General features: G+C 45.1%; 1 protein-coding gene and 1 long non-coding RNA gene across 2 annotated transcripts; one reads left to right on the plus strand and one right to left on the minus strand.

Moving 5' to 3' along the window:
- The first annotated feature begins 8,791 nt into the window (after positions 1-8,791).
- On the plus strand, positions 8,792-31,388 carry LOC135397950 (helix-loop-helix protein delilah-like). Its single transcript, XM_064629432.1, has 2 exons — positions 8,792-8,987; positions 30,626-31,388. The coding sequence occupies exons 1-2, from the start codon at positions 8,807-8,809 to the stop codon at positions 31,093-31,095; spliced, it is 651 nt and encodes a 216-aa protein (XP_064485502.1). The 5' UTR covers positions 8,792-8,806; the 3' UTR covers positions 31,096-31,388.
- A 27,079-nt stretch (positions 31,389-58,467) lies between these two features.
- LOC135397951 (uncharacterized) lies at positions 58,468-59,007 on the minus strand. The gene is made up of 2 exons (XR_010423907.1): positions 58,869-59,007; positions 58,468-58,811 (listed from the first exon to the last, which is right to left on the minus strand). It is a non-coding gene; the product is annotated as an uncharacterized LOC135397951 (long non-coding RNA).
- Between the last annotated feature and the right edge of the window lie 11,196 nt (positions 59,008-70,203).

Raw genomic sequence — 70,203 nt, forward strand, 5'->3', positions numbered from 1 at the left:
TAACAGAGCATAATATCATGAAAACGGCGTCGCGTTGAGAGTGGTTGGAGGTTAAGAAATGACATTCTCTCCCTATAGACATACATTCTAAAGTGAGGGCTTTTTCTTAAAAATACGCTATGTACAATGTGTAGAAATTTCTTCTGGACAGATTCAATCCGTGACGAGTCAGTGCAGGAAAGAGAGTTCCACACTGGAGACGCGTATTCCGGTCGCGGTAAAATTAAGGAACGATACAGGTGAAGAAATACAGAGTGTGTGGAATAGATTTTGCATGTATATGTGAGCAAGCAAAGAAATTTGAGAGCTGAAGAGCGTACGTAAGAGACATGACCATGAAAACACAGCTGGGAGTCGAAAACGACCTCAAAATCCTTGAGTACATCGGCACGCTTGATGGCATCGGAACACATGTATGTGGATTGGATTGGATTGGATTGGAAAAGAAAGAAAAATATGGAGAGGTTAGTCTCGACCCAGTCAGAACTGGCTACTCCGTATGTATGTATTGCGTATGTATTGCATATTATGTTAGTTCTTCTTGAGTAAGTCATATGTTTCGTCTTCAACGGATTAATAGCCATCCCATTTTTAGAGCACCATTCAACCACAGAAGAAACGTCAGTTTGTAGCTTATGAACGTCATTTGGGTCGTGGATAACTTTAAATATCTTCACGTCATCGGCGTACTGAAGAACATGAGAATGACGAATATGCCCAGCTAAGTCATTAATAAAGACGTTGAAAAGGAGCGGCCCCAAAATTGAGCCTTGAGGAACACCTGAAGGGGGAAAGTAAGCAGGAGAAAAGGCACCGTGCACCTTTACGACACAGGATCTGTTACTCAGAAAGGAAAGGAAGAAAGCAATGAGGGCGTTTCCGAGACCAGTCATATGAAGTTTGTGAAGTAAAATAGTATGGTCCATCATATCAAATGCTTTTGAAATGTCGAAATAAATTGAATCTACTTGTCCTCGTGCTGAGACACAAGGAGCCACAACGGACATAAACGATACAAGATTGGTGACAGTGGATCTGCCTGGCATGAGACCATGTTGGTGCTCACATATCTGCGACTTGAGAAAAGAAAACGTGCGATCATAGATGATGTGCTCAAACACCTTTGAAAACGCGCAGAGTAGACTGACAGGACGATAGTTTGACACATTTAAAGGATCGCCGGACTTGTGGACTGGTACGACAACCGAAGTTTTCCAACAGGTGGGGAACACAGAGTCACGTAGAGACAGGTTGAATAGATGAAGGAGGACGGGCGCAAGGAGGTCAGCGTAGGCTTTTACGAATACTGCAGGAATTTTGTCGACCCCTGGGGTCAAAGTAGGTTTTAGCTTCCGAATAGCTGCGATGACCTCCTCGTGGGAAGGTGGGAATACATGGAAGGTGATAAGATGTGTTCGACACGGAGCTCGAATTCGCAATTGGCTGTGCGTTACCGCGTTTATATACTGAAGAAAAATGTGTAGGGAAGAGCTGAGATATCGAGGTTGGGTTAGAAGATACCCCAGCGTTAGTGTTCAAAGCGTATAGACTGTTTTCGTTTTTAGAAAGATGCACGTGTTTCCAAAATTGTTTAGGATTACTCTTGAGATCCATTTCAATGAGTGTCCGGTAGTGAGCAAATAGTATGTAGTGTGTTATGGAGTTATGCGTTTTGAATTGCCGGTGGTGGAATTTTTTCTTCTTTAGGTAAGATCTGGTCTCCTTCGAGAACCAAGTAGGGTATCTATGAACATTTTGTGTGGTCCGAGTGGGGACAAAGGAACTTATACTTGAGTGAACAATATCTGTAAATAAAACAGCAGCACTGTTAGCATCAGTGGCATTGAATATGGGTTCAAAATTAGCAGCTGCGAGATGATGATATAGACCAACGTAATCACCTCGACGAAGATCGAAAATATCGGATGCTACATGATGATTACGAAAAGAAGTAGGCACGGACACTACAAAAGGAGGGTGATATTTGTCTGGCGGAATCAACGGGGAAGCAGGCCTAACAGACGTGAAATTGGCCGAGCGGACGAAACAAAGTTCAAGGAATTGTCCCCTATGGTTGGGGAGCGACAAGAAATCGGCAAAGTCACGAAGAGAGTTTAGACCGTTTAAACCGTAAGACGGTTGAGGAACGGCAAGGGGAAAGTTGTTGAGCTTCGAAATGAAAAGTAACTACTACTACTACTACTAATAATAATAATAATAATTATTATTATTATTATTATATCTGACATGACCCTGAGTCTCTGGTGAAGTCTCCTTTTTAGGACATGAGGTTCGATCCCTGGTACATGAATCAGTCGCACATGAGCCCGTAGACCTTCAGAGAGCCCTGTTTATGGCGTTAAATGTGCCTGCGAGAGGAATTTTAAGCTTCGCGCTGCACGTGAACGCCTGAGGAAAGATAACTAGATAATTTGCTTTAGCTTCAAACCTGGGAGTACTCCAGAACCTGGAACAATAAAATGTTCTGTTCAAATCTGTTCAAAGTCTCTGGGCAAGAGGATATGCAGCAAAACGTATTTTCTTTTGTTTTTGAAAACTTTTCCTCAGTATTTAGTCACTCTTCTTAATGATGCCAGCGGTCTGCTACCTGTTCGAGTTTCACCCGGACCATTCGGAAATTCTGATTTTGTGCTCGGTGTCCGGGTGACGCCCAATGCTCGGAACAGGCAAGTACGTATATACCTCCCTCTCGGGGACCGTCGTCACACTCGCAAGACATACGTAACATGAGCGAGTGAGTGTGAAAACAATGCAAAGCTATAGCAAGTAAGGCCGATTGGAAAATGGCTGTGTGTGTAACAACGAACGGAGCTCGCAGAAAATAATAGCGTCATGGTGGTGTACCGGTGTGGTTAGCACAAAGTTGATTGCCTGCAGGTATGATGGTATATCGATCGGGTGTTCCTAGGACGACTTCATAGGAAACTGTGACAACATTTTCCATCAAACATGTGGTAGGGGCCGAATCTCAATCCAAACATAAGCCTCTGTATGTATGCGAGAGCGAACCTCTTGGGGACGGCAAAGTAAAAAAAGAAAGAGAGAAAAGGCTACATTTAACACTGTGTATGTGTATTGTCATCAACTAGAGAACAAACATATGAAGGTAGGACCCTTTACACGTACTAGAACTTTAACCTACATATTGGAGAACAACTCCACCCGAAGGGTGATTGCTGTGCGGACCCGCCAAACCATGCTTACCATCCAGAATTCAGGAAGAATCGGTTCGGAGGCTCGTACGGTCCTAGCTCTGCGAGTAGAACATGAGCTCCCACTTATCTTGAACATGGCGAAAAAGACGTGTGGCGAGAAACAACAGCCGGAGAGAGCACTCCAGGGGTCCATACAAGCTCTGCTCACGACCCAGATGCGCACAAAGACCAGCACCAATGACTTGATGGTACCCTGGGCTTCCGGAGTCTGGGCTACTGAAGGCTAAGCGACACCGACTTCTCCACACTTGGAATTAATTTACGTAAGCAAAGTGAACTGCTTCTGTTCGTTTCAACGACAGGTGGAGGGTCTAAAAACCTCACAGTGGCACAGTCAGTGGAAGGCAGGCCATATACAGTTCCTGTACTAGATTACAAAGGTGTGTTGGGATGGTGCATCGCAAAAAGACATGCTCCGCGGACTCAGAAGCCCCGCATGCAGGACAGCGGTCAGAGCGGCAGATGTTAAAGCACGACAAGCGCGCCCGCACAGGAAGCACCCCGTGAGCATCTTCCACTGGTGTTGTGCGATGCCAGGCGAGCAGATTGTTGCAATGAATTTTGCTCTGAAAATTCATCGGCCTCTAGTTCGTTTTGAAGGCGGTGTTGGAACTCAGTAGTAGGGGCAACGTCAAGGTGGAAAACACCCAATGACACGGCTCTGTCTCTGCCATTGAAAGAATAGACTCGATGTGTCACCGTGGGAACGAAATCGTTGGATCGTTTGATATTTTCTGTGTTTAAGCACCCTGGGTATGGTGTGGTGAGCTAGCTTCTAGCTCACCATACCCTGGGATAGGCAGTTCGACTTCGTCGCGACACACATCCCCATTTTTTCCTTTATCACATCTCCATCACCATCGTGGGAACAAGATCGTTGGAGCCGCTTCGGTGAACGAGAAAGGAGACGCCAGTATGACGCCGAAGTCACGGGTAAGATAATCTGATTCAGTATGAGGTAACAAGAATACTCATTAAAATAAGCATCCAGTATGGAACTGTATGTGTGTCCAGTATGTACAAGGAGCACTGAGATGTCCTGAAGTCATGCAAAGATTGTGCGATACCTACAAAGATTTGTGTGAGGCGCCGTCACCTGCATTACCCTATTAATCTTTTAACAACCTATTAACGTTTCGTATTTAACTCGCAAAGAACCTTACGGAAAACCAGTTCGTAAACTTCCACGCACAATCTGTGCACAGTGTTCTAGATAGTAGCGCCGCTACTGTATTCTCCACTTTCTTCAGCACCTGGTTAGCGATACCGCTACATTTGAATTGGTGGCAGAAAAAAATATTTCTTCTACAAGTCCGGGCAGCAGCGGGCACTTACTCGATCCGCTATCACTACCGCTACATTCAATAATGAGTTTTAGTATATCTACATTTTAGTTTTAGTATAACGTAGCGTAAGGGCGACATCCTACGTAATACACACTAATAAAATAAAAAAACGTGGAACATAGTGGGGTGGAAACGCGAGGCAAAATTGTTTTTTTCTTCCTATTTATTATACTATATGTTCTTGTCATTCGGGCAGGCATGTTTGGTGATACTCTTCAATTTCAAGTACTGTCATATGTTAAACCCCACTGAATATGATCAAAGGTAATACAATTATCTTCTAGTATTTCAGAATCGATACAATTACATTTTCTTGCCTGCGTCCGTGTACTTTTCTGCGTTTTGCGAAACACGTAGCAGTATGTGATACTTAGCAACGTGAAAAATGGGGCCAACTTTTAGTGCAAGTAACTATACAAAGGCGCTGCATATGCGTTAATGATACACTTCAGATTGTTCATTGTAGTTGTATTTCTCGCAGCAGGTAAATAGCAGGTTGTGTAGTGCGGAACACAGAGAGATATCAGAAACACAACAAAACGACTCTATGGTTATTTTACGGAAAAAGCTTCGCTTCAAGCGTTGTTTTCTGTTTGTATATAATCTGAAACAGGTGTGGGTGCAGTATGTCTGCCGAGGTTAACAATTTTAACTCATATAGAATTCTTGTTGCGCATGAGTCATGTGAGTCAGAGCGTATACAAAGTGAGCTTTGCCCTGTAACGTTGTAGATACATGAGGTAATTAAACGTTGCGGGAGGACAAACACAACCAGTCCTCACAACGCTTTGCTGTCTTTGAAGATCGTCTTTAGTTGTTTGGCATGGGAGCACTTAGAAGTGTGTTTGTCCATTTATGTCTGCTAGCCTCGACGTTTGCTACATTCCACCTGACAGAAATGATAATGTCTTACGTACCCATAGTTGGCGTACGAAGTACGTACCCACGTACCCACATTCGTAACGAAGGGTAATATACGCCAGGCCGTGTGTTATGCGCGTATTTTGGAGAATATGCGATATATTTAATAATGGTAGTCACAACGAGAATCAAAGTCATTCTGGTGAGTAGAGGGAAAGGCACGAATTTGTGGTTGGGGACTGCGGATCTTCTAACACAAAACTGTCCTCGCAGAACAGCAGTTTTGAAAACTTCTTCTGTTGCGCAAGGTGATACAAACGCACACAACGGTCCGAAACGACATTGGCAGGAAGATGTGGTGCATTTTATGCTGCATGTTTGCTAATTGAAGGAATTTAAAGAGTACACCGTCGCCAGATATGGGTGGTCAACGATATGCCTGAACAACGTGTGTAGGTAGCGGGAGAATAGCGGAAAGGTATTTATGTTCCTTCTATTCGGTAGCGTCCTAGTATTTTACATTTTGGTAGTACAGTGGTACATTTTAAAAGTTGGAATAAATCTAGTATTGCCCTACTTTTGATTGGAGTAGCGGGTAGCGGTATATTTCGTTACTTCGCTTCGGTAGCGTGTGCAACATTAGGGAGTGTTAGTAGTTAGTTGCGTACCCTCTGGAACCAGTCCCAGCGTGCATGACTCAGAATCTCCGTTGATTGAGTGCGCTAGACACGCTATACTTTGGAAGGCATGTTAACAACGCTCTACTAACACTCTCTAGTGTCTCCACAATAGCAATCTCGAATGCAATTTCATGAATTTGCAAGGTCGTACACACAACGTATCCCACTTGAACTGTGAAGTACTTGCATGCACCTGCATATAGCATTCGAGCAGGCAAATATCTGAGCATTGCACTTTCATATAGCCAGCAATACAATGCAAAAACTGTTGTCTCGCGTCGTAAAGCCACGAATTATCATCATACTAACACAAACACTGCGTTTACATCTATACATAAGCACCAGAACTGAGATAGAGCGCATTCAAATACTGCCCAGTCTCTGCCGTCTCGCATGCTGAAAGACCGGACGTGGCCCGTTGTATGACTTTTTGCTTATTTATACCCATATATTCAGAAATGGTAATATCACATTCTTGTGTGCGCGATAAATTAATGGTTAACAAGCCACACATTGTTTATGGAAAACGACGAAAATCACTATCTCTACTCTTCGACTCGTACGCCTTCGCAGCAGACGCACAACGCTCAGTTAACAGACCTCGGACGCTGTTCGCGATAGATTTGTGAGTTGGTGCGTTGTTGCACTGGAACGATTAACTATGCACATTTGAAAAAAAAAAAAAAGATAATTAATTGAATGCTGCTTAGCACTACTGAAAAATAGAGAGGGACGTACAATACGTTCATAGTGAAGAATCTGTTCATTGCTTGTTCATCGGCGTTCTAAAGCATGATATTGTACTGTCTCACGTTATGGTTATCGTCTATACGTTGTCGTTGTGTGATCGGGACATGGTTGATCGATTTCATAGCTCATCGAGGATTTGTCAGTAGCTGCGTTTTTATCGGTAGAATGTCGCAACGAAAAATCTCTACTCCTCAGTAAGAAGTTCAAACTGTTGTAACTGGTACGTAGCGTGTTTTGCAACCAAGAGATGCAACTGCTGCTGCCTCCCATTTTCCAGTTGCAATGCGAAACTATATTGCAGCCAGCACTTCATGTCATCAACATGTGTCTGTTATTGTCACATGAACACGTGTGGTTGTTGTAGCCTCCCTGCAGTTGCTCCCGAGAGGCTGCAGCGGTTTTTCCTCTGTACACGTAGTTATGGAAGTTTGCATCTCAAAGAGACATTGGGAGGAAGAGCAATTCATGTGAAGGACTCCGGCGCGTAGTTATGTAGCGAGATGTTGCAGGTATTTTCTTAAGTTGGACCCTTTCGACTTTGCTGTTGTATGTATTCTGCCCTCCCAAGAGAAAGAATGAAGAAAAAGAATGGCTACAAACAAGACATATCTACAACATTGGCTACGCAAGCGAAAAACGAAGTTTTTCGTACGGACACGAGACGTTAGACTACGGTTTATTACAGTTGGTTACTATAGGAGCGGTTACTTGTTTCAGTGATCGGAACGGAGATACAAAGTTTCACAGTGCCATGAGGAGGCGCTTCAATACTGTTCCTCTAAAAACGTGGGTGCATACTCCTGTTACCTAAAAGACAATTATTCCTGACATGTAACGCATGTAGTTGCTCATTTTGAAAGGAATCGGGGGATGAGTTATTCCTATACGAAGAAGGGTTTTCCTTATTATTCCTATAGGAAGGGTTATTCCTATAAGAACAAGGAAGTTCTCACTTTAGAGTTTTGCTGGCACCAAAAGTTCTGAAATGCACGCAACAGCTGTATATTCTTTGAGCTGCTTAATGACTAAAATGTTACCATTTTCTATGCACTTTATTACGAATTAAACCACGCACCTGTTGACGTCTTGCGCTCGTTTACAAAACCACGATTAGGTTTCCGTTTTTCATCCTCTTCTTTTGTGCGCCATGTAAACGATCTGTCGAAAATTAGCTTTGATTTTAATCGTGCGTCGCTCTTCTTAAGGACGCACAAATTGCGCAAAAGCGTGCGGCAACTGAGTGAGAAGTTAGACGTTGCAAATATGGCAGCAGTCGAGAAAGCCAGACAGTGACGGGAATCGAACCGACACCTCTTAATTGCCGGACAAGTTCGTCATCGATTACGCCCTGGCACGCGGCTTCCGGACGACTTGCCAGAGGGCCTCTTTCGTACAAACAATCACCCTCCCGACATTCTCTCCGACGTGTTTTTCTCAAACAGAGCACACATACATACAAAAACGAGGTAGGTGACATCTAGTGGACATGACGATCAACCAAACCGCAGCTGGCGCATAAACGAACAAGTACAAAGTTGGAAATATATGGCAGGTGTCGAAAAAGCAACAGACACACGAAGTTGTCTGGATTGCATGTCTTCGTACAGATAAATAGTCCGGGCGTGAATTACATTCGCCCTGTTACGGTTATTGAAGATAATTACAGCTGCCACCGAGAATGGTATGTCCCAGAATCTGGTTCTAATTCAACAAACACCGGTCTGACTTTTCTCGCAGGTGATCGTGATTCCCGAACAATATCTTTTTAATCCTATTTCTCTCGGAAAGAGCCCCATTTGTGTATCGCAAGGTATTGCTGCATGACTTCCCCCCTGTGGCGATTATATATTGGTTGATGTACCCTTTCTGTTGGTTTTTGAGAGGCATTCCTCCATTTGCAAGCACCCACTGAGAAGGAAAACGGTTCCATGCAATGGACGCCCGGTGGGTGGCTCTCTGCGATCTCCCGCCCCGTGACGTCATCATGCAGCGCTCTATAAAAGAGAAGCCAGCACGCCGCCAGACGGCCAAAGTGCTGAAACGTCGCTTCGTGCAGCGGACGGATACAACGTTGGGCGCGCCCATTCGTGTCGCCGCTGGGAAACAGCCTGCAGGTGAGATCCGGTGTTGTTACTGGAAATGCGGGTTGGCGTTCTTCCCTTTTAATGCGCCGCATGATCCTTGAGGCACATGTTAAGGGATCAATGTATCCAAGTGTCTCGGCATAAACTTTTCGCACCCGAAGGGCGGGCTTCGAAGTGTACCTACGGTTTCATTGTTGGATTGAAGTTTCGAATGCGAGTGTCAGGTGCCGCACGCTGTTTGTGAGCAATTGTGTTAGAAATCACTTCCGCCATCGTGAATACGTCAGAATTCGCACGTAAGTTGTCGAAACTGGCCACGGCAGACGCGTACTGAAAGATCACTTCCACGGAGATAGTTCAGATTTCACGAACAGATTAGAGACCTCGTGAATTCAGTAATTGCTACTTGCTGTCTTTTCGCAGTTTCTTTCTTTCTTCTTTTTTTTCTTTTTGATTCCGTGTTTCGCGTATCACTTCTGGGTTGTATAAAAACGGCCCAGTAATGCTGAGGTATAGTGTAACCGTGTCATTTAATAACTGCGATGACATGTTCAAAATGCTTATCTCTCGAGTAGCATTTCTTCAGCTGGAAGACATAATACAGAATGTTACCGTACACAATAAGCAAACACACGTTTGTCTGTGGTGTCTTTTTTATGTTTTGTTTACATTTCCGATGTGTTTGTTGTCCCTCTACCGTATGTGCGGGCTCAGAAAATAAGCGTATTGTCGTACAAACCTTCGTTGTGTGCCAAGCCAGGAAGTGTCAGTCAGACACCCACTCGGTATGTTCTCCTTGAGTGTCTTGGCAGGCGCAAATAACTTGCCGCGAGAGAAGCTGCTGGACGTGGAACTTGTCCTTGTAGAAGTTACGTGCTGTGTGTGCATAGCCCGAAAAAGTGGCTTTTTGTGTCACAGGAGGACATTCTATGCGAAATACGCGAAAGAGCGATGGAAGTCTACTTTAGAGCTCGGAAGCTCAGTTTCTAGTTAAAGTACGCCGTGTCTGTACTTGGGGGTCGTCATCAGTGCCGGATTTAGGGGAGGGCAGACGGGGCACTTTCCCCGGGGCCCCCACCACAAAGGGGCCCCCACCAGTAAAGGTCTTGTCCAAGGGAAATCTGTTTTGCATCCCTGAAACGGAAACTTGGTGAAAATCTGTCCTCCTTCCACGCATATCGACCCCGAATAACACATTGGATAGACATAGAATACACGAGGGAGTCCCCACAGCACAGTGCCCGGGGCCCCCACCACTGTTAATCCGGCACTGGTCGTCATGTACGAGTGTTTACATATTTTTCGTATTTGAGGCAATGCCCTGACCCGCTCACACTAGAGTCACCTCGTCCACCAGTCACACCTCGTCCACTAGTCCCCGTCAATAAGGAAAATTAGTCGTTTTAAACCTCTCTATTTCCCTACATGTGTGCAACTTGTCCACCTTATTGAGTGAACTTCACTCTAAAAGGATTGTGCTTTTTGTAGCCTCCTACATTCTAAAATACATAGGCCCATATTCGGACAAGCTTTAGCCTGTGTGTCTCCTGTGCATGGTCGTCTCTTTAAGAAATACTGAGATTATAAAGTGAAATACTAGGCGTAAACTATAATGGAGCATAGCATGCCCATAATACCACTGTAATTATGCCTCCTGTATGATATTGTTCCATAAATGCCAGTGTGTCGACTGGCTCATGTCACGACGTGGACAATATACTAAAGTTTACACAAGCACACGGACCTCCAGCATAACTATCCGAGCACGAATCTATGATCTCTCTGGCACGGCACACAGGACCAAATGTGAACAACAACATCAACATGCATGACGATCGGATGAGGTATTTCAGCGAAGGAATTACGATACCTACCTGAGGGCACAAGGGTTCCAGAGAACAAAGGAGATGAAACATACACGCACGCACACATGACGTAACACGCGGCAAGTGAGGTACCGCACGCTGACAGAGATCGTAACTGTCGGGATTAGCAATTCATCCAGTCGACCACACGTGGTGTAGTACGATGAATCCCCATAGATCACATTGCCGTGACACAAGAGCCGCACTCTTGCGAAGGTTATCACTGAGGCTAAAAGGAGCTCAAGCCGACAGGAGGGCGACAAAAACATGTAAAACGATCGCAGACATTCACGGTGCTGCATAAAGTTACTGCGAGGGCCTAAAATTGAACAGTGGCATGGTCAACAACTGCAAACGGGGCAACTGTCTGAAGTAAAAGCGCTGAACAACGGAGGACGAAACTGACGAAACACACCACACTGGAAGCGTAACTGTATTCATTCTTGTAGAAGCATTAGTGCGGAAGTGGGACTCGCAGACTTGTGTTGTGCTCGTTCGTCTGTTTGTGTGTTCCAGCCTCAAAATAGTTTCAATAATGACGAAGTTATGGGATTTCGGAGGCAGCGAAGGTGAAGCCCCATCAAACGATACTACTCCGAGAACACTAAACTCTATAATACCAATCTCGTTCGCATCAATCAAATTTATCAGCGACTTAGCTGCTGACAGCAGCAACAAAGTAGAGTTAATCACGAAAACCTACACCACAGGTGGTGTCTCGGGTCAACCATCCGCCACCGAAAGCACGTGACATTGCTATTTTGTGTACCGTTGTTTCGGACAACTTTTTCCCCTCGAACCGGGCACATAAAAGTAAGGAGGCGGCGGAAAGAAAAGAATTTCTTTTAAATCAAAGCGCCGTTATACGCAGGTGTATCATTAAAACTGTACATACCGGGAAGAAAGCCCAAATTTTACCTTGATGGTCGGAATGAGTCTAGATGCGTGACAGAGATGACACATGCGTTTCTTGAGGCCTGAGCCGCCGCCTCTCGACAGGGATGCTTGTCAAGAAACATTTCGTAAACAAGGCGCTTTCATTCAGTCAAGAGGAATGCACCTGTAACGACGGAAGTGCCACAGATATTTCCCGCGGCGAACCCAGCGAAAACCTTGCCCGGAATTATTTGTGTAACTTTTCGCCTCGACCAAATAATAATAATGCGTGGTTTTACCTCGCGAGACAACTATAATCATACGAAATAATCCGAGCTTTCAAATTAACTGAAGCGCGTACATGAAAGTGACGAAAACGTCTTGAGGCGAGGAATTACTCTCCGAATGAGGTAAGTGGCTGCGGCTGCAGTAGATGATTATCAGACAGGTGCGCTGATGTCTTATATCGATAAAGAGGAGGGAGGATTATGTTTATTGGTATGAAGGGGAGGGTTAGCCAGATTACGGTCGGGTTGCTATTTCTTTAAGAAAAACTAGAATAAAAAAAAACACGACGGTGAAATAATGCGCAAATGAACACACTAGAGGCGCCGTTGGTCACTGTTCACTTGCTGTTCACTGGCCACTCGCACAGAGAATGAGACTTGTGTCATTTAGATAGCTCGGAACCGCTGCTGTCACGCCGATATTTTGCGTAGGGCCCAGTAAGGTTTGTAGCGTAACGTCAGTACTACTACAAGCGACCAAGGCGAAGCCTGAGTGTGTCACGAGAGGTATTGGACCGCTCACAGTTGTTGAGGATGTTAGCTTCCGCGTTACATGTGTAGAGCAGATTGGAGTGTCGAGCTGGCACATTTTAAATAAAAACATGTCTGCACGATGTGGCACCACGGACGTCATTTTTAATTTGTGATGCTAGCACGCTCTGTACGCATTATGTTTCGGAAGTCCCTCCAAATAATGGGGACAGCAGCAAGGAGCATTAGTGGTAAGCTCTTCGTAAAATCACAATTGAATCGATAGCTATGGCCTTGTTGTGTTGCCTACACCCTTAAAAAAAGGGGTGTACTTCAACTCATTTTCCTTACCACATATATCACTCCCTTTTGGAGAGTACAATTACTCTAAAAAAGGAGTGATATATGTGACAAGGGAAAGGAGCTAAAGTACGTACACCCTTTTTTTTTAAGAGTGTAGGTGTGTCGCGGACATGGATGAGCTCTTGAGGTGTATACCATTAAAAGTATCAAAATCGAACGCGAAAACAAATACCGTGATTCACTTCATTCATTTCATTCGTTCTCTCCGTCATTTCATTTGGAGCCATGTTGAATCCTTTGCTTTCCGCAGCTACGGATTATGGGAGGTATTACGTGTACATAGGCAAGCAACGTCTAGCGACTTTGGGTCTTCTGGACTGCCGACCTTTTGATATCGTATATTTTTAGGTCGTCGGCCAGCACAGCAGTGACTGACTGTATTGCAAAAACAGGTGCGGTTCCTTGAAGAAACCCGCGCCTGATGGACATTTTGTGATTTTCCCTACTTAAGTGCATGCGGTCACTCCTCAACTGTTTTCTCCTGTTGATTCCCATCGCACGAACATTCATTCTCTCCTCTTGCTACCTTCCTCCTCATTTCTACTCCGTTTTCTTATTTTTCTTTATTCTCGTTGTCTTCGTTAATGTAGCGTATGTAGGTGTACTGGGGTAGTCGGACCAACCTATAACTTTCGGACAGGTTAACTCCTGCAGGTCAGCTCCGCCCATAATTATTAAGGCGCCGTGACTGGCCCAGGCGGGCTTCCGAGTCACAACATAGTACGCCCGCATGTTTTAAACTGTTGCTTGTTCACTGACCATATTACGAAAACACCTGTCGGATATGATGTATGATGATGATGATGATGATGATGACAGATAGAACAAAGCGCTCATTTGCATGATTTTAAAGGAAACACGCAAAAGATTCGCGCTAACAAAACATGACCATCAGCTTCCCCCGTCCGCCGCCTTCGCGAACGCCTCCTTGCCCCCCAGGGCCGTCTGCTATGCCCCACTCTCAAAGTATGGACTGCATTCTCCGCTGGCGAAGATACACAGCTATGCCTTCAGCTCCTGAGTTCCCCATTCTTTCCTTCGGTTGCACTCGTGCTGTCTAACATTTCTTCGCCGGATTGAAGGAACACCTCCTGATAGCATCAGGTCTGCGCCCCACGTCACACAGCGTCACACACGAAGGCCTGCTGTAGATGCTGCTATGATGTCAATGAAAGAGCGAACAAGAGAAAAGCTCGAAGCAGTTCGCAAAGCTCACGCAGGCCTCCGTGAGTTGAGCAGTGCGCAGGCCTTCTACTATCTAAGAGGTGTTGGTTGAAGTCGACGTTATCTTTAGAAGAGCGGTACGATATATTTTGTTTTTGCGCATGTCTATTCACGGGGATATTGATTCTGCCGACCTTCTTTCTGATGTCTGCTTCCATGTGACACGTAGACCTACGCGCGCTTCTTTACTGTTTTGCCCTTCTGTTCACCCGATTGAAAAAGAACACCAGAATTATTCTGGTGTTTCCTGATGTTCCTGGCGTTAACACTAGACTCTCTTGATGTTTGTAATGTGCACATCAAAAATGTCTGGCGCGACACCAGGGTGATTCTGGTGCTGTCGAGATCTCCTGATGTCAACACCAGTGTGGCCTACTACTACACCAGAATGATTCTGGTGCCTTCTAGAATGCTTGGTGTGCGCACTAGACAGACGTAGTGTTTTAATGTGACCGTTAGAGCGGTCTGGTGTGGTTCACAGACACCAGACCTACAGGCGCCAGAGTACGAGCACTACGCGTTGTTACCATGAAAACCGCTATTTACAATGATCATCAGTTCCTTAGCGCAACTTCTCCAAAGGAATGATAATTCGCATCACAGATAATTCCCTCGAGTCTCGAAATTGACACGCTTTGCGGCTTTCACTCGAGTTTGAAAACGAAACTTAACGCTCTCGTTGTCACATAAGACAGCGACAGCGCCATCGGCATTAGTGCCTGGTTTGAACTCAAGGAGCTGGCCGTTGTGGTTGAGGTAGCGTTCCGTCCTGGTTTTCAACATAAAAACTGCGCACGAATGTGAACAACTTTGAATATGCCTTTCTGAAGTTCTGCATTATATGTCGTAGTTTGCTTTCCAACCTGTGCACAAGTGGAAGTATGAGAAAATACAAGAGATGCGTTCGGTGCAGATGTGACGACTGGTCGTTGGTGTGACGTCTTTGAATGTGCGTTCGTCCGGCATCATGTGAACTGATTATTCATGGGATATGGACTACAAGAAGAGAGGACGGAAAATGACTGAAGAGTTGATCGAGTATGCTTTTCTAAATTATAACTGTGCCGCATGTGATGTATTCACACTTGCAGAAGAAATAATATTGCTCCTTTTTGTACTTTTATATTGTGGTGTGCATACGTCTCCTAAATGTGTATCATCAATGGTAGCAGTATAATATAGACAGTTTTGTTACACGTGCTTGTCTGTTCCTATTTCTGATTCTCAGTATACTATATGCAAACAATTCGTAGCCTGCTAACAGCTGGGACACCTTTGCAGTAGAAAGAAACCTTTGGTATCTTGTTGTATTGTTGACTGGTTTGATGAGTCGCTAACATTAATGAGTACATCCCAAGCAGCTTTAGTACCGGAACAACGAGCAGACCGTATTGGTTGAATGTTGCACATACATGTATGCATGGCAGGATCCCTTCGTGGTGTTTTATGATGCCCGACTATTGAACATTATGCTGTTTCACGCATTCGATCCCGTGAGGTACTTGGCTCCTCAGTGCCCTCATGAGGCTCGGAAAGCTGTGCATAGTTGTGAACGCTCAGAGAAAAACAAACAGAACAGCACTAACACCGTGTTCCTGCTGTGGTGCCGCGCTTGCACTGTCCTGCTTTCTCACTCTCTCTCTCACACACACACACGTCTAGAGCTATGCACAGCTTTTAGTGCATTGTGAGGTTCCTGACGGACCAAGTACATCACGGGATTGAACGCATGAAACATCATAATGTTCAACAGTGGAGCGTCACAGAACACCAGGGATCCTAGTGTGCAACACCAGAGCACACACATCAGAGGTCCTGGTGTGGAACATCAGAGAACAGACATCAGGAACACCAGGGAATTCTGATGCTAACTAAGAGAAGAAAACACCAGGAATGTCCCAAATCACAGCCACCAAAAACACCAGAATGATTCTAGTGCTTTTTTCAATAGCACTGCAAGGCGAGTCCCTTAAACTGTGTCTAACATAACTTTAATGCCGTCTTCCACGAGGGTACCCTGGATATTTTTCTGCCTTTTAGTGGTTTTAAGCGTGACTTGTGTGGACTGTTTTGAGGAACTGCCCGGGCTCCAGATTTTTATAACTCTCGTATTTTGTGTTGTGCTAGTTTAATGTTGTAGTCCAGTGCACCATCCAAAACGAATACTTTCCGTTGATGGCATTTTCAAATAAATAAATAAACATGACACAAGTGGTCTGCTTCGCCAAAGTAACACGAAAGAGCCACGACGGTGCCGACCACGTTACGGTGATTCAACACTTGAAAAGGTGATTTGGGGTCCCTACACTAGTTTTCAACTATGGTACAGCCTTGAGTCAAAAGTTAAGAAAAGTTTAGGGTGTCGGATTTCTCCATTGGGGCGACACCCTAGCAGCGAACAGGAGGGGAATCTCACACTGACGGATGGATACTATGGTCGGTCACCCGTTTCTTATCCGATCTTTCCCTGATAGGTAGAGGGGGCCGCTGCGATGAAGAAAAATACGCTAGTGTCGTGTCCCGTAAACTTTTGTCCCAAGCTCTACCTCTTCTTGTCAAATACAATTCTTTAAATGTCATCTCTGCATGCACGAATAATTCCGAATAAAAAAATAAGATTGTTAAAGAAGACGCGGGTGCAGCTTGTTGGCAAGTAGCGCAACTAATTAGCTCTGCTTGGCCAGAATGAGACTTTGTCAATGCTGTCATAGGAAAATTTATTAAGCACTCTATATAAACAATTGGATGTGTTTGGGCAATGCACGGTACACATGTGCACTATGGTCATAGTGAACACTATGATAGCGTTTACCTGCACAGTCTGTTTGCGTCTGACCTTTGTCTGGCTGACGTTTCCTTCTCCGTTTAATAAACCTTCATATCCCCTCCCCCCATCTGTCTGTCAGGACGGATAATAACTGAGGTGTCCGTTGTGCCAAATTCCCTCGCAATAACATACCGCGGACGATTGCATTTGATTTGCTGCGAAAGTAGGTCAGGCCTAGCGCTGACAAACCACCACCAACCACCAGTGTCGAACGATGCGCAAATAGTTGGGATATAACGACATTACCGCCGTGTTCTTTTTTGCGTACTACATAAGTACACCTGTCGCGCACATCGAATGCTTTAAAGAAAATGTACTTTCTTTAGCGTGCCTTCGCAGTTGCTGGTATGAAGTGTCAGGGATTATCTCCACATATGAAGGGAAGGGACAAGGGACGTATGAAGGGACAATGAAGCAGAGTCGTTCCGAAGGGGGGGAGAGTGGCAGCTGCCCCGGGCGCCTTCGTCAGAGGGGGCACCGGGCAGCAGGTCCCGGGAGCTATAGGTTCGGCAATAAAACGAGAGTCAATAGTTTTTGAGCTCGGAAGTGCAGATCAGATCTTCTTCCTCTTTTGGTTCGACTTCCACTTTTTTGGTTACCGATCTCCTGATGGAGGTCTGGAAGGTGGGGATGGGACGCTTCACAATTATTCTGACCCAGGAGAAAGCCCGTCTCAGGAATCGGCCCTGCAGTTAAGGGACGAAGCCCTGGATGTTCGTCCTTATGCAAGGGCTTCATTGTATTGCACTCTCAGGTGCGACCACCATTAAGGTACATATGAATCTTATGAGTCGTAATACGAAGTTATGCGAGGGATATCACGCATGTGTATGGAACTCGTCTATATTTACGTCCACACGCCGTTATCGTTTTGCCTGCAATTGCTACCAGATGTTCATGTGGAATCGTTTATATCCGCCCTGTCTGAGCTTTCGTTTCACTCTTCGGAAGAAATGCTCTCCAAATCATGTGCACGGAATGTAATCACCAAGATATCATGTGACTGTGAATAGCTTGATAGCTAAAGCTTCAGCTTTGCGATACAGAGGACTGTTCATTGGGGCAGGAAAAATTACTCACTCAGTTCAGAGTTGCAACAACAACAAAAAAGAAAAAAAGAAGCAGCGACATCAACGATCCAAATAAAATACTCGAAGCAGTTCACCCTGCTGTGACTCAAACTGGACATGAGAAAGGCACGTTTTATAGTAGTAAAACGTACGTAAGTTGAATCTATTTCAGGCACGCGCACCGTTAACGGTGCGCGTGCCTGAAATAGATTCAACAAATTCAGATTCAGCAAATATGCAAATTTGCATATTTGCTGACTGGGAAGACGTGTTCTCAACTATATTCGAACCTACTTTGTAGAGAAAGAAGCTTTTGTCTTTTCCAAGAAATTATTCTAAAATGTAAGAAACAGACTCTCATCAACTGATCCGTCGATCCGATAAGGGAAGCTTTCCCAGAGCGTCCTAGGTACAGCTTTTTGCCTCACATGGGCTCCCTTTAAACCGCTCTTTAATTTCACCACCTACGTGTTCAACGTGGACGTGGATAACCCGACCAACGTGTGCCTCGCTCCGAATTTTGCTGCCTTGCTTTGTCGGGCCCTTCATCTGACAGGGCAGATATGCATTGCAAATTGAGACCATAGAACGACTCAGCTGACGTTTCAGAGAGACACCACCGGAGCTTTATGAATCATTTGTAATTGAGGGCGGAGTTCCTCTTTCCGCATTGCATTTGCAAGCGCCGCTGTGGTACCTCCGTTCTTAATATTCATCTATGCTTAAGGGTGCTTCGACGATCACTGTATAGGACATCCTTTCGTCGAAAATATGGTCGTTGAGCGTGGCATCCAGAATCGTGTGTTGCTTTTCACCGACTCTTCGAGCATTCGATGGAGGTCATTTGTCGGCAGGGGCCAACATGCGCCCGGTTACATTGCATTGCAATCAAAGCAATGTAGAGATAAAAGCTATGCGATTAGGACTTTGGAATATCTGAGGCACAGCAGGTACCCTGCCACTATCATTTACGCAAAAGAAAAAAAAACACATTAGAAAATAATAACAAGGTCACGAGGTACCACGTCAGTTGTCGACATATCACACACATTCGGTAGTTCCAATTTCCTCAGAAAACTGCTCCGCGTTATCCATGCCACATGGTACACTAAGAATGTGAAACACTGTGCGCCAGTTTTTTCTTCAAATGACTTCACTATTGATGTGCGTCACGTATGGAACGAAGAATATCAGCGCAATAACGTATTTCGATATTATTATGGAATATGACACAAATCAGCATCCGAAGCCAGGCAGCTGTCTCAGGGACAAGAAATCACAACCACCAAAAGCCGTCGAATAACAATCGACAAATCGTACAATCGCCTTGTGCATTTAACTAACTTCTCCGTAGCCAATTCAGTTCACTTGAACGGTAAGCCCTCGGAGAGAGCCAATTTTGGCAGGGTTTTGTGACTGTTTTGATGGGAGGCTGCTTTCTCCTGTAGGTCGTTTCCTGTTTGTTTGTTTCCTCCTGTCTTTTTTTTTTCTTTTCTACTCCCCCCGCCCTGCATCATTTTCGCTATATTTTTCTTTTGTTTTATGTCATGTGTATACGTACACCCGTAGTGTCTTTAAGGGAGTACGTACCATAGAGTGGCTGGTCTACATGTATGTGGTGTGAGTTTTCTCCATTTTTCTTTTTCATAATCAATCAGTCAGCCAATGTGTGGGCTTAAAAAGCAGTTTCTCCATTGCCGATATTTTTGTCCCACTTTCGTAAGACTTTGGTGTGGTCGTCCGTTCACCGATGAACGACGAGAGCAGTACATAATACAGTTTGTATAATAATAACAGACTGTAGTATCTGTGAATACAGGAGCGAAATCATAAACGGCGACGCTTTTCCGTTGAAGCCATCGATACACACGAAGCAACTTAAATGGTACTCCTTGTCACGTAAGGAGCTTTAGTGCATCTAAAAGTATTCATGAATAGCAGTTCCGAAAACATGATAAGCCAATCACCTTTTTTGTTTGGAGCGAGTAACATCACATTGCTAATCTTGGATTTGATAACTTCCTTTATCTTATCGTTTGCGTAGAATTATTCCGATATACTAAAACTCGCTCGTAACAACAACAGTAGACGCACGTTAAATTCGTTTGTTCGAATTTCAGTGGATTGAAACAACTGAGACCAAAATGATTCTGCTTAGCTTGAAAACGTACGGATAACGAACGAAAAGTTGCGTTTAATAAAGAGAAACGTGCATTGCCACATTAGCTTCAACAAATGCCACATCTGTGAGCCCGTGCGAAGGGGTAGAAGAGTACGCCTTTCCTATACAAGCCTCGGAAAAATAGCCAGGCATATGAAAGTCTCATATTCCGGTCCATCTCCCCGCTTGATCACAATTCCTCCGCAACTGAACAGACAAGTAGAGAGCTGGTTGTCACTGCGAACACGACACGAGTTTTTCATTCGCCAATTATTGTTGGGAGCTCCGGCGGTGCCCTGCATCGGCTGATATTTCCAGTCGTGACTCTCCCGACCACTCCCTACTTGTGACGTAACCGGCAGGGACGTTTCGCCAATAAAAAGAGAGCAAGTACTCGAATGCTCGCCGTTCACTTATCACCCAAATCGGTGTCTCGAAGAGCCCCGACTGAGGACAAAACGGGGCGTCGCGTGCGTTTCGCCCATCTACGTGAGCGGTGTGGCTGATCGCTCCTGGCGCCGCTTCTATCAAGGCGCCGACACGCACCTTTAAATCAGTTTCTTCCTTGCTCCAACGGACCAGAATAAATAAAGAAGAGACCCTAAAAATGACCACGTGTACGAACGGTTCCTCCGTCAAACGTTGAGGCGGCCGCCGAGATGGTCGCTTCTCAAGTGTGGCTTGACGTATCTCGCTTCAATCTAACCGGGGGTCTTGTAGAACATGACGATTGACGCATGTGCAAGGATAGAACGAACAATTTAGTATAGCATAGCACTAAAAATAAATGAATAAATAAATAACATGGGCGTGTACGCTTTATAACAGATGAAGCAAGAATAACAAGAAATAAGCGTATAGAAAGATGAATGCGATTCTGGGGGATAGACTGACTGCGCAGTCTTAAAACAGAGCTTCACCACATAACACGCTGAAAGCAAATTATTGAGCAGAATGAGGCCGTTATGATTTGTGAAAAGCGCGGCACGTACGCTTTGTGTGATAATTACCGTAAGTGCATACATGTCACACAAAGACGTAACAACACGCACGTATCGTGCGTGCTTTCATACTAAAACAATTCTTTGAATAAGCAATTTGCGAGCAAGACGAATGATGTCACATTTATAAAAGAGTTGCGCTAGCAATCTGTGGCGCCCAACATCATGTGCTCAAGCATGCGGTGTGTACGACGGCAACTCGAAATCCGCCAGCTCCGACACTACCCTTCGAATGTTTTCCAGCTCTCCGTTAACCATCAATTACTTCTGCACATTCCTTGTATCGCAAGATGCGAAAAAATTAGGCAGTTACGCGGGGGAGAAGCATCCACCCACTTTAACCTTTAGCTAGGTTACGGTCGGACTAGACGCGGCCGTGACTATAGGCAAAACTGAAGCCTTCAAAGGAGGCAGAAGAAGAAGAAAAACGCGCTGCCTATAATTCAGGTATTCAGGTACTCACTTGCCATATCACTGGAATAGGTATTTTGGATATTTATTATACGCCAACCCATCAGCAGGGAAAACATCGCTGTTCCCACATAACGGTTCATTCGGCAAAGATCTCAGTGAACGCTGCGTATTGCGAAAAAAGGGGAAGAAACAAAGGAAACACAATAGGGTTAGCCAAGATAAACTACGTACGGGTTTGTAATGAAGACAAAATTAATTAGAGCGTTTGGGAGCGGAGCTATGCGCTGTAAGATGTATTCTGCCCTAATTTTTTATGTAAGTATTGGAACTTGGTCCACTTCTTTGCGGAAACATCGTGAAAAAAATATTTAAAAAATACGCTGCCCTCCTAGCATTTTCAATGGCCGCCTGCGAAGCCTCGTGTGTATGCGCACTTGCGTAGCTTGGTAGCAGCCTGAACTTTGTTTCGATATATAAATTTGCAGTTTTTAACAATTTCCAAGCATAATATGCAGAATTGTTGTTCCACTTTTAGTAAATATGTCTTCCAGTCGAGTTAATTGCAAAGTCACGAAGATTCCCATCAGCTCAAGAAAATGGTGGAATATTAGGTTTTAGCAATGCATAGGAACGAGCTAATTTACTGGAACAATAAATCTGGAAGCTGAAAATTTCTGGCAAAATGTGTAGCACTCAATACGTCATTGACGAGACTTTCGGCGTGGGCGGCGTTCTTTACGAAGTGGATGAAATACCGCACCGATGCGCCATTAAAACCCGAATCATCATCATCAACCCTATATTACCCTATTTTGCCCAGATTGTTTACTAGCTTTGTCTCACTAGAAACCGTATTTTTTGTCTGGAATAGCACTGTGGAACGTACAATAAAAGAGATGGAACGGCGTTATTATAACGTCCCAACACTGCTCTAGCTTCTGTTGCGCACGCATCTGCAATCTGATCTATGCTGCTCCGCTCGCAGTTGGTAGGGCTTCTCGCGGTGACTGTTAGCCTCCGTTTCGTAAGTTTCGTTGTTCGAGCGTCAGCTATAATTTGTGCGTTTGATCACATTGATGCACTGATTATGTTCCTTCCTGTTACCTTGTATATGGCGGTATTAGCGAAAGCTTCCATTACTACAGAATATCCGTATGATATATGCGTCCGCCATGTATCCCTACGCGTTACAGCCAAGTCGGACCTTCCCTCGTGTAGCGTTGATTGGACAAAGAAATGCAGGAAGGGGCAGTTCTCGCAATATATTGCGGGATGGTGGTGGTGCTCTCTCAGCACTACCACCACCACCAGTCGCAATATATTTCCTTTGACAATTGGATGCGCCGGAGGTGACGTACCCTTAACGTTTTGCACCGATTCGGACGGAGGAAAGAGGAACCTCCAAATTGGCACCTTGATTCACGTTTTAATTACAAACGGCGCAACGTGTGAATCGCGTTCCTTTTGGATTATTGTCATGATGAAGGAATCTTTCATATCGCGTACAGAATACTTTGCACTTTAGTGCCCCTTCATTCCGTGCACGCAGGTAGCAAACGAAAAAATGTAAAAAGACCGTCCGCTAAGCAAGTACAACCCTAATGGTCAAGGTAACAATGTCGCAGAACACGGTGTTACACATCATGTAAGATATAGTGCCAAACAAAAGAAACGGCGCTTCGAAGATGGAAAGCGAAAGCTAATGAAAGTTTCTGTTTCACACGCGCATGAGATACGATTTCCGCAATTGATAATTACGAAACGGGTAAGATCTTTTCGGTTGTGACGTTTCATAAAATAATAATGTGTCCAATTTACAGACTGCACGCTAGTGCGGAGCCGACTTCTAATCCTCATTTACCCTGGTGAACATAACACTTTCACTGAGGAAGAGTGACATATGAGTTAAGGCGGCCACACACTATACCGGGTGTTTCAGTTAAATCCCCGGGCTAAATAATTCACGAACCGGTGCACCAATCGAATAACTTTCTTTTTTACAAGTATCTGTCCAATACCGCCTACAAGATGCGCACCGCGTGAATGAGCGGGAGGCGCTCATTATTTAAATAAAAATTCAAATGAGTTTCGTGACAAAAGCTAACTTCTAAAGCAGGACGCCGTCGGCATTAAAATGGGTACTACCCATTTTGGGACCTTCAGGGGACACCTTTTAGAGAAAAATCTGCAACCGAAGCGGGTCATTTGTTGCAGTAATTAATTGGTTTCGGTTTACGTATTTTTTTCGCGGCTGGTCGCGGCGAAGCGCAAAAGGACGCTCTTTCACTCCCATGGCCACCAATGAATTACGTCCTTACACCAATGAATTACGTCCTTTCGTAACTGAAACACCCGGTATAGTTGAACATGTCCGTCTACGAAATACAGGCACTAATAATAGCACGTCACGTGTGAGCCAGAGTTCTCGTAAGTTTGTTCTTTGTTTTGCAATGGGTATTTCAAACTTGCAAACGCCACCTTTTATACTATTTCTCATGCGACGTGTAACAACGTCTCTGCGACGACGTTGTTACTTTCCATATTACGGCTGCATCTGCTATGCGTGCAATTTTCTCGTTGTTTTATTTGCTTCCCGTAGGTATACACGGTTAAAACTTGAGATTGTATTGTGCCGTTGGTAACACGGGAGGACTCCCAAAGCACATACCTTTCCACCTCACGCCCGGACGCATTCTCTTCGCTCTAGGATATTTCTTATACCCGTTCAACACGGGCACGAAAAATGACATGAAGTGGAATCTCAATGCGTTAAGATTTAATATCATACGTGCGGTGTCACACGGACAGTTTAAATGGAATTTGCCTTGTCATTTCCAATACTTAATGATTTCGCCACAACTCGTTCGCATATGAAATATCCCATATCAATGGCATATCGTTCGCCATTGTATGCGCAGAGTAAGAATTTTAGTTTACATAAAACAGCTTTCTACTGTACAAGAAAAGGTGGTTTCACAAATTTGAGCTGATACAAGTATGTTTTGACGAAAGAAATCTCGACGGGTGTTAGAAATTTTCATCGACAAAAGCAAAGCGACAACTACGTGCCACCGTATTGCTTGTTTTAGACTCGGCACCAGCTGGCAAATACGTTAATTTACCACGTTATTCAGACATAGTAGAACTGCTCCTCGTGAAAAGCAACGTAATATTATTATATTTCAGAATATTAATTGCGTGCATTTACAACCTGCTTAACTAGGTTCCGTTTTTCAAATTAGCTCACATATCACTAAACTAAAAGTAACTCATATTTCACTTGACGAGTTATGAAGTATCGGGCCGCATGGGCGAATTCGACACGACCCGCATCGACGTCATGGCGCTTAATGTCATTAGGAAAGGACATGTGGCGGGAGCTTCGTAAATAATGTCGGCCGATATCGAATTACCATTGGACGATAACACCATTTCTCGTCAACGTGTGACATGGGTATTAAATGTCTATGATCTCTATGAACTTTGCTCTATAGCGCAATACCACGACGGCAGATGACAGCGTCCTTCATGAACGGCATTCGCAGAGCTGCAGAAAGTGCGTGGAATGTTGTTATTGAGATCCGAATTTAAGTTTCGCCTGTATATGTAACACCGACACTAATACTGACGGCAACCAGCGGAGAGGCGTATATGAGTATAACATTGTGCGAGTCGGTCGTTGAAGCGGAGAAAAGTGCAGGGGACTAGGAAATGTCCAAAGCGTTCGCGAAGTCGTTTCGCATAGGGATACCAAAGCCAGCCGTCCATGACGTTCCCCATTCGTCCAGCCGGTTCAAAAGCCAAATGAAATGGCCGTCCCCTCAAGGTTCTCGGGTATTCAGCCCGAGTACACCCGGTACCGTTGTTAGTAATTCTGCTACACGATTTCGAATGACATCCAGACATCTGGGTCGTGTCGGGATTCTACGCGTAGCTGCGTTATATTCGCGAGACATTTAACGCGTCAAAATGCAAATGGTGGACCTTGCTTCAAATGCGAAACACTGTAAATCTGTGTTATAAACGGCACGGCCCGGTTCTGCGGGTCACAAAGGATTACTTTTGAAGGAAGCCCTTAGATATTTGTATTATATATGGACGCTGAAATTAAGTCTCATTAAAGGAGCAGGGACGTGACAGTTACCATGACCTGAAAACCAGGGGCGGACTGGTCATAAACCTCCAGGTAGGTCACCCGGTACGGTGCACTTCCCCTTGAGAGTTCTTGTGAGTTGCACCCCCCCCCCCCCCTCTCGTGCGACGGGTCCTGAGATTATTTGTCCCAGTCCGCCTCTGCTCGGAATACCCTATGTCATTCGTGAAACTGTCCATGACGCCATGCAAAACAACTTTGCTGTGTGATGTACTGTTGTTGTGCAATCAACTTTACAGACGCATTCGGAGGAAGTAACTCTGGACGGTCGGCCCTATCTCCTCGTGCGACGTCCGCAACTCCTCACCATGCTTTCTTTCTTTCTACTCAGCTCCCGTGCTTCTATTCCCTTCCGTTGCGCCGGTCCACGTCACAGTCACATGATCGATCCCATCGGGGGGATTGAACACGTCACGAAGTATCCGTCTCCTTTCCTTGTGCTTAGAGTGTGCAGGATAGTGAGCAAAAAGGTCCGCAGAACATATGTCTCGCGCTCGCGTTGTCCGTCACCTACGCTCATCGTTCTTATTTGCAGGAGCTCATTTTATTTGTTGCAGAACACGCCGCAAAAAGAAAGGACACTTCACTACTCCTTTAAGAAGTACGAGTGACGCTTTTCAACGGAATTGGGCGTAGTGTGCGATATTCAGCGACATTAACCACTTTGTCTACCAGTTATCTACCATTTCCAGCAGTTTCCTCGAGGTTGATCTGAAGACTGTAATGACATTTGGGTAGGAAGCTATATACGGTTGACAGTGCGCTCATCTCCATCAGTCCTCTCCAACTCACTAAAAATCGATAAGAAGGGAAAAATCAATAATAAGGGAAAAAGAATAGACAAATAATGCGAGCCTTATAGATTTAAAGGCACACTAAACTGGTGGTCGTACTTTGTCTAAAAAGCACAGAGTGAAAGCAGGGGTTGCACTCTACCTAAATATGTGGAAGACTTTGTGTAGCTCAAGCGCTTTAACTATTTAAAAAGCAGATCAAAGAGAAAAATCAGTGCAACTCTCCCCTTCGTCTAATGCGTCAGCAAACGTCACTCGGCTACAGCAAACGGGGCAGACTCATCCCCGAATGACGTTTTGCGTCGTCAACCAATCCTGGACTCCCACGAGGTCCAGCCGCGGGGGAGAACCTGCCGAACTTGTTTGCTGACGCATTGTTGCGGCTCCGTGGCTGTGGAGGAGTCTCAAGAATAAGTGTGGCTTATAAAGTAATCTCATTTCTGTTCGTGAAGGCAACCGGAAAAGACGTACAAATAATACGTCGTGGAAGGACATTCCTCGTGAATGTAGTCTAGTGGCTCTGAAAAAAAAAAGCTTATTCAAAAATGCAGCAACATAAGTGGTGGCCCGCACGAAACGTCAAAGTGACGTCGCTCCTATTGTTGTGAGAACTTGGAGGGCGGAGCAAGTTCGAGAAATAATGCGCAACGCGTTTTGTAATTACTGCGCTACTATGTCGTTGTCGACCTTCATAATTTAAGAATTGTAATAATCATAATGAGAATAATTGTAAAATATGTTTCACAGTTAAATGAACTATTCCTACTGATACATCATTGCTCTTATATCCGTTTAGTGCCCCTTTAATGCCAAGTATTGCCCGTAAATGTCTGCAAATTACGTTTTTGTTCACATTTAAATGACTTCACCGAGTCCGTTCGCGCTTCCGGTCATGTTAAAGGTCGATAGAAAATGTGAGAGAGAGATGATGCTAATGAGATGCGCCTGGTACATATTTTCAAAAGCAGCAATGACGCAATTTCAAGATAGCCAAGAGCCTTCAGCGCACTCGGATGTTACAAGAGGATCCAAAGGAACAAGGGGGGGGGGGGGCAATCACTGCAGCGCATCTTGCATTCCCCCAACAATGAAGGTGTTCCAGGGAGTTGCAGTCCTGTGGTATTTTACTGTTAACCAGAACTTTTCGTAGTGCCGTAGGTCAGTATGTACAAAAAAAAAAGTTGCTTTATAGCTCCTCTTATTGATTTCTGATCAAGCTTCTTCTCACGGTTAACAAGAATCCCGCAACAAGAAAGTAGTTATTGCTTGTTTGAACGAGGTGCCTCTTATGGAAGTGCAATGTGGTGATACGATACAAATTGGTTTATGACTGATGTAATTAACGGTAATTAGGTCATGAGTTTAATTAGCAGCAACGTTCTGCACTAGGACGTAAGTGTCGATGGGTCCAATCAAACTGGTTCAAGCTTCGAGGATGGAGCGTCGTTGCAGTTGAACATTGCTGAGCAGTTGGCAGTCGCATAATCTGATTGCAGCCCTATACTCGTACGACTCTTTGAGACGTCTGAACGTGCGCTAAATAACTATAAGACCACTTTTGCGACATATGCATGAGACGGAATCAAGTGATACAGGGAGAAGAAACTCTTGGCAACGTTCTCAGTCGCGCTAGATCACCATCTGAGAAAAAATCAGATTTAAACAGAGTTTGAGAGACCCTTTAGAAAGAGGGTGTGGCACTTTCCATTCGACAGTAAGAACGTAAAACTCGACCGGAAGCGGGGCTTTGTAGTTGGATAAAGATTAATAAGGTACTGTAGGGGACACGGCTGTCTAAAATCAGCACTCCGTGGTTTATCCCATCTCAAATGTCCAGGTGTTGCAAGACTATTTCTGCACATGGTCAACCTTCAAATACAATATTGGCACAGCACTTTCAAGCGCAACTGATGTAATATGGGCCGCGGAACTACTGACAGGAGACAGATCAATACATTTCTTTGGGCTTGTTGGTACTTGGTCCAACACACCCTTTAAAAGCGCTAAAATCACTTCTGGACGAGACAATAGTCGACACAACACTACGAGAAGACAACAACAGACGACACAACACAACTTTGAGAGTGAGCGCTCTACGTTATGTTGTGTCGTCAGATGTCTCGTTTTTAAGTTATTTTTGCGTTTTTAAAAGAATGTGTTTGTCCATTACACCCTCCCGGCACCGTAGGACTTCCGTCCTCACTATGAGGCCACTCATTATTCCATTTCCCACATTAGCATCAGCAATGGGGTTCTCTACTTATGTTGTTCGGGGGAACCCGTGATCGACTTCAAGAAGCCTCTACACTGTGTATGAGTGGGAGAGGCGAACTTGATGTCGTACAAGCGGAAAATTATTTATTCAGTTTAACTGATTATTTAATCGGTTCACATAATTTATTGCTCGTTGTATTTTATTTATTGCTCGTAAAATTGCTCGTTGTTGCGTCGCAAAACGTCGCTAGAGGCTTGACGGATTAATTCAGTTGTTTCACGGTACTTTTCTGCAGATAACGCATTATCGGTTGTCACTGACGCTTGTAAATCCCAAGTCCACTTAGGCAAGAGAGTAGCTCCAAGGTTTCCCCGAGGTACCTCCGACTTTCTAGGTGCTTCTAAGGCTTCCGAAACATAAGAGAAGAGCAAAAGTGTGGTGCGGAAAAATTGTCCGGTTGAATTGCGGGTTGAACAATCCAATGAATAAGACGACAGCTGTTATATCTACACTCTTAAAAATGAGGTAATGGTGGTGACGATGAACCGGCTTGCCGCATAGCACGCTCCTAGCCAATCGTCACCTCGAATGATATCGTTTTCTGACCTGATTTGTTGAAAACGGGAGGTGTACGCCTTTTTTGTGACAATTATGAATAGCATAGGTGTCACAAAAAAGGCGTACGCCTCCCGTTTTAACAAATCAGGGCAATAACTATATCCGATTCGAGGTGATGATTGGCTAGGAGCGTGCTATGCGGTGAAGTTAATTTTTAAGAGTGTATTCTTTACAATGAGCGTCGGCCGTGGTAAACTGGCCTTGCGATCTCGATGTGAATCCCAATTTGAACGGCCAAATTTCGAGCACACTCTGTACGAGCACCAAGGCTACCCAGAGCGAGCCTTAGTAGGAAGTTTTACTCGCAGGTGCTAAACACTATCCTGTTCGCAGAACCTCGCGACAAGATGTGCGGAACCCAGGTTCAGAAACAGAGTATCGCTCCTGGCGATGAAACTCCCCGATCATTTGTTATTTAGGCAAAAATACAAAATACCCGGCATGGAAGGGACAGGTATTATTCGTGAACGCAATCTCTAGAATTCAAAATAATGGTTGCGCTGTACAAAATATTGTATTCGCAAGATCACAATGTGCAGCGAACTCTCTGACACAACACTCTATGTCGAGTTCGGACATGTTCTCCATCTATTATCTGTCAGTAGGTAGTTTATTCGATTCAAATTTACGCGGTTGCGATCGTAATTTGAATCGTGCGCTAATCACTTACAAAATAGTCGTAATTCATTTTTAAATTTGTGTCCGTGACCATGAGAGCTTTTACCCGAGTGTGTCAGTTGTTGTAATATTCTCCGCAAAGCAGAAGACTCAATTCCTGTTATGTGATGACCAACTTTTGCTTTTACAAGTTGTTATTGAGATACTCTAGCGTTGAATAGACGGTAGGTACAAACCTCGGAGCCAATGGAAAAGAGCAAACAGAAATTCCATCGTGAAGTACTCTTAGGGCAGCCAAAGCCTGCGACGGCTTGTATATATATATATATATAGTTAAGTATACATCAGTGTCTTCATTCCATACTGCGCACTATCTCCGTTTGCTTAGTTTCAGTTATGCTTGTCGAGAATTGTACTAGTCTACTCAAGTACAACCTGTGCGGTTACAACGAGTTCCTTTGTTAGGCCAGCCTTCATTTTAGTTGGTTCGTTTGCACAGGAGGAAAGACGCGATGAGGCCCCGATAGAGGAGAATGCAAACAACGTTCAAAGATAAAGAAAGACATTGGCGCTATTGGCAAAATGAAGGACGACGCATTGATCACGTTGGTTACGCGGCAACGCAAACATACCGTGTCGAGACGAGTGTTTGCATTCCCACGACCCCGCCGATGTATCCATCCGATAGTTTCATTGCGTATGTGCTTTCAGGTGGTGGCATGGACAGTGTGGCGTCCTTTCTCAACTCCTGTTCGACGAAGCAGGGCGCCGACTACAACCTCCGACCTCGTCGACTGCATGCTGGCACCAACGCGGGTCGGGTGGAGCGAAGAAAACCGGCAGCCAGGTCGGCGCCACTCTCAAAGTACCGCAGAAAGACAGCCAACGCAAGGGAGCGGTGTAGGATGCAAGAGATCAACCGGGCCTTCGAGCAACTGCGCGCCGCTGTGCCCACGCTGCCCGGCGCTGAGCTGGACGAAACGGGGAAAATGACGAAGATAACCACCTTGCGGCTAGCAGTCAACTACATTGCAGCTCTCACTGAAGTCTTACGACAGGGAGATGACATCGAAGCGCTGGAATCAAGCTTTGATTTCGGCTCCATGCCCCCAGACTTGGTTGGGATGATACTCGAATCTGACGGTGAAAGTCTCCAATTGAGTGATGAACCTCTTCGGTGAAACTGAATCGTGAATCGCGATAACCGGTGACAGTTTTTATTTTTATTTTGTGTGATTGTGTAGAATGAATGAGGACGGCCGACATTGTAGAGATATATCTCATGTACTGACAACATTCCCAGCAAGGTGAGCGCCTTGAAAGAAACGAAGAAAAAGCCAACTTTGCTCTAGTCGGCAGCTCAACTTTATATTTATATACATATGTGCCATGTTGCGTGCCATCTCATTGCCATTTCGCGCTGGTCACGAACTTGGTGAGACACACAGGCAGCAATAAAATATTTCATACCCGAGTTTTCTTCCAGTCAGGACTTCTTTCCTCTGATATATACTTTGTTGTACAGGAACAATAACAACAAACACATCAGGCGGCGATACGTGATGACGTGTGATTACCGAGCGATCTGCCTGCCAGTGTGACGGATCATCATGGGCCAACTTCACAACAAACTGTGCCCGCATTTGCCTTAAAGCTTCCGATAGAAACCCAAGGAAAACACGCACACATGGCACAGGTGGTGCTGAGATTCGAAATCGGGTCACCTCCCGTCGGCGCGGGAGGCGACCATATAGTCACTAACTTGTGAAGCGACGATGAATGAGGTAATTTGCCAATTAATTTGTCACTCGCTGGCCCAGGTTATGCTGGTCAATATGTCGTATGAATTGATGAGGTGATGGGTGAGTACTGCAGAGAACACATCGTATTCAAAACTCAAAGGTTCCTAAATAAACCGTAATATAGGTCGACTCCTACTTACTAATTGTAAAATCAAGTAAGCTTTCGAAAAAAAAAAAGGCGGTGGCAAACTTATATCGATAATAAATTGATCGAGCAGTTGGCGAAAAGGAGAATGTTCAAAGCAACATTTTTTTTATTTTTTTTTTTGTTTTTTACATTCAAACTCAAACTCAACGCAACGCTGCACAAATAATACTGGAGGAAGAGAACGGGGAACGGGAGATTGTTTCGAGATTGGTGATCGTCCACCAATCACCGGCACAATCCGGTCGACATGTTCCGGTGCATCCTTGGAAACATAAATCGACCTATATTTCGGTTAATACCTTAGTTACCTGCCGCATTCTGTACTTCTTATCCCATTGGTCCTTGTCGCGGTTTTGCTCATAGCATGGAAACCTAACAACCGGTAGCACCCCGATTCGTCCAAATGTTTATTTCGTCAAAGTATTCACAACGTCCAAGTACTCAGCACGTCCGAAAAAAATTGGACATAGTGGGCATTGGACGAACTGAACCAAAGGGGGGAAAACTTGACCAACCCGTCCAAATAACCGTACCGTCCAAACGCTTGTTTCGTCCGAAAAGGGAGGGGGATCTCCGAATGCGAGTGAACAATTGCTTCGTTTACGATTGAAGGTAGGATTTAAACATTCACACCGAAAGATGCCATGCCATACACCAAATAAAACGAAAAACAAATGCTCAGCCTGCTCTGTTTATTTATTTTTCTTTCTTTCTTTTTTTTCCATTCCAACAACTGACTTATTAGTTGAAGATAAGAAGGCAGAAAAAATAGGCGATGTCAAGTTGCCGGTGATATTAGTGATATAGTTGTTCCTACCGTTTAATATCACTCTTTTATTAGTTGAAGGTAAGATTTAAACATTCCCACTGAAAGATATCATACACCGAGTAAAACGAGAAACAAATGCTAAGCCTGCTCCTTTTAGTTTTTTTTTTTTTTCTTTGAACTTAGTTAGCATGGTCCAGCAAGTGGGACATGCGCTGCAGGTATGCCTTGATGACATGAGCAAACTGCTCTGTTACGTATGTGAAGGGTGTTTCGTTTCCCAGCATCATTTCCCCTGAGCTGTATTTTCCGTACGCCCATGAGAAGGAAGAGCGAGCCTCTTGTATCGTCTCCTGCTTGGCGAAGCCCCGTTCAACAGCAGCCGAATGCGTACCTGCAAATGGCGGTAAGAAGCATGAATACAAAGAGAGCAAGTGAGGAAGTATATATGCTATATTCTATTAATTATCATGATGATGTTCCCTGATTATGCGAATTTGTTGCTTACCTGGTTGTGCTTACATTGTGTATGGTTGACTCAAATTCGACGAGGAACTTCGAAAACGTCATGTGGGGTTGGCTGTTGAATTTCATGCGCAGCGAATTATGCCACCCTTCGGCGTGATTGTTTGTGCGGAGATCGTCCTCATCAGCAAACTAATTACAGAGATGAACGTTGGTAAGCCACTGCCGCTCGAAGTAGTCTACGTAAAGGCAAAGGACCGCAAGTTTCCTTTCAGATCGCTAGATGTTTCCAAGAAAGATCACTGACATTGAGAAACGCGGTACTCAGCGAGAAAACAGTTATAGAAAACAACACATCGTTAACTGGACGGTCACTGTAGGTCAGCGGTCCTGTGAACGGGTTTGTGTTTCCTGTGATTCCCCGTTTGATCGATAATCCGTTTGCTTTCATGAATACAGTCACCTGCCATTCACCCAGTGTCAAAATGGCCTGTGCTTTCATGAATGCAGCCAGGCAGTCGCCTGCCGAAAGGAGCAGAGCCTTTGGGAATTCCCCCATTTGGACGAAATGGGCTATTGGACGGTACGGGTATTGGACGCGCTGGGCAAGTTTCTCCTCGCCTGTTCATTTCGTCCAGGTGTTCAGTACGTCAGATTTTATTCGGACGAATTAAATATTTGGACGTTGTGAGTACTTGGACGAAATAAAAACAGCTGCTCCCCACCCCTTAAAGATTAAAGCGTATCATTCCCGGACTTCTTTGTTTAATAATTCTTTTTTGTAAGGAGAATAAACCAAAGGCATAGCCTCCCACGTGACCTTATCTATTCCTGCCCTTACGCTTCTTTTGCTGCTAATTTATCTGATTATCTGAGTGCATAAAGATTAAGAAACGTGCTTGTGTATGTATTACCCGTATTGTTTATGTATTCTTGTTCGAAACGATTATCTCCTCTACACAACATCACTCACGTGGTGCAGTAGAGTCACGATAATAAATAATAAATAAATAACTACTAGTTCACACCACTTTTGTGCACCTATGCATAATATATTGTGCCTCTTGGGAAGGAAACAAATATATACGTAATTCCTTGACAGAAAAAGGATCCTCCCACGGAAAGTGAATGTTTTCCTTCGTGCTGGGTGAACACGACTCACGCGTCATCCATTGACAGATTAATGTATTATTTCGATACTATATAAGTATATAACGACGAATTAGGTCAACAGTCAACCATTTGTTCCTCCAAGATGTATGGGTTAAAATAAGAAGCTGCACAGTTCATTACGATGCAACGTCCAACATCCCTATAGACAACAGTACTCTTTGAAAGTGATAGACTAGTACAGCGTTGTCCTGCCGGCAAGAAATCAATCGGTCCGTCCATGGGCGTCTCCAAGGTTGTCGGCCTCAACGGGCGTCGCCGAAAAAACCACTCTGTCCCCTACAGCGCCCTCCGACGGACAGGAGGGCATCACACACGCCGCTCCATATGGGCTCCGAAATAATTAAAGCTGCTCCTCCGATATTCGTACACACCCTGCCGTATAGAACTCCTATAAAAACGTCCGAAAGCGTGGCCGGTTGTAAATACAAGGTGCAGCTGTGGACGTACTCAAATTTAATTGTGGAATTCTCCATTTGGTATTTACCACAATTCAGCGATATCTGTTCAGCTTGGGTCTTCTTCCTCTAATCTGGGATATTTAAGTTTTACGTTCTCGCTAATTAATCTGGTTCAGCGTTAATTAAAGGTAATTGAATTCGATCTGAGCAGCCTACAAAATAGCTCGCCTGAAGCGTGAGGATATACAGGGTGCCCCAGAAAACGTGTCATTGAATTATAATAAAAAAACTACGACACCTAGAATCATGCGGTCAACAGCATTTGTTCTTATTAGGTTTTTGCCACCACCTTGTGAATTTCACATACTCCAAGTTCAATTATGTAAATATTTGCGAACTGAACTCGGAAATTTGCCAAGTAAAGGTCCCTTTTTTACCCCACCAATATGAAGAGCGTGCAGAATTCACTCAGATTGATGATAATTCACAGTGATATTCACGAGCTATGCCATCGGAAAAAATAGCCGAATATCATGCTTTTCGGAGCACCGGTCGATAGCGCGCGATGACTTTTTGAGCGCAATCGCTCTCAGTGCGACGAAAGGAGGTTCCGAAGCCAGCCCGCAGAGTGATAGTAGAAAAAGTAACAGTTCCTAAAATTGGGAGAGGGAAAGCATTATCCCAGCGAAAGTCGGAAGTGATAAGCCGTGCCTGTTTTATCTCTTTCTGCGATGTCGGGGAGGACTGGGTTTCTAACCTCCTTTCGTCGGACTGACAAAGATTGCGCTGAAAAATTCATCGTGCGCTATTCTGTGCGACCTCCGTAGAGTATGATCTTCGGCTATTTTTTCCAATGGGATAGCTCCTGAATATCCCTGTCAATTATCATTAATTGGACTAAATTAGACAAGCTCTTCACATTGGTGGGGTAAAAAAGTGACCTTTACTAGGAAAATTACCGACTTAAGCTCGCAAAAATTTACATAATTAAACTTACGTTACACGACATTCACATGAGGAGGTGGCAAAAACCCAGTGAGAACAAATGCCATTGAACGCATGACTGTAGGTGGTCTAGTTTTTTTGTTATAATTCAATGACACGTTTTCTGGAACACCCTGTATATGTTTACTGTGATATGAGAGGAAAGGTTAGCTGGACTACGGTTGGCTTGCTATTCCTCAAAGGGGGCGGGGGACATTATGGTGAAGGGATGACCGTATGTAGGAAGTAGATGTGCCTAAAGACGTAAAACACGTGCCAGCGATGGTGTACGATTTTATCGTCAGCGCTCCTGATTTGGAGATATATTGGCGCGTGCTACTTCTTTTTAATTCGGTGTTAGCAACATAGAGCAGCTGTGGAGATCAGTGTGCAGGCGTGGGCAGATCGAGAGTGGAGAGTGAGAGAAAGAGGAGAGCAAGGTTGGTATGCGTCCCTAGCGGACTTCCGGGGAAACTCTACCACCATGCTTCTGTAAAACCTACGGTAGGATTCAAGCTTAGCACCCACCAGACTTTCGCATTACCACGGAGCCGCCTCCGACGTACGTGTTTGTTTCCTCATTCTTTGTCCGTGTCTTTTAACCGTGCTGGTTGATATCGTTAATACCACGTACCAACAGGCCCAACTCCCAAAACCATTCTGAGCTGTGTTTCCACCATACAGCCGGCCTTCCAATGCCAGTTTATGTGTCCGTAAAATGTAACTTCAAATTGTCATCCTGGTGACGTTGTACGGACACAGTTTATATACAGCTGCGCATTCCAGCGTTGCGTGCAGGTATGACATTGTTTGAAATGTCATAACATAATCGTTTCTTCAAACAGCTATGAAGTGACGGTCACCAGGAGCGCATTTCCCTAAGGAGCAGACGCGTTTCTTTTGCATTCACGTATTGCGCCACCCAGCTGCTGCCAGTCGTTTGATTCTGCGTCTATGGCGCAAGAGTGGCAGAAGAAGACGAACGGTCGGCTTGTTTCTACGCCTTGTTTCTTCGCCACGGGGTCCAGTTTTGACACGCGCCTTCTTCTGACGCTTGTCTGTTGTGCGTCATATCCGTCTACAGGTTGCCCTTAGGGGAAATACACGGCAGAGATCTAGTTGCATGCAGGTCTTAAGTACTTGGGCGTTTGGAAAGAAGGAGCAGATAGTTTCTATTAGGGCCCCTATCTCTTGAAGCACCACACAACAGGCTCCCAGCAAACCATGATTCAGAGTGGATGACATCGTTATCTCTCATTATTTGTTAAGAACAGTGGGTGTACGCCGCACGCGTAAATCAGGAGTGATAACGGTATTTATCTATTTAAAGTACTCTCAGGGCCTGAAGGCAAGGTATAATTCTACGGAATGGGTGGCTTTGAGCGTGTTAGGTGATGAAGTTCTGATTCAAGAGTCCTTGGGGCCCATTCCGGTCATGTCAGCGGTGCCGTTGTGTCAAATGCTTTCGTCATATCGCAATCCAAAATAAACCCCCACATACACCGCACTAGAGATTAATGCATTCCTTATCGAAATGTCTAGAAGCACGAAACACGAACGAAGTATACGTGGTACTCGCAAAATACGTCAATGCGCATGCTAGACAGGTCCGGGTGAAGTCTGCCACCACAACGCGCCGCCATTACCGGCAGGCAGGTCGCTCGCTAATAACGCCTGCGGCCACGCATGGCAGCAACGTAGTTCCACTCTTAACTCTGAACGTGACCGCATAAGGAAACCATTTCACGCAAGTTACCACTCCTGATTTGTGGAAATGACTGGTCGCGCTCCTATTTGTGGGAATTAGCATAACTGCATAAGAGTCACAGAATGACGTACGCCTTCCGTTTTGAACAAATCATATGGGAAAGAACGATTTCATTCAAGATGACAATTAGATATAGGAACGTGTTATGCAGCCACGTTCCGTTTGGGTTCCGTTATTCGACTGTGTAAAAGCGTCCGCTCGTTGGTGGTAGCAAAAGTGGTATGTTCGAATCCGGCTGCGTTATATAAGGTCTTCCCTTGATTTTCCGGCAGACTTTCCACATCAATGTCGGCAGAGTTCCATGCAAGCACAACAAGAGTGCACTTCACTGGATAACACTCTCACGGCCTATAGCAGTAATCAGACTGATATCGTTCCGTCTTGTGGTTGTTAAAAAAGTTCCATTTCAAGAGCTTTACTTTCGATGTTCATCTCATCCCGGCTGTACACTCGTAAAGTCTTAACGACGTCCACACGAGTGAAACGGCACGCAGGCCTATCAAGACTGCTACCTATGTCTTAGAATGTGTATTATACGACCACCCGTTAGGCCTAGATTTACAGCATTGCAGTCATAGTAACGCCTCCGCTTAGTCATCCTGTGTTCGCGGGTTCAGACCCGGCCGAAGATAATTCGGTGACATGAGACGCCCGATGAATTTGTTCTTCGGGAGGGATGTGTTGAAATATCGACCCAGGCTGGAAAAATTATTCCAGTGGCGGATCATCATCGGGGAGCTCGTGACGTAAATTCCGTATTATCATCATTATCAGGCTCCTCGCTCTTTTGCGATGCGTAAAACAGAGGTTCCGCAAGTGTGCGAAATAAAATTTAAAAGTTGGGATGTTTATTTAATTAGTGAGCGCATGGAAATGAGCCGCTCAATACTCAGTTCATAGCCGATGTCCCAAGGATCTTTATCAAAAAGAAATTTCTTCGATGGCGCCACCTGTTCACGAATTATCCAGCCGGGGGATTTCGGTGGGACACCCGGTATACCCCCTCCCCACTGAATCTAGCTTGTCTGTCGCTGATTTCAGATACAGCTCATCCATTAAGAATCTAGCTGCTTCCAGTTAACCTACCGGCCCAACATGATTGCCTTCATCTCTATGCCCCGCAGAGAATGCGCACTGTATTTTAGCCGTCCTGTATTCGTGTGATTGTAGTCAACAGTCATAGGATGCGAGCATGCGCCGTACATTCCTTTTATTTTACCGCTTATCAGATTAGATTGAATTTAGAGGTGTGCTCGGGTAAGTAAATGCGTCCTCGCACCGTCCTCGCAGATGTGCCACCCGGAACCTCAACCGCATCCCCACTTAGCGTGATGCACACTCTTAAAAATGAACTTCACCGCATAGCACGCTGCTAGCCAGCCATCGTCTCGAATGATATCGTTATCTGCCCTGATTTGTTGAAAACGGGAGGCCCTTTTTTGTGACAATTATGAACAGCATAAGTGTCACAAAAAAGGCGTACGCCTCCCGTTTTCAACAAATCAGGGCTGATAACGATATCATTCGAGGTGATAGTCGGCTAGGAGCGTGCTATGTGGTGAAGTTAATTTTTAAGAGTGCAGGTGTACCCTCATTACCCGCGGACTCAGTGTGGGTACACCCGCATTTTTCCCGCAACCTGCAGTGACGCTTAATTTCGTCTCTCATGTCACAAAACAGCGAAACAAATCAGAAAAGAGAACGATATCATTCGGAATGACGGCTAGTTCAGTGGGCAGTGAAGTTCTTTTCTTAGAGTCTCACATGACAGCAGCCAGTGCAAGTAAATTTGAATCTACTGAGACAGGGGCAGATGCTCTATCGATGCTCTGCGCTTCGAGTTACTTCATGCTGTACCGATAAGTTCAGACTTGTACGTTGTTCGGCTCGCATGTTGCCGGATAGAGTTGAGCTAGGAGGAGGAGGAGGAGGAGGAGGAGTGTCGTTGGGAGGAACCCGAGAGGTCTGCCTGCCTGATTAGGCGGCATGTTTCTCGGGAAGGGAAAGGTGGTGGAAAGGAGGAGAGGAAAGGGTGAAGTGGAAGACCGAGCGGAATCCGCTCGGGGGGAGGATAGCTGCGTCCATGGGCCGACTTCAGGGGAACTGTGCCGGCATACGCCTATTACACATCTGAGGGAAACCCAGGAAAAACCCCAGACGGCAGAGCCGGCCCGCGGATTCGAACCGCGGACCTCCCAGTCTCCAAGCGCACGCGTTACCGCTGCGCCACCGGAGCCGGTAGAGTTGAGCTAAAATGTGACTATAGCGGCATTTACACGAATACATCGACTTTGTCAGCTATTTAAGTGAAAGCCACAGGCGCACCGGTGACAAAAAAATTTTTTTTTCTTTTCCCATTTTCGACGAAACCTGGGGAAAATGCAATAAATGAGTAAGTTGGGGGTTGCAAAGAGTTAGGCTATGGGATGCAGGTAATCGGGTTTACCCATACTACCAGCTCACGCATCGCTGGGTACAGCCGCATGTTAGCTGCTACCTGCAGCGACGTTGAATTTCTACCAGCAAATCAGATCCATAATCCATATCCAACATAATCCTAATCTGCGGGGAAATAAACGTGATGGAAAGTAACCGTTCTGAGGCTCTCTTTTCAAGTGTATTTGAAATACGATACCGAATGCTGAAAAACAAAACAACGTACAACAACGTGCAACAATGCACAAATACTTGGAAATTGAAGCAATTCGAAAAGTGTTTAAGCTGTATTTAAGATACTCAAGCCTTGGTAACGGAAGTGATTACTGTTGTTGTTGTAGAGAAGCTGCATTCCCCAGTTAATCGGTCAGCCTTCCTCTCGGTCTTTAAAGAGCAATTGATTTCGTCAAAGAGTCGTCCTCCTTCCCCATGATGTATCGAACAGGAGAACCATGAACGTGGTATGAAGACAAACGAAAAGTAATAATAGTATCGAGCCGAAAATACTCAAAAGTATTCCAGATAGAGTACAAATATCTCTCGGTAAAAGAACTGAGTAAGATACTAAAAGACTAACAGAAGTGTTCAAAATACAGTATCTTCTCAGCACGACCTTCAAGACACGTACAAGTCTGCTGTAACGAACGAACTGACAACACAACGCAGGTTAGAGCAGTTGATCGGCAATCAAGTAGTGCGGGCTCGACTTCTGCAGCTGTCCAGCTTTTTCGACGTCTGCCACATTTCAACAGGCGAACTAATGGCAAATTCTGCTAATAGTTTTCGGGCAGCCGTGTTTTTCCATTTCGCCTATTCCTATTTCCTTACCTTTCTCCGGTTTGCTTTTTGATAAATATATGCCCCCCCCCGTCTTTACCGGATTATCCACCCATCCCTTAGCATGTTCACTCACTCCGAACTGCACGGAATCCCATCTCGCCTAATGTACGCGGCAGGCAGTAATGTTTCGCCTACTGACACGCGTCACGTGAAGAAAGAGGGCGGTTCCTTGGCACACAGCCAACAATATCTGAGACATTTTTCTGCCTCATTGTACTGGCCAGCTGCCTTTTCAGCTATGTGCCTCCGCATATGCATTTTTAGCATGTATTCACGAAATCAGCAAAACAAACAGGAACACTAAGGCACATACAGAGGGCATCTTGCCTAACGTGCTAAAAATCGTATTAAAGAGGCAACTTGTGTGATAATCATGAGGTCAACCCGATTGATCTCTGGAGCTCTTGCCTGCAAAAGCTCTTGCAAATCAGAGTACTTGCAAATCAGAGTACTTTCATCCGTTTTAATTCGCGAGAAATTGAATTTTCTGAATTGAATCCCGAAATTTTGTCAAGCCAGCCTCACGTTTTCTTTCACATGACACAGAAAACGCGTGTCGGATATACCCCATTGCATAATACATTCCCTGCTACAATGGCAATAGCTGAAAAAATAACATAAATACTGCATGAGCCGTCGTTTCGAGACCGTACAACGACGTTTTCGTTCTTCTTCTTCTTTATTTTTTTTTTCAGAACGAGCTTATTCTTTCTGCATTGCCAGACGTATTTCTATGGGCGGCATATTGTTCTAAAGCAGCCGTCCACGGCATCGAGGACGAATTGTCACGGGGGCAGTCGATTCCTCGTTTTCGGTTTCTGCAACTTTTCACAAACAGCACTGTACCTGACAACTCCTGGGATGGAAAATACGCTGGTTCTAGTTGCTTCAGAAAAGTGCCTACGCAAACATTACCTGCCGGTGTGCATTGAAATGGTTGTGTATGTCGAAAAGCGAACAACAACAAGAAGGAAGGCACACTTCTAAACCCTGTATACTGCTATAAACTCTCAAAAATGAAAAATAACGGCCATACAAGACGAGCGAATTCATTTCTTGCAGACGTCAATCACTAACTGCGCGGGACGAGTAAATAACACTCACTTGATGGCAGTCCCATATAGCCTAAAGCCACTCACTCATCCCACGTTTTTAATCCCATAACAATGGATTAGGCGAAATTGGAATAGGGGAAATGGGACGCTGGCGTCTGGCTGCTGGCATCCAAGCCCTCGTGAAACGCTGGGACAAGTGCATTAGTGCAGCTGGAGATTACGTTGAAAAATAAAACTAATTTCTCGCCTGTAGCTTCATTTTACTTTTGCGAAAAATTAAAAGTCCCGGTTTGACTTGAACGCCCCTCGTACATCCGTTTCCCTTCCCTGGACTTCCAGCTGTGGTGTGGTGGCTGATATTCGTCACCATCTCCTGCACCGCCAGCAGCACCTCCCCCATCGGCAAACCCTTCGTCGCCGCCTAATGCAGCTTGGGTGCATAGCGCAATGTCCATGGCCATCCTCCTTGGTCCTGTCCCTTGGCCAACCCAGTGGGCCATCACCACAGCCCTGCTTCGCTTCCTGCAAGATTCCTGCCTAGCGTCCACCCTCTGGCCGGGCGTTCTCGTGCTATGTTGTGCCTGTGCTGCTCTGATTGTTTGCTCTACACTCTTAAAAATGAACTTCATCACATAGCACGCTCCTAGCCAACCATCACCGCGAATGACAACGTTCTCGCCCTAGACTTGTTGAAAACAGGAGGAGGAGCCTATTTTGTGCCATTATGCACGGCACAAAATAGGCTCCTCCTCCCGTTTTCAACAAATCAGGGGCGAGAACGTTGTCATTCGGGGTGATGGTTGGGGGGGGGGGGATATGTTTAATGTAAAGTAAGAAGGAAAGGGAAAGGTTAGCCACGGTGTGGGTGATGGTTGGCTAGAAGCGTGTCTTGGCCACATGCCCGAAGCGGAAACAGTGTCTGCACTGTACGACCCTGCGATGGAATGGATCAACACGGAAAATGAGAGGCCACGACTTCACCTCAGAAGGGCAAGTATGACCGGCGAACGTGACGATTACCGACTCGGTGGGGACGCGTTTATCATTGTCCAACCTGCTACAGCGGAAGGCTTTCAGAGCACCAACGGAATCGAATAGCTCGAGAAGTTCACACGCAGGCAGTGAAACGTCAACGCCACGCACCACCCCGTTAACACAGGCAAGATGATGCGGGACGAAAGCTTCGACGGGCAGGCCACCGAAGGAGCGTGTCGTCAGCAAGGTCTGGACAACTGTCAAGTTGCGGGACCTACAGACGATGCCGTCCCTTCCATATTGACGTACCTCGGAGATGACGCGGAATTCAGGGGTAACCTGTTCTAAACAGCGAATAAGGACCTTTGGGTTCTTGGAGCGAATGGACGTGCCATTTGTAGGTTTTATTATTACCGGGAGAGATGGTAGCCCATTATCAATGAAGCGATCAAGAGGATATGACGTGATATCGACAGATGATGACCAGTAATGGTCAGGGTCGCTAATGGGAGGAGGCATCCCCCCTCCTTGGTATGCGCTGGCCAATCCACCTTACCTCACGCCTATAGGCGGCCGTGGCAGGGGCAGCAGACCAAACGAGAGCTTCAGCACCCACAGGGTACTCCTCCGTCCTTCCTTCACTCCTTTCCGGTTGTGTCCGAACAGCTGGGTCCGAACAAACGTGCTTCTGCTTCGAGCAGAGAGAGACCGAGAGAGATCGTACTTCATCGACAGCAGCAGAGCTACGCGCTCTTCTTCTAGCCATAGAGCATATATCGTGCGCGCCTTTCCAGGGAAAATGGGTTATTTTCATTGATTCTAAAGCCGCTTTACAGACCCTTATGACACCGGGTACACACCACCTTTCAGCTCCTGTACTGAATCACATACTAGTAGGGCACCAAAAAGCAGTGACCGCTGGTCATGACGTGATTTTCCGGTGGATACCTGGCCACTGTGGGATCACCGGACATGATGCGGCCGATCACAACGCCGGGAAAGCACATGGAAATAGTACATACCGCAGTGTTTACTTCACGAAGGTGGACGCTAAGAGTGCCTTAAAGTCTCTGAGCCGTAAGCTGTCAAAATATCAATGGTTTTGTGGCGAGGCTGGATCTTCCCTTCTGCACCGGGTTGACCCCGAACTAGCCCTGATCCTCCCAACATCCATGCCACGGCAGCTTACGTCATTGTTTCACAGGCTCCGGCTCAATGTACCATACAGTGCAAGACTCCTGTACAGGCTTGGGAAGGCGGACTCTCGTAATTGTCGACTCTGTGGCTCAATCGAAGACGTCGAACATATTATAGTTATGTGCCCAAGGTACTCTGAGTGTCGTGACAGACTTGTAGCCGCGTTAGGCCGGGGGGGGGGATATGTTTATTAAGAAAAAAAGAAAGGAAAGGTTAGCCAGGCAAAGAGCCGGCTTGCTATTCCGAAAAAAAAGGGGGAAGGGGCAAACGAAGAAGAAAAGGAAAGAAAAAGAAAAGAAAGGCCGGGTTGACAATCGACCCTTCGGAGTGCAGAAGGTGCTGGGACCATGGCTAACAAGCACTCAACTGCCAGCTTTGCGAGCCGTTACACAGTTCTTAAGGGACACCAAGCTGTTAGACGGGCTATGACCCTGTCTGTGGCGTTCGCCGCCCCTTCGCGACATCTCCAGTGGGTGTGGGTGGATCTGTCTGGCATTCCTTTCCTTAGGTGATCTGGGGTAGATTGCCCTCGTGATGAGGGCTACAGTCCCCATTTTTTCCTTCCAATCATCATCGTCATCATCATATGATATCTGTGTTGCACCATTTATGGCGAGCTTCATGTCGTAGCTGCTTCAACTTGGGACAGCAACGGGATTAAGGAGCTGATTATTTCATTCCCCGCGTCACCACCAGCAATGGGGTAGAGTATCGCCCCAGGCGATGAAACTCCCCAAAGGGGAGCCCCCTGGAGCTTCTAGATACCCGTGGAAATTGCGGGCTCTACACTTACAGGTCGTCATGATTTATACACAGACGTCGTCATAATAATCTAAATCTTGTTCACCAGATCCCCTGCATATTAGAGTTTCCCATTATCGCCATTGTTGTCTAGTCTGCTGCCCCCTGCCCTTGAAAAAATCTTGGGAACGCGGATAGTCACCAGTAATGTACTTGTTGCGTAGCTCATGGATACCCCACACTCTTAAAACAGGTGGTGGTGGCGGTGAAAGAGCTCGCCTATGTCGGCCTCACACATGTGGGCAACGTCACGACTATCGTCCAGGGGGGAATATGCGTCCTGGGTCGACTTCTAAGGCAATGTGACGACATATGACTGACATATGCCGGCTCTTAAAACAGAACTCCACCACAACACACGCAGAGGGACAACCATTGCTGTGGTGCGTTGTAAATTGTAGCGAAATTTAAAAAAAAAGCTGCATATTGCACTTGGTACCATCAAGTCCTACTTGATTTACACATGCAGTACCCATAAAAACGGATGGCCAAATATGATCTCGAAATTACATTCGCTGACAAACTATGGACCTTTTAGTAAGATTACTGCAATACACTCAGCAAGTATGCAGCCACCAGATGCACGAACGGAAGTAAGATGATTCAGGTGGCTGACGGCAGGTAAGTAGTGTAATTTTTATCGGTAGACAAGGGGAAACGCCGTTAGATGAAATGTCTCGGAACCCTTTGAGGAATTTTAGTAAAGATTCTTATGCGGTGGTCATAAAAATATTCCTTACGTAATGAACGGCTATATGGGGCGTTCAAGCCAGAATGGTGCCTGTACATGGCTGGGATATCCTGATACCTCATCCATGTTGCCAACTTCTGTAATGGGTTTGCGTGCTCACCTATGGCAGATTCAATATGGCAGGCGTACTGTAAGTGAGTGAAAGGGCACAAATGCTTTCGTGTTCATTTTGAATGCGTTTAGAATCCACTAATGGTTTTATCAAAGTCACCTGGGCGATCGTTGTACTTGGAAAGGAAATCGTTGTAATCATCCAAGTGTATTCCGCACTCACTCATTTGAATTCAATTGGCGACTGAAGATAACCTGTTGGATGAGGATACTTTTATCAATGAACAGAGAGGCCTTGTAACGGAGACGACAAGGTGTACCCCGTGTACTACTACAAGAAAGAGCTTGAATGGGCAGGCTTCCACAGCGACGGGGCGACGCCTGCGTGACCTCGCCATTCATGCTTTTACGGCGCGTGGGCAGCGAGGACAGCTGGCTGGATCGCGTGGGCAGCACAAGTGGAAAAACGCGTCACTTCCCAAACGAGGTCACCCACACTCGCCATTTTCCTCTCTTCGTTGGTCGTCCAAGCACTCCTTCTGGCCAGACGCGTAACCACAAATGTTTCGCTTACTGCGCTAAAACGGCCGAGAAGTACCGCTAATTTGATGCGTTACCACATCTGAATGGTAGCCTTTTATTGAGCTGCGGGGCCTCATTCCAACGACCGAAACAAGTAATCAATGTTCCAATGGCGGTGACTATAAGGCTTCTCGTGCGAAATTACTCCAGGGACCAGGACCAGGGACCAGCATGATTATAAATTCATAATGCAGTATACAAGGCAGAGCGAGCGGAACATAGTAGTCATGCTACTCTCAAACCAACACGCGCGAAAACACGCGGTGAAACAACTTACGTAGTCAATTTAAAGTGGATCTTTTTTATTGATTGATCTAATTTTAATATTAGAAGTCCTGACAACAACCCGGCGGGGTTTTTTCTCACTGTTTTAGTCGAAAGACCTGTTCCTTTTTTTATTTAATAAACCACACACACAAAAAAAGAGAAAACTTAAAAAAATTTCTGTTGACGGATGCGGTGTCAAGGTGGGGTCAAAGTCTTTGGCAACAGTGCCAGTCACTGTTGCCAGAGGGGGGTTGTAAGCACACGCGAAAGATATTTAGTTCAAAACTTTTTATCCTAGATTCGTCAACAACATTCTACGAGCATTGTACGTGCAGCAGTGCAACGTGTTACTGCTCATTAATAGGGCTTTAATTCGTAAACAAAAAGCCCGGAGGTTCATCTGGACGTCCCGTGTCTTTGCACAAGGAGGTTGAAAGTGGTCGTTTAAATACCAAAGTGACCAGGATCAAACAACGGTATAGAAACATCACGTGAAATATGGACACTGTTACACGTGTAGTCTGAGCTAGAACAGATCAGGAAAATACTCAGCAATATGCGTCTGAAATGCAGGAAGGCGGATAAGAGAGAACAGCCGACCAACCTCGGGGCTGTGCGATTTTGGAGCCGGCGATTAAAGTGAAAATATGTTCGTACCCAATTGGCAAGGCGGGATGAATGACGCCACAACAAGTTAAAAACTCTCTACGAGGAAGCTCTCATTAATCAAGTTTTCTTAGGCGGGGACGATAGGGCGTTATCCCATTAGCGCCCCTCTCCACCGAGCTCGTAATGACGGCAGGAAATCGTCGAGCCAAAGTATCCCGCGGTTATACCGGCGGCCTGTCATTCTATCAGAGACAAACTGTCGGCAACTTCGTGAGGACGCCCGCCGAGGGCAAACTTATCCATAAGGAAAAACGGTGATGCGACAACATGTAGCGCGGGAGAAAATAACGTCACCTTCGCTTTGGTTATTTGCGTGAATACGAAGAGCACATAGTTTCGTCGGGGGGTACTTTGGTGACTTCATTATACGGCGGAATACACCGCGTACAGTAGTCAATGACAGACAAAAAAGAAAAAAATATAATCGCCTGCGGTACGCATTATTTACTGTTTTTGTCGGATACCATGGACTAAAGAGGCACATGTATGTTTTAAGAGCCTACTGAAGGAATTTCCACTTTTTCGGTGTCATTGTTGTAGAGAACCAATAATATCGGGATTTCGAACATCCTTAAATATCCATATACTGAAATAAAATATTCATAAGCATCGATTACAATAACGATTAAAAATATCGATGCGTTATATTTTGTCATGTGGATATTTTATCGATATTTATTTAGTCGTTAAGTCGTTTTCTGGGAACTTCAAATTATGGTGTCAGCGATTAGATGGGTGTTCCCTTCTTCTGTGGAGAGAAGCACTGCCCAGCAGGCAGACAAGAATATGAGGGCAACAAAAATATGCAGGAGGCACTGAGTGAACGCAACGGGACCTCGAAAAATGTCTTAGTATTGAATACACCCGTGTCAAAAATCATAATGAAAATGCACTAGGAACGAGGTATCAGAGGCGAGTGACATCCGAGTTACGAATTAGAGTTGCAGGCCAAACACGTGAACGCATTTAATTTTAAAAAGGGACTTACTGTGAATGCTACCTTGTGAGGTTTCTGACGACGCGAGTCTCTCTGATATCACAAGTGATGCTTGTTAGCTTAGGCTAGGTTCAAGGCAGGGATTTGCGGACGATTCTCATCTCAGGGGGCTGTTGAAACTCCGCAGGGGTGCGTGACACCCGTATCTGCTGATTGAAGTATGACAGTCATCGAAAAAGCCAGATAGCCGCTGTCTGCCCTTTCCGATGACTGCCATACTTACATGATGAACTTAACATTTTGTGTTGTGTTTGTCTGTATGTATGTTCCAGCCTCAGAACAATGACGTTCCGTATCTGCTGATTTTTCGGGTACCTTTTAGCCTTTTTAGCAGCTCTTGTTTTGGGAGAGTGGGGTATTGTTCTGGAGAGCTGATGATGACTGCAGATAAGCCGCAGCGAACGCGTTCGCCTTTCCTTTACTGGATGAGCATCCTTCTTTCGCGTGTACTGTTTCGATACACGTCTGTTTAGCGGATTACATACGATGCGCTTTTACAGCTAGTCAGACAGCTTACATGGGTGGATTCGATATGCTTCTGTCGTATACATGTAAACGGGGTTAGTGACTGAATGATACTGACGTGACTCCGCGGCGAGGCTGTCTGCCACAAGCAGTGCCACGCCATGTCAGTGGACTCCCCCCCCCCCCCCCCCCCGCTGCTCTCTACGGTGATGCGAGATTACACAGACCTGATTACGTCACACCAGGTGACCAGCCCGGGCCTTCAAGGCTACGACGCACCGCCCATGGCTGCTTTTTCTGGGCGTTTTTGTAAATTGAATTGTGCAGTAAAAATACGCATATAAATATTGTGCATGGTTAGACTGCATGATGAATAAAGCAGGGTTTCGAGCCATGTTAAAGGAGCAACGAGGTGACATTTAACATGGTTCGAAACCCTGTCTCATCCATCAAGCTATCCATCAGGAGCCACCATGTAAAATATTTTCACTCTGCGGTATATTTTTCGTGCACAATTCAATGTCCAGAAACGCCTCGAAAAAGCAGCCTCGGACGAACGGCACGATCCCCTTAAGTGGCGACGGCAAAACCATAGCCTCCTATATACATATACATACATATATAGGAGGCTATGGCAAAACTTCCCGTGCATTCCTTCTTTCTTCTCTGCTCCGGCGAGCGCGACCAACAGGGGGCGCACTCAAGTCACGTGATCCGCCGGGAGTGTGGTAACAGCGAGACGCGGTAGTGGCCCTCGTTGGTCGCTATTATGCGGTATTACGCTATTTTAGCTGTAAGTCATCAGCAGGCTACGGGTGGAATGAACTTCAACAAGCCGAATGACGAAAAGCCTCGTAATGTTGTGATAATCAAGCTGCGATACGGAAAGCAAGCGCCAGAAAACTGGGTGCAATATGAAGCATGTTCGGAGCACATCGCAGAAGCGGACTTCGACAAGAATTAAGGTACTACTTGGTGGCCATGTTCTCGAGTAGCGTGACTGGGGGATTCGATGACACGTGCCGATACCAGCAGCTCCCGCAGCGCCACACCTGTACAAAAAGCAGAGCGCACCCAATAAAGATATTCTTTCACTTGGAACCTTCCTCTGGCTCGTGATACGACACTAAGTTCAGTATCAGTGATGTAGAGGACGATGGTATTCCTCTACATGAGTCCTGACCGGCGATGTTGGAATGTCCCAGCGGGCAGATGGTCGTGGCCTCACGCTAGGACGGTGCAGGTAGAACTGGCTGGCAGGCGCTGTGGCGCGCGCCAGCAGAGGCACGTCTTCATCGTCGCCCACGGGCCGCCACATCACTCCCCCCCCCCCCCCTCAGACGCGGAGCGGCGTAGAGCTAGCGGTTGAGGTCCGCGTCGATACGTGAAGAGGAGAAAGAAGGGAGACACGTGGAATAGGGACGGCTGGGCTTGGCGTCTTGTTTAGGCTTTCTAAACAAGACGCCAAGCCCAGCCGTCCCTATTCCACTGTAGCAGCAGAATGGTTGGTGTGGGCAAGCGCCGACCGGGCGGATTCCAGGGACGGAGTGAAGGCAGGTAGGCCGAAGTGATTCAGAGAGGGGCGACAGAACCGCAACCGGTTCGTGAGCGCTGGGCTCGTAGTGTTGTCGCAAAGGAGACTGCGGGGAGGACCATCGTGAAGCACGGGGACTCCGGGAGTAAAACTCGCTGTGGCCTCCGTGCGTGTCCCCGGTGGAACGTTGGTCCCGGGGCCTCTTGACCGCATCTGGATGAGCTGCCAGTATCTTCTATGGAAGCCTGGTGCGAAGGCGAGGCGGGCAGGGTTCTTGGACTACTAGCGTAGGAGATGCAGGAGGTGCGGTCGACAGCGGCGTACCGCGACCGGTACAGGGGCGTGATGCTCAGGAAGGTGCCGCTGTTGGAAGCCCGAGGCGTGCCATCACGAAGCGTGTGGTGACGTGACGCAGAGTGCGAGACCATGGCGACGTGAGCTGGATAAATGCGTGAGCTGGATAGAATCATGGTGTTGAGCCGCCGGGTGTTGCGATGAAGTTCGTCGAGTGAGCCGCGGTGAATTGACGTCGCCGCCTAGCGGTTCCTCTGTAGAACGTTGCACCAGATCTTCAGCGATTGCTTCGAATGTGGTCTTGCAGAAATTTGGGATGGTACTGGGCCGAATTACGCCGAACATGGTGTTCGTTGTTCGGGTCACCAAATGTAGTGGACGATGGTTATCCTCCACACGAGTCCCGACCGGCGATGTTGGAATGTCCCAGCGGGCAGTTGGCCGTGGCCTTTCGCTAGGACGGTGCAGGTACAGAACTGGCTGGCAGGCGCTGTGGCGCGCGCCAGCAGAGGCACGTCTTCATCGTCGCCCACGGGCCGCCACAGTGTTATATAAGGTTCACAGCTACGTGTTCTATGAAAACTAACCGAGTATCACTATAACATGTCTTCAGCTAGTCATGCAGAAATAAAGCGAAGTGTTATAGTGCTGTATGATCTCCAATGCAGGGTAAGGTGGGGCAAGATGAGACAGAAATTTGCAATTGAACATGAAATTTTTATTTTTCATTTAAAAAATATAGCCATAGGCACATTCTCAGGGGTCTAGAGCTTCCGACCTATAAGTACAGAACGGACGTAGCCGTTCTAAAATAAACACAGAACAAGAAATTCAAAAACACGGATACTCTCATCTTACCGCAACCCCCGAGGCAAGGTGAGGCACGCCATGGTATTGAACTATGCAAATTAGTTTTTGCAATCCAAGTAACAAAGGAAAGCCCGTGGGCCCCCACACAACCCCCTTGAGCCACCGCCCACACGATGTGCAATAAAACCACACAGAACCCGGTCCTACTTTGCTCCACCGCCCTTTGCAAACAAGGTACCGCCAGTCTGATGTGTCGCTGGTCGCTCGCATTTGCGCGCGCTTCTGCTTTGCTGGGAATATCCTAGGAAACAGGAAAATTTGCTGGAAAATCCTAGGCAATATGCAAAAAACAAATCTCTAAGGAACAAGTATAAAACCATCTAAAAGTTGCCTTATGCGTTTCTATATTAGATTACATTTAAATTGCATTAAATTTAAATTACATTAAATTGTCGCGTCTTGCCCCGTGCATATCATCGGATGCATTAATTTTTCTGTTCAACACCGAATATCCAAGAGTGCCCATATTTTGCATATATCTATAGATGAATGAATAAAGAAATAGTATGTGGACTTGCATTGACAGAATAAGCCTGCGAAACGCTGCTGCACAGATGACAAGAAAAAGGACTGCAGAAAATCGCGCCTTTGTCGCGGGACTTTGCATTCCAGGCAGAAGTCACCGATTTTTTTCTCTTCAACGCCTACATCTATGAGAACAATTCTCATGTGCAATAAAGCCGACATGCAGAGCTACCTATGAGTCAAGTTTGAAGCCCATGGAGCAACGCGTCACTGAGGCAGGCAACTGGTGCAAGTGATGTGGAGTTGCGGGCCTCACACTAGTGAAGCCGAAATCTCCATTTTATTTTGTCTTAAAACCAAACCAGGCGACGTCGAGCAAAAAATGTCTCGTCTTGCCCTGTGTCTCATCTTGCCCCACCTTACCCTTGTTTATAAACTTAGACATCACACTGTACAATGTATACAAATTCCAGCTGGAGTCGGGAACGAAACTACTATACACACATAAGATAACGTTATCACTGATGACAGCGTCGTACACGTATGGGATATGCAGCTTCTTGAGGACCGACCGACACTGCAGTGCTGAAGGGGGCGATGGTTATCAAACGTGCACCTTACACAACTGTAGTCCTGCTTGTATTTGCAGAGTTCGAGGTAACTCGTTACAAGTAACTCGCTACTGTAACTAAGTTCCTTTTTTTGGTAACTTGTAACTTAACTCGGTACTTCTGCGCCGTGGTAACTTTCAGAGAAACTCGTTCCTTTTTCAGGTATGACGTTTTGTGTATGACGTTCCAATGACGGATGACGGTACAATGTTGGACGAAGACGATCTAAGCGTGTCGCATCCCTCCGCAGGTAACTCAAGGTCTAACTCAACTGCTCACGCGCGCTACACGTGCGTAATGCTAATTCGTGTCGAAAGTAACTTGGAAGTAACTCGTTCTTTTTTAAGTAACTCAGTAACTGCGAGTTACATTTCAGGCTGAAGAACTTCGTTACTAACTTAGTTACATTTTTCACTCGGTAACTTAACTTGTAACGAGTTCTTTTTGACGGGTAACTTCTCAATCTATGTGTATTTGTATAAAAGAAAGATGATGACAACTGGACACCTGTTACCCACACTGGGAAGTTAGTCTGCATCGAATAACTCTGCAGTGGCTGATGCTATTCACGATCCTCAAATATATTTTTACACGAATGCCATGATGCGTGCTGTCTTTCTGTCAAGTTGCAGGCAGACAAGAGTTCGTCCCTTCTATGAGGCACCGATTCAGTTCAAATTTTACGCTACTCATTAACGACCAGATTATTCTGAGGAATTGTGCACCACATCAAATAACCAAAAAATAATACATTGGCACTAGCCAAATACGTGACACTTGTGACACTGCGCAAAAGGCCGATGAAAAGGCGTTTTTGGTTCACAAAATTATCCCTATCTTTAACAGGATGTGGCAATCGACAGGGGATCTGGAAGGCAAAGCCCGTTCGTGACAACACTACATTACACGCGCGGCTCTAGCGCACACAGATTTAAACAGAAACACACTTTGCACGAATCTCCCGTTTGCTGTTTAAAAAAGTGTGAAAGTTCACAAGTTCACGGAAAGTGCTACACTGCGAAACGCTGTAATCGCGAAGCTGTGAACAGAAAGTCTCCGGTCTACCTTAGACGTCCAGCAAGCGCGTCACGAATGACAATTTTCAACAAAGGAGAAAGAGCAGAAACAAAGATGTGCGTTTGAAATCTTTCCGGTCGGAAAACACTGCCATACCATTACTTTTTTGCAAGCCATCTTTCTTTTCTTTGTTTTTTTCTGTCCGCATTCGAATATTTTATTCGCATAATCTTGCCCTCCAGCTTTTTTATCTTACATCGAGACAATCAAATAGTAAAAAACCTCGCGTACCAGGCCCCTGTCTCTCCTGGTCCGCGCAAACTAAAAGCACAAGCGTTCAAGATCACAACAGAAGGGCCGAATAACCCAATAAGTACGTAATGACGTAGAGTAAGTAATAACCCACTTCGCTCTAAGTCTGGCATAGTCTAACAGCGGTGGTTATTCAGGTTGTGCGAGAGGTTGGAGGTCTGATATGGCGCTCAAAGAGGAATCTCTCCTGAGCGGGTTTTCATGCTAAGGCGTTAAAATTACGAGATGAGCACATCTATCAGGTGAATTGGCTTAGCGTGAAGTGCTACTGGCCAGATAATGATTATACTTTAATAATAATTATTGGAAGTAGATTTATTTAAGTACATGATCATAAACTAAGTTTTTGGTTCCAGCGGCTGCTCTGTATAGTTAAGCGGTAGGTATATTCTGGTCTGGTATTAAATTTGTCTACAAATACTACAAGGAACGTTCGGGGACAGTGATACCATTTTACCTTGAATGCGTGTGTTCAAATGGTCACATATGTGAAAGCCAAAGATCAATCCTGTCATACTGCCTAATGAAACAGATGGAAAGCTTTGAATTCACACATTTCAAGACATCCGTTTCATGCCTTCGATATATTCATACATTCGATACAAGTTGCGTCCAGCGCGCGGATAACATCATAACTGAGCATATTGAAATGAGATCCAAGTGCTTACACAGGGACCATTCTATAAATAGCTGTGACATGGTTCTACTTGTGATAAAATTGTTATATTACAACACTAACTTTACCTCTCAGTAAATTTTGCTAGACACACAGAACCGCAGTGACAAATTTGATAAAGAGTGGAATCTGCATACTGGAAGAAATGCACGTTGTGTAGTTTTCTTCCTTGCTAAGGAGCCTGGTGCAGGGAATTTGACAAGTTCAAAATGTCCTCCAGTAAGTCATTTTCACTCATTTTGAAACGATTTGAAAATCCCGATGCGCCCAAAAACACTACCTTCCACGCATGTTTTCGAGCCCGACAACCACAGTGAAAGCACTGCTGCTGCCGCGCATCCACAATAAGGACAGTTCATTGAGCAGCCGCAAGGTGGCGATACGGTTCGATCTCGCGCCGGTCTACGTCACGAGTCATATGATAGTTCCCTCCAGAAGAATAGGTGACGTCACGCGTACCCTCTACGTTCCTTCGTTCTCTTACACGCATTTTCCAAAACTGTAGCGTTCTTCAAAGGCGTACGGAACAGAGGCCTCGCGCATGACCTCCCGCGCATATGTCCTTGTTTCGCGGGAGCTCATTAAATTTCTTACAGAACACGTTGCAGCTAAAAACACAAACTTATGGCTGGACCACTTCAGTGCTCCTTTGAGTTCGTTCCTAGTAGTCCAATTGAATTGAACCGAATTTATTTCAAGTTACCCAACTGAATCCCTTCGCCAGGTGACGTGAGTAAAAGGGGAAGTAAAACGAGAGAAGATTGAAGCAGTGGACGGACTCCTGTAGCCAAAGAATAACGTAGGTTTATTAAGTCCTCAGTCACAGCCAAACTACCAGTCAGCGTCGACCCTTCCAGTCCTGTCGTCTCGTTCCAGAACCCCCGTTCCGGCCAGTTCCCTGCTTTTCTCGGAGCTTCTGTCCACGCCGCCACTCACGATTTGCCAGCCAACAGTCGCCGCTTCAGCCTCTTCTGTGTGTCGACACAGCTATGGACACTTCGTCTTCCTTCGTAGCTTATAGTATGCATATAGGGCTACCATCATGTTATTCCGTTCGTGACTTTATGGTGTCACGTGACCTGTCAAGCAGCGCTACCACGTCTTTGCGAAACCGCTGTTTGCGATACTCTCAAATTATGTAACATACTTAAAAATATTACTTTGTAGAACATTAAAACGCTTTAAAAATTTCATAGCATTTCAAAGAGACTACCCCACATGTAAACGCGTTTCGCACAATGGCAAAAGATGCAGGTAATTTTTACTTTCCTTCGTCCTTACACTCCCGGTTATAAAAACAGAACACGATTTTTACAAAAAATAAAAAGTCTGATTTACTCGATTTAAATCGGGGGGGGGGGAATATGTTTATTATATATATAAAAAAAGCGCCTGCTTTTAAATCCAGGATTTAAATCGGATTTACTAAATTACTTTTTAGACAGGCTTCTTCTTCTTTTCTGCGGAGCACAAACATCAGCCTCGTGAAAATTTGCAAAGTAAACCATGACACGAACAGGCAACAGAATCTCTAATGTAGTTAATGTAGAGTGAAGGGATGGCGAATATAAATTGCTATTGAAAAACCGGAACAAATGCGTGGCATAGGAACATTGGGTCATTAGGGTCTGTTGTAACAAAATGTCAGAGCTACAGGGGGTACTTTGGAGGCTTGACCAGGAACTTGACGTGCAACATTTCTACCTAATGTAATGCAACCCACATGATAAGACACTGCAGAAGAACATTGTGCATTGTCTTGGACACATGCAGAGGAGGTGGTGTCCCTCTACATGAGTCCTGACCGGCGATGATGGAATGTCCCAGCGGGCAGATGGTCGTGGCCTCACGCTAGGACGGTGCCGGTAGAACTGCCGTGCCAGAGCCGTAGCGCGTGGCAGCAGAGGCACGTCTTCGTCATCACACACGGGCCGCCACATCACTCCCCCCCTCAGACGCGGAGCGGTGTAGAGCTAGCGGTTGGGGTCCGCGTCGATACATGAAGAGGAGGAAGACGGGCGACACGTGGAACAGGGACGACTTGTTCAGAAATCGCAGTAGCAGCAGAATGGTTGGTGCGGGCAAGCGCTGACCGGGCGGGTTCCAGGGGCGGTGTGAAGGAGGTATGCCGAAGTAATTCAGAGAGGGGCGACAGAACCGCGACCGGTTCGTGAGCGCTGGGCTCGTAGTGTTGTCGCCAAGGAGACTGCGGGGAGGACCATCGTGAAGCACGGGGAGACCGGGAGTAAAACTCACTGTGGCCTCCGTGCGTGTCCCCGTTGGAATGTTGGTCCCGGAGCCTCTTGACCGCATCTGGACGAGCTGCCAGTGTCTTGTATGGAAGCCTGGTGGGAAGGCGAGGCGGGCAGGGTTCTTGGACCGCAAGCGTAGCAGATGCGGGTGGGGCGATCGACAGCGGCGTACCGCAACCGGTACAGGAGCGTGATGCTCGGGAAGGTGCCGCTGGTGGAAGCCCGAGGAGTACTATCACGAAGCGTGTGGCGACGTGACGTGGAGTGTGGGACCATTGCGAGGTGAGCTGGGTAGATGAGTACAACCACGGTGTTTCGCGGCCGGGCGTTGCGATGAGTGGAGCCGCGTTGAGTTGACGTCGTCGCCTAGCAGTTCCTCGGTATAGAACGTTGCACCGTACCTTCGGAGGTGGGCTTGCAGTAATTTGGGATGGTGCTTGGCCGAATTATGCCGAACATGGTGTTCGTTGTTCGGGTCACCAAATGTAGAGGAGGTGGTGTCCCTCTACATGAGTCCTGACCGGCGATGATGGAATGTCCCAGCGGGCAGATGGTCGTGGCCTCACGCTAGGACGGTGCCGGTAGAACTGCCGTGCCAGAGCCGTAGCGCGTGGCAGCAGAGGCACGTCTTCGTCATCACACACGGGCCGCCACACACATTGCTCTCATTCTATGGTGTCGTCAATGGTTACAGACTGAGACCTTCTTAAGGAGGAGAGAATAAATTGCAGATCACCTCGTTCATAAATAACACAATGTTATTTCCATGAATCCGTATTTCTGTATAATGGAATCTCGTGAATCGTTATCTCCGTATGAATCCCGTTCCTTTTGTGTTGGTGTGAAAGTAACGGTATCTGTCATTTCGCGAAAAGAATTTTTCATACTTCAGTGTCCCTTTAAGAATTACGTATGTTGCAACGAAGTCGTCCAAACTGTTAGTAAGCTCAACTATAGAAATCTCCTGGATTCATGACAGGAAGTTTACGTCAAGTACACACCTGATGTAGAACCCACAAGGCCACGCACGAAACTTTTCTTTCCCAGGCATTGCATGAACAAAACACAATTTGTTTAAAAGCAAGTGCGCTTACGTATTTGATATTGTACCCACTGGTCGTAAACTTGATTTTTGTAACGTTCATCCAAGCCGGTCATGGAACTTGCACGTCCTTCCCCGCTTTCCCGTTTGTGAAGGCTCTGCCCTAATTGAATGTGCTTCAAATAAGAAGAAATCATGTTTCAAGTGGATCACATTCATTCCCGCGTGTTTGACGACTTTCCTCCTTATACTTGGAGAGTCACGTGATCTCCCTTCGGTGGACATCCTCTCAAGAGCAGAGCAACACAGTCGTACAGTATTGCTCCCCTTGTTGTTGAACTGTCTACTAATAAAACATCTACCAGCCTGTGCCGAGGTTTCTTCAGAATTTTACAGCGATTTTGTTTCGATTAAAACAGCTATTTGAGTGCTATCTTGAATCTAATTAAAATCCACGATTAAAATAGGGATGCTTCAAATCAGTTCACCCTTCTTTACTCGTTAAATGGGGCCTATCAATGAAGGCAACATATCGCCCTTTAAACAGAGCTTCACTGCACAGCAAGCTCTTAGCCAACCATGGTCTCGAATGACGTCCTTCTCTCCCCTGATATCCACGACTTCCATCTCCAGCGATAACGATATGATTCTGCGCAGTGGTTGGCGTTGGGCATGTTATGCGGTGAAGCTCTGTTTCCAGTAATGTTCCTTTCACTATCCCCTTCAGCGATGCTTGTATCATAAGTGTCTGTTACGTCAACGGAGCTGTCGTACGTGTACAGGATTGTGTTCTTGGTGTGACAGGACCGTATCACAGGGCTCGCCCTCAAGGTCCAATCGAATTTTGTATCTTCTACCTGACACAAATAAAAGAAATCTTGAAACTTGAATCTTGTCAAAAATCGGAAACTATATTCAAACACCTTGTTGCTTAAAAATAGAAAACGCATCACAGCTACCGTCGCATCTCGGAACTTCGCAGAAAGCCCGTGGCAACAGACGCTGCTAGGTCAGAATGCACAAATGGTCTGGCCAAGCCACTTCCATTCATAGTCAATTCATAAAGAAATGTTTGAAAATCGGAACGTTTCGTCTCGCAGGAGAAGAACAGAATTATGCTCCGGTCTGCGATAGTTTCGTTGTGGTAGAACAGTGGGTGTCCCAAGGCTTCATCATATTATGACCCATGGTGTTGTGGACGTCTTTCTCATCGTTGTGTCACCCGCGATATCGACTGGAAGAGGAAGACCTATTACTAATCTTGCTGCTTGAGAAGCGATGTTCTACTCACCGATACCCAGGTAGATAAAGCCTAGAATAAGGAAGAGCGTCAAGACAACAGAGCCCACAACCATTACCAAAAACTTGATGGTCTCAGTTTCAGAGTATGGCGAATAATCCATCATGCAACACATGCATCGCGAGCTTCGTCTTTCTTTTAGGCTGGTTTCACGCTGCCGTGTCGTAATTCAGAGACGAAACAGCGTCGGATCACAGCTGTATAACCAAAGAACGTAATCTCCAGTAACCATAAACGGCTAGTTTCTAGCAATTTCTAGTGAATTATTGTTGAAACAATACGCTTGGACTCACACGTTGGCACCCTCATCAAAACGCCCGTAATGATTGAATTTACAAAGGAAAATGCTATGATTTCCAGAGCCAAATGCACTTCGTGGTGCGCGTAATAAACCATGCACCTTGTATATACTTTAGTGTGCATGATCTCCAGGGCACCCTACCTCGAATACACATTTCGGCTACGTTGACATTCACTGAAGAAATAACTTCAGACATTACATTTTTAAAATTAATGATTGATTGAGGATTGATCAATCATTAGTAGTAAAAGGGCGGTCAGAAACAACATGGATGAGGAACTACGGCACCCCTGCCCCTGAGCCCTGCGCGTGTTTCGGTTTCGGGTACGGCATTGGGGGAAACGCGGCCCGGCGTGTTGCCGAAACGTCTTCGAGAACGCGGGTGACCCTTTCTTGGAGTTTTAAGTAGATTTCGTTCGGAAAATATTCGTAACTTTTAATATCCACGACATAAAGAATTCGCATTATGTTATAGTGTATACAAAAAATATCAATCCATTCGATTAACTTCTCTGACATCGTGAAAGAGTGCTCGTCAAAGTGAGCGCATTGTGAGCTTGTGCATGTGAGCTTGCGCATTGTGAAATTACACATTCTACAACACTGATCATAAATCGCAACACCTGTTCACATTTTCACATTTTAATTAAACTCTTACTGATGTGTGGTAGTCATCACTTCTCCTGAATGTGAATCGATAAATTTTAGCATTTAATCCGCAATCAAATATCTTGTATAGTATGTGTGAGTATATGCACAACTTTTTAATCTATATCTTTAGAAAAATGCAAGAAATAGCGTGCAGTTTTGACTTTGAAAATTTCAAGAAGAAAATGATCTTTAGTGTGGGTTTGCGTTTTACAACGTTATGAGCTAAAGACCTATAAAATTAAAGTATGGCCTTTCCATTTGTAGTGTCCAGATGCTATGACACTAAAATAATGTGATAGGTTTTCTGTATGGCTACGGTAAATCTCGAGTATATTTTGTGAATTGGATCTACGTTGATGTGTGACCTGCGCTGATCTGGTTATTATAATTAATATAACATATCTTCCATTGTGTTTATGCATAACGCTCATCTTCATTGTATATTGGTTAAGCACTTCTGATGGCGGTTGTGTGATCTGCTTCTCCCAAAATCTGGTTGCCACTTGGAAATTATTTCATATACGTTTGTGTGCCATGTGTTAGGAAGATTACGTGATTAGAAATGTAGACTTCGCCTGCACGTCACGCTTGTAAAATCTGCCATTTGCATCGCGACAATTGATAATAGATTCGCTGTTCGCGAAGGCTTCGTATTATCTCGCAGGCACTGAACCCGAATGCGATTGTAAAAGTCGATGACACTGTGTCGCGAACGCTTTGACTTATCCCGCCGCAATCAGTTATCTTGTCTTATTTCCCGTTTTGCCCTATCTTGGACGGCTTATTCTTCCTATCCAGTCATACAAGGGGACAACCGTGTTGACGAAAATATTTATTTATTTATTTCGCACTCCAATCGGTTGCTTGTCAAAGACGCCTTTTCTTCTTCTTTTACTACGTCTGGGCTTGAGAGGGATTGAGAAATATACATGCACTGTGGAATTTAATTCATGAAATCTGATAAGTTTTCACAAGAGATTAGTGATCCTTTTTGTAATCATAGACTGATGTATCATGCCTCTAAATTTCTAAATTCTATCCTTCGGATGTTGAACCTGTACAGAGTGTAGTCGGGTAAAACCTATTTGATGGTCATGTCTCATTCCATATGAGAATTCTTACACGTAGTGTGGAATATTCGTCCTTAGCAGTCTTCAATCTAATCATAAGCTGTTTTCGTTGCGATGTGTAGAATACATTACAATGATGACAAAGAACACAATTATTATTTCAATTATATGCTTGTTTATTCCGATAAATTACAATTCTATTCCAAACCCTGAAGTTTAATTTGTTGTCTTGATTCATGAATTCCGAAGACATCAAGTAGATTATTCTGATTATTGGGCGCTTGAATCCAGCGTTGATTAACGCAGGTGATATGTTGTCGCCGTGTTTGTATTGCTTCAACAACTTGCACTTTGTCGCGATGAACTTGCACAGTCTCTTATTGATGTTTCCTTTCTTTGTATGAAGATTCTTGAATGGTGTACAAGAGAGTATTAGATGAAAATCGTCCGGTGGTCCACCGCAATTGATATGTTTGTTGAGTTTCAATAAGTGATGATACATCAGACCTTGCACAACAATATTGAACTTCTGTTCATTCGACATCACTGACTGGTAGAATAAAATAATTGCGTTGCCGTGGTAGTGGAAAGATTTTATGTACTTTCCATCTCAGATATGTGTAATTTCAACAAATTCGTAACCGTGCGATATAGACCGCTTGTATATGATAATTTGATCTGACTGCTTTCTTGATGAACGCAATGCCCATTGCAATGATTACAATTACATCTGGTCTAGTGTATTTCAATTCTTCGTTAGCAAATCTCAAAAACTCCGCCAGCAATCCCAGTGGCCCTTCCGATGTTGATGTGCAGATATTTTTATAAGTATTGTAGATTCGGATTCAATGATTCTATGTATAAGGCCATACTAGAGCCCGTCCCTCCCTAACTTGATGTTGGTGTTGGGGGTTGTCAGGTTTCATCACACTTTATCGCTTGAATCCACTAGTTGGTCATGTTTATTCATTGAAAATGACAAGTTTCAGTATAGATTCTACGGTGTATTCACGCTGCTTGCTTAGAAATGATTTGTCTCAATTAATTATTGTTTTGTTTCAGGTTCGACTGATATTCTATGAGTTGGACATTATGTATGCATGATGTATTAATTGCGTCGTATTTGTTTCAATTGTTCACTCGATTGAGATAAGTAAAAATAATCTCTGTGTTGGGAATGCCTCATATTTCTGAGTTGTGTTTCACATTAGAGCTTTCTGTGTGGTTCATTAGAACTTTCTGTTGCAAGATATTACAAAAATTGATGTAATTAAATTTGTTTCTCGTTTTTTGATTAAGTATTGTTGCTACCATTTAATAATTTGGACTTTCTCTACATGTTCAATGACAATATCGCATCTGTACAAACTTAGTCGACTTGACAACCACTAGATTTCCGTTTCAAGGAAAGAATACGAAAAGATAATGATCCCCGCGAATAATATCGACATCTATTTGCGCTGCACAATAAAATATATCACCTTTGAACTATCTTATCTGACCTCTAGAACGTCCTGTTTGCTGGACGAAGGAATACAGCCCCCAACCCTTTGAGTGATAAAGCATGGGAGCTTGGTCATTATAGATAGAGTGAAAACCGAGATGAAAACAGTGTATATTTTCTATGTCTTGGATACCTCCATCAAGGTTTGTAGTGTTTGTTAGAATGAAAATTGTATGTTGGTTGATTTTATGATGGTTCAATGATAGATTATTTTCCTCTGTTGTTGTTTACATGTCGCCGCGTGTTCCTCTGTTCTTGAGTGTTAAGTATGTGCTATATTGTAATATTTTTCCTTTTGATAGATTGATTAGCTGTTATTTCTCTATGTGTTGGATGGTGCGCAGGTTTGGCTCTGTATTAATTGTAGCTGTTCATTATGTTGTTTCTCGTTATTTCCTTACGTCTATGCTGTTCACTTAATAAGAAATTAAAAGTTGTGTAATGTTGGAATTGCGCTCGAAATGTTATGACAGATATTCACGCTATTGCAATGATGGTTCTCACGTGTAGGAATATTAGACTTTTTGTAATACAACTTGTAATTTGATTGTAATCACATTGATTAAGAATATCTTCTTTGTAGTGGTATAGATTTTATTTCCTCTTGTGTTCGTGTCGTTCGTGTTCCATGGTATTCCATACATCTATCGGCACCCTTCTTCAACAAATCAGTGCAGATATAATCAGATCTGGTTGTTGGCTAGGGGCGTACTATGTGGTGAAGTTCATTTTTAACATATCTATTTTCTGTGTTGGATTCATAAAACAAAGTAAAGCTTGTAGTCTCTCTTAGAATGAAAATTGTATAGTGTTCGATTGGATTATGTCACGAGGGTGATTTTATGCTAGTTAAAATGATAGATTATTTGTAGTGGTATAGATTTTATTTCCTCTTGTGTTCGTGTCGTTCGTGTTCCGTGGTATTCCATACATCTATCGGCATCCGTCTTCAACAAATCAGGGCAGATATAATCAGATCTGGTTGTTGGCTAGGGGCGTGCTATGTGGTGAAGTTCATTTTTAACATATCTATTTTCTGTGTTGGATTCATAAAACAAAGTAAAGCTTGTAGTGTCTCTTAGAATGAAAATTGTATAGTGTCCGATTAGATTATGTCACAAGGATGATTTTATGATAGTTAAAATGATAGATTATTCTCCTCTGTTGTTTTGATCAAGAATAACTTCTTTGTAGTGGTGTAGCTGGGTCATTCCACGGGGAATGGTCCAAGGTTGTCAATCGACCATCACCAATATCTTTTTTAAAAAATAGGGTGTGGTGGGGACACTGTCAGATTAATCGTACCGAATGTCCCAACTCGAAATATTGATTCCTTGTGTTTTTAGAGCACCTCAGAGTTTGCGCCAAGCGAGAAAACCATACCACAGGTTTTCGTCCTCTTTTCGCGTGTGCTTGCTTCTATATACAAACCAATGTGGTTTTTATGTCATCCGAGGATTATGCAGCATAAGTTAAGCAAGGCATGGGAAAGAACTCTCTCCCTCTCCCTCTAAAGTCGGGCTCAAATGTCGCCGTTTGTGCAACTTTTGTGATTTTATTCCGCGTTCCCTGCTTACCTTGTTGGAAAAGTAGGTACGGCTCCCTGCTTACTAGCACATGGGGAACGCTAACAAAAATTTTCGCATGTCTGGGATATACACTTGTTCTGTGAGAACCGTTGGAAAGAGACACACATCAAAACTTTGCATTTTACAGAAGAAAATTTCGGAATGTGGCAGACTACTTAAAAATCGCCGACCTACGTCATTCGATAGCACAATGCGTCAGCTACAACATATCAAAAATCTGGAGAATTACTTTTTGACAAAAGCGAGAAATGAATTCTTTTCTCGGCCATGGTTAGCTTGGCATTGGGCGCGGAGAAGCACCCTTCCAGGCACATTCTGGTCTGACGCGTTGTTAAGCAGAGACCCTTTAACAGGTTCGCTTTATATGCTTGGTACTACTGTCTTCCTGGGTTTTTCGGCGGTTCATCTTTTGCTTACACCTGTGACGTGTATACTTCCGCGTCACACTAAAAGAGGCCAAAAGTAAAACCACAAGGTGTCCTGCCCAAAACACGCCCTGTTGAAAATTAACGCTCAGCACCGCTATTGTTGTTCTTAGGCCCCTTGCATACCGGGAAAGCTTTCCTCTCAGAAGAAAACGCGATTCTGCCCTCAGAAATTGGTCCGAAGTGGTGAAACTTCCTTGTCCCAGGCAATGCAATGCAGCAGCTGTGTCTTTCGGCAAGGATGATCCTTTCTGCTGCAACTTCCTACAGGCAATTTATGCTCAGCGCGTCCTTTGCCCACATATACAAGTCCCTTGGTGTTAGGATCTGCCCCTCCTGCGGCCGCTGGAGACTGGCTTTGGCAGCGAGCCTTTTAACAGTTCCTCCTACTCCGTCGCACGGCCCCTTGCCGTGTGATGTTGCGTAGAAGTTCCAGCAAGCGCTCAGCGAAAGGACCATCCTTGTCGAAAGACACAGCCGCTGCATTGCATTGCCTGGGACAAGGAAGCTTCACCACTTCGAACCAATTTCTGAGGGCAGAATCGCGTTTTCTTCTGAGAGGAAAGCTTTCCCAAGTCACAAGTGTAAGCAAAAGACGAACCGACGAAAAACCCAGGAAGACAGTAGTATCAAGCATATAAAACGAACCTGTTAAAGGGTCTCTGCTTAACGACGCGTCAGAGCAGAATGTGCCTGGAAGGGTGCTTCTCCGCGCCCAATGACAAGCAAACCATGGCCGAGAAAAAAATTCATTTCTCGCTTTTGTCAAAAAGTAATTCTCCAGATTTTTGATATGTTGTAGCTGAAGCATTGTGCTATCGAATGACGTAGGTTGGCGATTTTTAAGTAGTCTGCCACATTCCGAAATCTTCTTCTGTAAAATGCAAAGTTTTGATGTGTGTCTCTTTCCAACGGTTCTCATAGAACAAGTGTATATCCCAGACATGCGAAAATTTTTGTTAGCGTTCCCCATGTGCTAGTAAACAGGGAGCCGTACCTACTTTTCCAACAAGTTGAGTAGGGAACGCGGAATAAAATCACAAATGTTGCACAAAAGGGCGACATTTGGGCCCGACTTTAGAGGGCGAGGGAGAGAGTTCTTTCGCATGCCCTGCTTAACTTATGCTGCATAATCATCGGATGACATAAAAACCACATTGGTTCGTATATAGAAGCAAGCGCGCGCGGAAAGAGGGCGAAAACCTATGGTATGGTTTTCTCGCCAGGCGCAAACTCTGAGGTGCTCTAAAAACACATGGAATCAATATTTCGAGTCGGGACATTCGGTACGATTAATCTGACAGTGTCCCCCACACACTCTATTTTTTTTAAAACATATTGGTGATGGTCGATTGACAACCTTGGACCATTCCCCGTGGAATGACCCAGCTTTTATTTCCTCTTGTGTTCGTGTCCCATGGTCTTCCAGGGTCTGTGCTGTTCACATTTAATTACATACAACTATCAGAACTTCCCGCTATTGCACTGATGGTTCTCACGTATAGGAATATTAGACTTTTTATAATACAACTTGTAATTTTGTTTGTAATCGTATTGATTAAGAACATCTTCTTTGATTAGATGTGCTACTGCATTTTAATTCTGATTCATTGAAAACTTGTGTGTATGATTACAGTTAATAAAAACTATTGTGTTTGATCTGTGATACCTATTCAATGCTATTGCATCATGCCTCTAATAAGTATATTCTTTGTTACGTGTAGTGTATTGTGTTTCTTCTGCTTCAGGTTTTTTGGCTGGGTTTCTCTCCACATACTCTATAGTCACAGCATAATTCCTTGCACTATTGATTTTAATATATTTTCACTTGTACTTTTTGTGTATGGCTATCCTTTGCATGTCTCTACTTGCATGTAAGCAGCCCACTGCACACCTGTTGTAGCTGGAAAAAATTAGCGATTCAAGTCGGCTCAGACTGAAAAATGACGAAAGAAGTCGGCCCAGGATGAATGTTAAACGCGTGCGCAGCCCTCCGGCCACGCGCCGCCCTCCGGCCACGCGCCGCCCTCCGGTAGGAGCATCCACCCGAGCGCCGCAGCCGGTCGCGGGAAAAAAATACGCGAAAAAAGTCGACCAAGGCTCAAAAATGTCGAAAGAAGTCGGCCCAGGCTGAAAAATGTGAGAGAGTAAGCGCGCACGCAGCCCTCCCCCGCCGATAAGCGCGCGGACAACCCTCCACACACGCGCCGCGCGGGGAAAAATACGCGCAGGGCTCAGGGGCAGCGGTGCCGTAGTATCTCATCCATGTTGTTTCTGGCCGCTGTTACGACTCGCTTCAATTCGCCATGCCACGTGAACCCGTTCCCACATTCAGCAGCGCAACATTTAGGGAAAGCGGGTCACGAGCGGATAAGCAACCTATTCATCCCGACGGCCATCCGGACCTAACCGGACCTTGGAGGCTCCAACAATAACGGGGTAGCATCGTGACCTACAGACTTCAGGACACAACGACAGGAAACAACGAAAGTTTGGCGCCATTCCCAGACACTATTTGGACCGGAGCTGACGTCTAACCTTGTATACAATCAGCTACTGTGACATCAGTTTCCGGACTGTAAGATATTTAAGCGCGGGATCCAGAGGACCCGAAACATTCTGCTGTCATCATCGCCTCAACATGTGATTAAACGTTGTTTTGTTATCTGAGACGTTCTTCTGCCTGGTTCCCTGCCTGCACGCTACCATTTGGACCGTCGGTTGCAACACCGCCCCTTTACTACTATCATTAATTTAAAATATGACGTAAGTAGAATGTATGTATGCATTCCACGATGGTAACGTTTTCCTGAAATCTGACGGAGCACTTGTACAATTACAAATATAATGCAGCGGGCCACAAAAGTGTTGTGTTTGTGTGTATCTTTTCCAGTCCTGACGTTCAGAAGGACCGTTATCACGTGATTTTTGCTATTCACGGTCTCACACCGTAGTATTCCAAGTAAAATAATGGCGATATGTATGTACATGTGACAATTTTCTAGTATGTGAAGTGCTGCCATACTTAACAACAAGAATGCAACAACAGCAATAATAACAACAACAGGTAGTGTTTAGGTGACCTTGGGGTGTTTCACCGCTGAAGAGCAGTACCCTACTCCACTACATGCGTAACATTAGATCGGAGATGAGTGAAATGACGTTCGTACCTACATGTCGTTCACGGAACACGAGTGCAGAAAGTCTGGTGTATTGTAGAGGAGGAGGAGGATTGGAGGTGTTATGGCGCACCAGCAACTATAAGGCTATGCTCGAGACCACCTAGACAGAGAAGGCCTCTCCACACAGAGAGTCGAACCGAGCCCGAACCCGAACCGAAAACCGTTATTAACCGTTATTTATGGCCGAACCGGAACTGAACCGAACCGAAAGAGTGGACGCCATCTTGGAGCTGAACCGGAACTAAACCGGTAAAAAAATACCGGTTACCGGTTCAAATAACGGTTCTCACGGAATTAAGTGCGAAACTTTGTATGTTGTGCATGATCACAAAAGCTATTTTTCGTATTTTTTCTTCATTCGTAGACTTCCTCTTGCTTGCCGAAAAAGTGCCATGCAACAATGATCTGGATTTTCTCGAGTCACGAAATAGCAACAGACAGTAACCGAAAAAATGTTACGACTCCTAATGTCTGGCATACATATCAATATATATATATATATATATAAATTAGGGATCAACGACAGTTTTGGGTAGCAGTCAAGAAGTGACATATATTATAACAATATACTAATCAGACTCAGCTATACAGAGCTGGTGTCCACTCTAGCAACAAAAATTATCGCTGGGACATAGCACCGTCAAAGGGAAACTGACACTCTCCTATGACGTTTGTGTCACAAACAGGCGCTGTATTGTAAGATCAGTCCGTTTATAACACAAACCTGTCAGTTTTCCTGTGACAGCGCTATGTGTTCAAGATCACCTCTACAGTTATCGCAGGCATCCTGCATATAAATACGAATACGCGGACCAAGCGACAGATATGTCGTCGGCCGTGCGTCCTTCGGTCTTTCAAATGTTCACATCTTCGTTTTCCTTTTTTCCTTTTTGTTTCGTCTTCTTCAGGGTTTTCTTTTCTGCAGTGCTGTGCGAAAGCAAACTACCTGAACTCAGCTACAGCATGCGTTCGTGTTTACGACGCTGCAGGATAATTCCGAACGTGCGAATGTGAACTTACAGAAGCCCCTTACCAAGTAAAGGGCCAGGCATCCACATGCGGGTCCGAATGAAAAGCACATACCAATATGGTTTTCTTTGTACATTTGAAATAAAAGATGTAAAAAGAAGCATGCTGAAATCGCATTTAGGAAATGCCAATGGATCGAAAATTGGTCGAACTCTCTGTTTGCACTTGCCCTTGCCCGTGCACTCTCTTTGTTCCACAGGCACTTCACTCTAACGGCGACATGGAAGCACTGCGACTGTCAGTGATAATACTATAACGCGCCTTTTACATGAAGACTCCGGGGCTCAGAATCGCAAATAACAACAACAAAGATGGTAACTGAAAGCTGTTATCACTACTAATCATGGGCGTACCGTGAGGAGGGCAAGGGGGGGGGGGGGCGTGGCCCCCTGGAACTACAAGGTCGCTGTGAAAATAGTGCACTCTTTAGTCATAGGTCGTAATATATATTCTCAGATGTCATAATAGGAACCTCTGAACACCCACACAGTGCACAGCGCCAGCTTCCAGAAAATGATGTGGTAGGAGGTGGGGGTTTGCACTCTTGTCCCCCCTAGAAGCGCTTTGCCCCTCCCCCCCTTGGAAAAATCCTGGGAACGCCCATGCTACTAATGTATAAGACATCCACATGAATATATAGAAGAATTAGGCGTCAACGACAGTTTTGGGTAGAATTCATGAAGTAACATGTTTCATAATAATATACTAATCAGCCACCCTGCTGCTGAAATGATCACTGACATAGAGCTCTGTCAAAAGAAACTGACACTCTCTTCCGTACGACGTTTGTGTTACAAACAGTGATTCATTGTAAGATGTAACGTCATAGGAGAGCTGTCAGATTTTCTATCCAGCGCTATGTTTTTGTGTTAGAGATCATTTCTGCAGTTACCGTGGGCATCCTATATATAAATGCGAAAACGCGGACCAATCGACGTGTATGTCTTCGGCTGTGCGACCTTCGGTCTTAAAATTTTCTCTTCTTCGTTTTTCTTTTTCTTCTTCTGTTTTGTTATGCGTAATGCATTGCGAAAGCAACCTATACCTGAGCTCAGCTCCAGCACGTATTCGCGTGTACAACACTGCAGCATAATTCCCAACGTCCGTGTGTAAACTTACATAAGCCCCTTATTACGCTAGCCAGACCGCAAACTTAATGCATTAAACGGAATGCCAGTAACTTCACCTCTTCACCAATCATCATCTTGCGTGGCATCGTTCTTTCCACCGACTTGTTGAAAACACGGGCGTGTTGAAAAAACGGTGCCATTCGGGATGATGGTTGGTAAGGAGGTGAAGTTACTGCCATTCCGTTTAATGCATTAAATTTGCCGCGTGCCTAAGGTACTAGAAAGTAAAGCACCATCCACCCTTATGCTGGTCAGAATGAAAAGAACATGCCAAGCTGGGTTTCTTTGCGGATTTGAAATAAAACAAGCAAAAAGAACCATACTGACACCGTATTTAAAAATCGACAATGGGTCAAAAATGAGTCGAACTCTCTGTTTGCACTTGCTTTGTCTTTGTTTCACGGCCACTTCACTCTAACGCCGACATGGTAGCACGGCCGCGGTC

Source organism: Ornithodoros turicata, chromosome 6, assembly GCF_037126465.1.
Source record: "Ornithodoros turicata isolate Travis chromosome 6, ASM3712646v1, whole genome shotgun sequence".
Taxonomy (NCBI): Eukaryota; Metazoa; Arthropoda; class Arachnida; order Ixodida; family Argasidae; genus Ornithodoros; species Ornithodoros turicata.

Coding starts and splice junctions, on each gene's coding strand:
- LOC135397950 (XM_064629432.1), top strand. CDS start 8,807: ATGGACGCCCGGTGGGTGGCTCTCTGCGATCTCCCGCCCCGTGACGTC. Junction 8,988..30,625: donor CGCTGGGAAACAGCCTGCAG/GTGAGATCCGGT, acceptor ATGTGCTTTCAG/GTGGTGGCATGGACAGTGTG.